At 39.5% G+C, this 72,089-nt stretch overlaps 4 protein-coding genes across 4 annotated transcripts in view; 2 read left to right on the top strand and 2 right to left on the bottom strand.

The window, feature by feature from the left end:
• Positions 1 to 3,254: 3,254 nt before the first annotated feature.
• On the top strand, positions 3,255 to 41,002 carry rock2a (rho-associated, coiled-coil containing protein kinase 2a; the record flags this gene model as incomplete). The annotated part of the gene is made up of 32 exons (XM_083908238.1): positions 3,255 to 3,353; positions 24,292 to 24,373; positions 24,479 to 24,579; positions 24,748 to 24,885; positions 25,034 to 25,294; positions 26,753 to 26,897; positions 26,982 to 27,120; positions 27,320 to 27,411; positions 28,167 to 28,326; positions 28,453 to 28,507; positions 29,380 to 29,468; positions 29,556 to 29,604; positions 29,990 to 30,125; positions 31,115 to 31,206; positions 31,634 to 31,880; positions 32,876 to 32,982; positions 33,687 to 33,846; positions 34,418 to 34,578; positions 34,804 to 34,988; positions 35,089 to 35,158; positions 35,440 to 35,543; positions 35,995 to 36,181; positions 36,719 to 36,812; positions 36,908 to 37,002; positions 37,101 to 37,298; positions 37,430 to 37,598; positions 38,885 to 38,955; positions 39,039 to 39,127; positions 39,246 to 39,324; positions 39,415 to 39,682; positions 39,820 to 40,033; positions 40,924 to 41,002. 32 exons carry the CDS (start codon positions 3,255 to 3,257, stop codon positions 41,000 to 41,002), a joined length of 4,215 nt encoding a protein of 1,404 aa, XP_083764364.1.
• A 5,095-nt stretch (positions 41,003 to 46,097) lies between these two features.
• Positions 46,098 to 54,837, bottom strand: slc66a3 (solute carrier family 66 member 3; the record flags this gene model as incomplete). The annotated part of the gene is made up of 7 exons (XM_083908142.1): positions 46,098 to 46,198; positions 47,097 to 47,138; positions 48,057 to 48,177; positions 48,844 to 48,901; positions 49,001 to 49,070; positions 49,625 to 49,707; positions 54,692 to 54,837. 7 exons carry the CDS (start codon positions 54,835 to 54,837, stop codon positions 46,098 to 46,100), a joined length of 621 nt encoding a protein of 206 aa, XP_083764268.1.
• A 1,459-nt stretch (positions 54,838 to 56,296) lies between these two features.
• cimip5 (ciliary microtubule inner protein 5) lies at positions 56,297 to 57,594 on the bottom strand (the record flags this gene model as incomplete). The annotated part of the gene is made up of 3 exons (XM_083907927.1): positions 56,297 to 56,494; positions 57,199 to 57,238; positions 57,371 to 57,594. The coding sequence occupies 3 exons, from the start codon at positions 57,592 to 57,594 to the stop codon at positions 56,297 to 56,299; spliced, it is 462 nt and encodes a 153-aa protein (XP_083764053.1).
• A 4,104-nt stretch (positions 57,595 to 61,698) lies between these two features.
• Positions 61,699 to 72,089, top strand: part of LOC310942462 (CAP-Gly domain-containing linker protein 4) — a gene marked incomplete at both ends in the record, with an annotated part of 25,284 nt that continues 14,893 nt past the window's right edge. The window contains 6 exons of the mRNA XM_083907849.1: positions 61,699 to 61,825; positions 63,022 to 63,161; positions 64,385 to 64,478; positions 64,598 to 64,759; positions 67,649 to 67,767; positions 71,946 to 72,089. The exon at positions 71,946 to 72,089 is cut by the window's right edge and continues 105 nt beyond it. Of these exons, the coding sequence (XP_083763975.1) occupies positions 61,699 to 61,825; positions 63,022 to 63,161; positions 64,385 to 64,478; positions 64,598 to 64,759; positions 67,649 to 67,767; positions 71,946 to 72,089 (786 nt within the window). The remainder of the gene's footprint in view (positions 61,826 to 63,021; positions 63,162 to 64,384; positions 64,479 to 64,597; positions 64,760 to 67,648; positions 67,768 to 71,945) is intronic.

Below are 72,089 nucleotides of genomic sequence, written 5' to 3' on the forward strand. Positions count from 1 at the left end.
TCCACTGGACAGATAAATCCTCTGAGGCTGGATGTGTGTGTAGGACTCTGTGCTGCACTGTGGAGCCAAGAATAAAACTTTTCGCAGACTTTGTGGTCTTCCGGTTTTCGGAAGACTCTTGCGTGTTTTACGGACACAGCGGAGCTCTGAGACAATAATTCCAGGAATTTAGCACATTGTAACGTCCCAGTGAGTGCGGAAGTCAACATCGCATGTTTTATCTCCTGTACTCAGACTGAGGAGGACCACAAAAACATGAGTGAGTCATCTTTTTTCACACTTTTGTGATAGGACCTCCAGAATCCCAAATATAAGGATTTAAATTATTAAAAAGTTGATTTTGCATAATATGTCCTTTTCAACGTGGGTCCCTTTTGCCCCTTGGGGCCCTTAATTTTCCTTAGCACGGCCCTGCCCGTCACATCTTGACTCACTGGGACACTAGAACAGAGTGGAGTCACGGTTACTGTAACTGATGATGTTCCCACTATGACAAGTCAAAATAAAATTATTCAAATCACCTTTCAAACAAATAGAACATCTGCTGCGGCACAGAGTTTTCCTTGTGCTGGTGTATATGTCTGGCTGTTGCTCCACATGCAAACAAACTGTTCCAAACAAAGAGCATGTGAAATGCATCACTTCCTGTAAATGACACAGAGATTTTGCTTTGAAGGACCATGCACACAGCAGGCTGTGTTTTTCAGATGTGTACCAAACGGGTACAAGTAAAAGGACATTATGAACATTTAGATGCTGCAAAGGTAAAGGAGCTGCATCTGCGATACAACTGCAGCCTCTGTTGTGTGAAACAGGAGACAGTTTGACCACACAGACTACCACAGAGACACATATTTCACAGCCATACACCCACACAATTTATCACATTCATCACCACCTTTTTTGCAACAGAAATCATTCATTCAAATTAATGCCTGACTAATTCTGGTGATATTCAACTATTTGTTTTAGGGTGCATATGATCCTGAAAATCATTACTACTGGTGATAGGGCATGTATTAGTCTCAATGTTATTATTAATTCTACCACTGTTCCAAATGCCACCATTTTGTTTAAAATTTAGTTACATAGTCATTTCAATGGTGTTTTGGGGTCCTGGGGGTCCCTCATCAAACAAGACTGAATCATCATGCCACTCCAAAATGAAGTGTTTTTTAAATGTATTCCTTAGATATGATTTCAAGCACAATTATTCAACTTTTAACACTTGGACATTTGATCTAAATCCAAAATTTGTTTAAGTTTGGGGGCCGTGGTGGGGGTCCTTGGGGGACTTCACCAAGCCAGACTGAATCCTCAGGCCACCTCTAAATTAAGAGGAATAGCCCATACATTTGATATTCTAGCATCAATAGTTAAGACATTAGTTATTTAAAGGTGCCATATGTAACAATGTGGCCAAAAACAGTAACTACACTGAAATTCCAAATACCTAGGTCTTTTAGGTTTCGTTTTTTTCTGCCATTGTAGCTCAGACGTAACTGGCAACCCGTGGTTGCTCAGCAGCTGAGACTGACTGCAATGATTGGCATATGGCGGTAGGTGGCGCCAAATGCTAAAATGATGATTTCAAAACATAAACATGATTTGCAGTCTGCAAAATGTTTTAATGAGAATATTTTGTCTGTACTGTTGTTGTTGGTGAGTTCAGTATGTTATAAAAATATTATTCCTGAGTCTCTGTGACATATTATTTGCCATTTGCTTTAAATTTATGACATAATGTGCCTTTAACTGACAAGCTATCTGTTGTGAGTATTTGGATATCTGGATATTTTCTGGAATTCATTCAGACATTCTTTGTCTTCAGGGCAACTTCAGGAAAAGGACTGAAAAGCATCTTAAAGGTGCCATATGTAAGAATGTGGCCAAAACTGTTACATCATTCAAATTCAAAATACCGAGGTCTTTTAGGTTTTTGTTTTCTGGCGTAACTGGCAACCCGTGGTTGCTCGGCAGCTAAGACTCCATAAACATAAACATGATTTGCAGTCTGCAAAGGACTGTTTTTAATGCGAACATTTTGTCTGTACTGTTGTTGTTGGTGAGTTCAGTTTGTTATATGAACATTATTCCTGAGTCTCTGTGACATATTAGGAGGATTTTATGGCCAGTTGCTTTAGATTTATTACATAATGCACCTTTAAGATACCAAGACTAGGGGCCCAAGTTAACTTCCTGCTTTTTCTCCTTCATCCTGTGTGATTATAAGAAAGTTTTGGGACAAACAGCCAGTTAAATAATTGTATTACTAAATTCAGTGCAGTCATATTAAATGATTATATCAGCAAACTTTTATTTTGTATATTTATATTACACGTGATAGGCACAGGTAGAGATTACAGAGAGGTCCAGGAGGACAGCACCGGTGGCTTATGGGTAACTGAGTTCTCTGAGTGTCGATGTCAGGGGGAGGGAAATGACTTGAGACTCCAGTGTTTGTGTGGATGTGAAGTCTCTGAGTGCACAGACAGGAATTCGGCTGCTGCAGGACTTTTTCTCCGCGAGTCAGACTCGTGTCTTTTTTTGTGGCGCCTGTCGGGAACAGCGAGGATAAAACCAGGGGGGACAGATGCGAAAATGCGAGAAGAAACCCAGGAAGAGAGCGTGTGCTTATTAAACATTCAGCGCGGGAGAACAGACATTATCGCCGTTTCGAGACGTGTGGCAGCACCGAGGAGAGACTAAACCACTGACGGACTTCAAACATCTCTGAACGGACTCAAACCAAGCGGGTTTTTCCCCTCGAAAAGACGAGCTTTCTCTCAACGTCCGAAACCCAGAGGGAAGGGGAGGAGAGGGGGGCTAAGAAAACGCCCTGACGCCGCTGCTGCTGCTGAAGTCTGTTGCTGTTGAAGCCTGTTGCTGCTTCTCCAAATTCAAACTTTGTCGCTGAGTTGTGGAAAAAAATGCACCCTTCATTTACCGGGAGGTGAAAATTCATGTGTACCGTTGAGTGTGTGTGTGTTAGCTCAGAGTCGCTGGCTAACAGAAGGCCCGCTCACTTTGTAAGTTTTTTTCCTGTAAGTCTCTTCGCTTTGGGAATATTTTCATTGTGCACACTATTCCTGTTGGAGGCGAGTTGGGTGGGCTGAGAGCCCAGGGCTGCTCCGCTAGGCCCACAGGCCATTAGCGACGAACAAAGAGGGTTCACATGTAAAACTCAAAACAGTTCGCAGTCCTGCTCCCGATATTAATCGACTGTTCGGAAAACCGTCACTGTCGTCGCAGTCATGTCGCTGGGCGCAGAGAGGAGGATGGAAACCCGGCTGAAGAAGCTGGAGGACGTGATCAGAGACCCCAGGTCCTCCGTCAACTTGGAAAGTTTGCTGGTAAGTCCAGTGAGGACCGCCTCATAGATTATTAATGATGCCATGTTGTGAGTGTGTTCACTGAAACGCTATACACTCATACACACACATCCCCGTAACGTTATACTATTTATATCTTTTTGATTCTTGTGGTCGAGTTGTTACCTGCTGCGAGCTGTTGTTAGCTTTGTTTTTGTCTTTGTTTTTTTTCAAAGGCACAGTGAGATGGTGCATGATGCTTCTATTTTTTTCAAGCATACTATTGTGTCACCAGTTCTCATAGTGTTTTGTAATGGGATGGTTAACTGTAATAAGGTATTTTTAAGGAGTTAAAGTGAGATCCTCATGGTGGACAGACTGCAGACAGGCCTGATGCACACGGTGCAGTGTGGGGCTCTGTGAAGCATGTCCACAGATTAGGATTAACTGGCCTCACTCAGTGTGTTTATAGAGACTAATATTTCTAATAATACACTGATCAGCCACATCAATGACACAGGTGACTGGTTTTGATGTTGTGGGTGCTTGGTCAGTGTGTTTTTGACTGTAATGGCAAAGGGTATAAAGTCCAAAATAGATAGTTGACATTGCAGGTTTTTTAAAGAATGGCAAAAATATTTGAACTACTGAGACAACTTTCAGTTGGGCCCATCAGACCTGGACTCTTAAAGGTCACATAGAGTGGTCCTTTTGCACATATATGTTAATTATGGAGGTCTACTTACATACATTAACTTGTTTTTATGGTCAAAAACCTCCTAGTTGCTGGAAACGAGCCGATTCCAGAGCCGAAATCTGTCCTTTTTGAAGCACTTGTCAGCTGCGATATTTCAGACATAAATCTCGCCAGAGAAGACAGACTGTGTTGTGATTGGCCAGTACCCCGGAAGTGACATAATCAGCACACCTGCTCTCAGAAGCGCAGCTCCCCCCTCTGGAACGGTGGATGCACTGCTCCTCATTATCAAAACATTGTTTTAGAAATGTTTAAAAATAGCTTAGTCACGACTCCCCGCCTCAGTCCCTTTTATGACTTTGACCCGGAGTCAAACCCAGAGTCAGAAGACACTGTCGCTCGTGAAACACCTTCACAACGGACGTTATTCTTCTTCTGCGGTTCAATATACGCAACCGGATGTTTCCCGGACTAGTGCCCGGATCAGGACATTCTGCTGTTCAGGAGAACCGTTGTTTACGTAACTGGACCGGGTTTTTTCAGAGATCTCGCTGAACCCGAGATTACAATAAAACACAGCGTTCTCAGCAATGGCTGAACTGTTTGTTTAGAACCTTCAGGGCTTCTTAAACAAGGTAATGACGCAGATACACACTAAAATACAGCATTAATTGGAACTTTTGGTCTCGGTCCGTTTTAATTCTCAGACAGATAGGATGATGTTGCTCAGCCCTCTATCTAACATTTGTTCTTATATTTGGAGATTTATTTGTGAACATACCAACGTTAACAAACATCCAGTCATGTAATGTCACAGTGCTGGCTTTAGTCTGTCAGCACCATGCAATGCTATGTGTTTCTCAGTATATCGGTGTTTAGATCTTGTGTCGCCGGTGACATTCCTGCGCTGCACACAGGACATTATTCGTTTTATGTCAGGACAGAAGTCATGGAGGCAGCAGCATCACTGAGCTAGTGAAGTGAGACGGCTGCAAACATGTTCGGAGTATGACTGAATACTGGACAAAAAAGGTCCTTCAACAGTTTGACTGGATAAATTGTGCGTCTCGTTTCCGCCCATCTTTGTGTTGCCATGACATACGTTTCCTCAGAGTCTGATAATATTGCTTGAAACTAGATTTACACAACAACGATCTGAACACAAACCGCAAAAGTGGCGTTGCGTTCCCACTTTTTATTTCGCGTTTAGATGAGCGTCTTTGGGTGGAAATCTGCATGCACACGGTGACGCAAAAATGTGTGAAATTTGATGTAGTATGCATGCCAGGTGGCTAGGTGGCACTGTGAAGCTTTGCCATACTACAACACCTGGAGCGTGTGAATGCGTTGAAACTTCTGTCTACTTCTCTCTCGTAGCGCGAAGTGTAGCCCACAGCCGAAAACCAAAACATTAACTCGGCTTAATTGCTGAAATTACTCCTGAATAGGTATCAGAGCAGCTAAGGCAACTTGAATGTCCGACTGATGGATATGATCCGACATGTTTGTTGTTGTTTGGCAGGATGGATCTGACGTCAACACGTACGGGAGGAAAGGCAGCGCAGAGCACACTTTTGCGTTTTCAACCCTTTAGACGGGAACGCGGCGGTGGAGCGTTGTTAAGATTTCCACTCTGGAGGGTGGGTTCATTTTATTGCGTTTTATAAGCCCCAAAAACGCAGGCGCCGTAAAGCCAGCCTGAGAGAGAGAGAGCCCGATTTCAGATGAAGGACGCAGCATACAAATGTTTAATCTTTTCTGTTCACAAAGACCAAACAGATGTAGTATAACATCAACGACAACAAAAATAACCAAACGTTGCTCACTGGAGCTTTAAACTCCTCTAAATAAGAAGAAATCACAAGCTTATGCACCATTTTTTGGATAAAGTAAAGGGCTTAAACCGTTAAAAGTGGATGTATGTTTACATATGACAATAGGGCAATATGGATAAAATATATCATCTTAAAGTTACCAAATTTATCATAATGATACTGAAAGCGGTTAATGTCTTATAATTCAAGACTGAGTTTTGCTCCATAGTAAAAGTTAGACAAATTTAATTATGAATTTATTTAAACCTCATCATTAGTATAAAAACACACTGTACAAATTTGAGGTTAAAGCAATTATCTATATATTGTTATATTACAATTGAAGAGATATATGTTGCGATGTTTATGATTAATGAATAATTGCTCAGCCTTTTGTTTGTCATAGCTTGTGTTAATGTTTGGATCTGTGGAAACTCTGACCGCATGGGAAAAGAGACACTTTTGCCAAGAAATTGTCCGAATCATCCCAACTCTCATTGGTTACTCACAAGTTTTGTAGATGTCCCGACTGATGCTCACGGCGTGTGAATCATGCTGGTTCTTGTGTATTGCAATGCGTGACGTGAAAGGTCTCTCTGATGATCAGAGTGTAGACAGACCAGTGCTTTGAAATGAATACTGAGCTTTATACAAAGCCTATATAGAATAGTGTATTTTGGTATGTAAAATTATTTCCTGCACTGATACAATCTAATGACAACCTGAACTGCATCTACAAAAGAAGTTGAAGGAATGAAGTGCTTGACAGATGTTTCTGGGAGGTGTTATGATGACATAAAGGTAAACAAGGCAGTGGAAAGATTCTTCCATTTAATCAGTCACCAATGACACTGGGATGAATTAAGGAAGAAGATATTTGATACTGGATTTTAATAAATCCTACTGACACATTTGATTTGATGACTTTTGGATAACTGACCTGGATGAATGAGAATCTACACAGACAATTAGTCTGAGCATTTTACTTCTGCGTGTGTCTTCGTGCACATCTGAACATAGGACTATCTTTCACTTTTGTAATTAGGAGCCAGCACTGTGTAGTTTTACCACTTAATCGATGCAGTTCTGTGTGTTCTGGAGTTAGAATATTTGGGCCCCTTAACTGGATCTGACAGAGGGGTAACACACTGTCAGGTCTGTCTTAAAAAGCATCACCTCACCCCTTGTAATGGGCCTCATCCAGCTTGGGCCTCCCTGCCCAGTCCATCTCCTCCCCTTGTTCTCCCTCCATGCAGCTTGAGGCTCCACTTGTAGGCTCTCTCTTCCTTTAAAACATTTAGCAGAATATTTGCTCCAAGACCAGCGGTGTTTACTTCCTGCATGCAAGCCGGAGAGAGGGAGAGGTGTTGAGTGTTGGAGACAAAAGTTGAGTGGGAAGCATGCGTAGGAGAGAGCAGGCTGCAGTTTTCCATTTTTAGCAACCTCAGTGCTGTCACTGGGATCAAGAAGTTTTGCTTCTCTGGGTGTGATTCACGCGCACACACAGACACTAAGAGCTCAGAAATGTTCTTTTTTGCAGGTGGAATAAAAACATGCATACTTGAAGTGCCTCAATAATTGCACACAGGCTCATATTTGGTAAACAGTGAATCACATATATCCCCTGCTGCCATTGTGGCATAGCTACAGCCAAACAAAACCATAGAAGCTGTTTCATTGACTCTTGTATAGACTCTTAAATAACAGCCTCATAAGAGGAACCCAGCAGTTCATTTCAGGAGCAGTGTGCTGTCTACCCAGTAGATGAGGGAAACTGACAGGGAGGAATCTGCAGCATCATATCAAGTAAACCAAGTGACCTTCCTTTTTTTTTTTTTTTTTAAAGAAGCAGAGCTTTTATCAGTGAGTAGATACAGCATTGTACTTGAAATGTTATTTGAATTATGGAGCAGACGTTTCCCTGTAAATAATACAACCCTCTCTCCCTTTCCAGAAAACAGCACAGCCATTAAACAAATGGAATTTTAATGCCAGCTTACTCTGTGGCCAAAAAAGCTGTAAGTCACTATACTGCCTCTATTAGCCTTTGATTGGATCTGACCTGAAGTCTCATCAAACTTACCCTTTTGCAAACTGCAGTGATCCGAATTTGGCAACATAGCACTGCTAACTGAAGTTACTTGGCAGCCTCGAGTGATTGTTGAGGGTGAGCAAAAGAAAGGGCATCTTTTTGGAGGCAAAAACAAATATGGACACTTGATCGAAAGTCAAATAAGTTGCCTTTCTGCCGTCTTAAAGGAAATGACCTCACTGAGTAAATAGTTGGCAGCTATATATGGGCTCAAAGTCCCAGTGAATGACTGCACTTTCCCCTTTCACTTTTCAGCCTTATCTCTCTTTCTCTGGCTCTGGTTCTCTCTCAGGCTGCAGCCCGGCCCCTCCTCCTCAGCTTGTTAAACACACTGCAGGTATTTTAACTGACGCTTCAGTCCAAAGCCTTTTGATTCAGATGTAGAATATTGGTACAGCCAGAAAACTTCATGCACAGCACCCAAGTGTGAAGGATATGAGATATGGGGAGCTTGGAGTTGGACTTGCATCTTACACATCCTCTGTTGAGGGCAATTCCTGGATGTCTCTTCTGTGCTCGTTCAGTGTGATGCATTAAGTGACAAAGCTGTTTCGTAAACTAATACTCTTTGTTTTACTGTTTTACAAATTATTTTATTCCCCAACCAGCTTTTTGTTCATGTATTTCTCCTTGCTTTGTCCACTTAGCTCTCACCAAGGCAGAGGTGAAATGATGTGATACTTGGTGTTGTTCTGGTACTGGTTAAGATCTCGAAAATAAATGATTTTTTAATTCTTGAAACCGATATAATTCATGCCTTTCACATAAATGCCCCACGAAGCACTGACTCTAAAAGTGTGAGCTGTTTATTTCTACTTTACTGGAGCAGAATATTTGAATAGATGGAGCATTATGTTTTGAAATGGCTGATTCGGGCTAAGTGGCGAATGCATTAGCACTAATGTGTCGTTAACAGCTAGGTAGTTTAAAGTTTTAAAAACAGCTTTATTGGACTGATATCGATATTGGTAGATGGAACACTTTATTAAGACGATTTCAGGGAGGAGATTCCAGGGATTTGGCATCTAACATAAACTTGCGTGATTTGACGTGACTTCAGAATGTAAATGCGACATGGAATCTGACTGTTGGCATCATCAATTATTTTTTTGTCCGGTTGTGATATGTCTTGTAGGACACATAAAACAAGCAATCGTTCTGTTGCCACAGATCCACAAGTTTGTCCTCTTTCTCACATTCATCCTCGTCGCACTGTGGGCAGCCACTTTTCGTTCTAAATAACCAGAACGCAACATGCACGTTGACTGGGAAGCGGATGTTGAGTGCAGATGATCTGTTCTAACAAGCCTCAAAGTGGGAGGCCCTCACAATTGTCCTAAGGGCCAGATTGGGACTGAAAAATGGCCAAGTATCATCTAGTGTGAGGCAGGCTTTAGAAATGTTTTACTAAGCACAGGCTGCAAAGAGAGATGTTTGCAAGACTGCCGTGATCATGTCAGCTATGATGACTTTGAAATTGAAATATAACATTTTTAAATAAGCCAAATATAATTTTGTTAAGTGAATGTATTTGGCTGGTATCAGTATATACTTAAGGCTGTAATATTGGCATCAATATCAGATATGATATCAATTAGAACTGGGTGATTAATCCATTTTAAATTGAAATTGGATTTATTTGTTTGGACGATGTTCAAAAAATGAAAATCAATTTTTCCTTTTTTACTGCGCTCTCTCAGCTCCTGTCCCTCCGCTCCATTCCCCTCTCCGTCCCCCCACTAGTTCTCTGACATTATCAACATGGCAGCATGCACGCTAAACAGCGAGAGTGCCGTCACAGGAAGACGATCCAGAAAAACGAGGGTTAATTTTGGACAATTACCAGGGCTATGGCTAAAACAGTGGCCCCAAACACCCGGCCCGGGGGCCAGATGTGGCCCTTCCATCAATTTCATGTGTGTTACAAGTCAAGAGTCACAAGTTTGTGTGTGTAAAACGTCATTCGTTTGCACATAGTACCCCATATGAATAATTATTTTTGGCTTTAAAATAAAAATAAATAAATCGAATCTGATATAAAAAAAAAATAAAATAAATAATTATCAGGGACCCAGCCCTAATGTCAATATGTTTTATTCCTAATCTGACACACAGCCCAGTGCAGATTAGTGTGGCGACAGTTCTGCTCTGAACAGTAAGGTATTATTTCATGAAGAGTTATCAATTAGCTTTGTTCAACAATCAGGGAGGTAATGCCACAAATATTTTCAATCATCATAAAAGACAACATCCAAAAAAAGTGCATCATACCCTATACTCATGAACCTTAAAAATTAAATTGAAAGTATTGCTTCTTTTTCATGATAAATCTGTTAAATCAATGGCTGTGTCGTGTTTAACTGCTTATTACAACTTGGCTTGAAATAAGTTTGAGTCAGGTCTTTATGAGCATTTTTTTAAATTTGTGTTTTAATTGTGCAATTGGAGAATTCCATAAAATGGAATCATGATGGATGAAAAAACATGTCATGATTGTGTGTAAAAGAGTGTGAGGTGATTTATTATTTATTTTAACTCCCATTTAGTATGAATCACTCTCATTCTTACCCAACATCTCCAGTCTTAATTTTTCGACACCATCTTTGTTTCTTTCCATTCCTTCCATCATGCACCACCTCACACCCATACAGGAATTTCTTCCTTTAACATGCAGTTATTTCAGTGATTGTGGGGAGAACCCCGGTGTGTCTTGTTCTGTATCTCCACCCGATAGTCAACCTGAGTGTCCGCTTTGTCTCTGGAGTGCAGTTGAGTTGCTCTCAGGCAAGCAACAGCACTCCCGGGTTCAGTGTGCTGGCTGGACAGAAACACTGCCTTATAAGGCACTGGGGACGGTGGCCACGGCCAATTTTTTTTTCCTGCAAAACAAGCCAGTCTCTCTGCTCCACACCTCCTCTAGTGCGACTGTGTTTTTAAGAAATTTTATTTGGTTATTTGGTCTAATCCAGTAAGGAAGCCCTGGTGACTTCTGGGTGTGTGACCCCTCAAATGTTTCACATGCCTTCTGTTACATGTGGTGTGATCTTCAGTGGTCAGAATCAGGAAACCTGAGGGAAACTTTGGGTTTTTCCTGTTTATGTAAGCTATATATGGTCCTCTAGAGGTTAATGATAATATTTGTGCCAGGGCTTTAATTAGAGATACATATTTTTTTTCACTTACTATGGTTATCCCTGTTAAACTCATTCTAAAAGCTGTGTTGTTAAAGGAAAGGTCAAAGAGAAATGTTCTAAACATGTGCAGCTGTTTACACTCAAACTGGGAATGATTAACCTGTTTCGATCTCATCTTTCTACCAGCCCTTCTAAAACTCATAATACACATTTGAATGTAGGTCACTAACTAACGATTGTCTTCATAATCAATTTATCTGTAGATTATTATATTGGTTATTGAGTACTTGTTTGGCCCATAAAACATCAGAATATGTTGAAAAATGTTTATCAGGGTTAACCAAACCTGGAAATGATGATGATGATGATTCTTGAATGAAGTTTTAATTATTTATTTGCTATATGGAGCAAATAAACCAGAACATATTCACATTTAACAAGCTTGAAAGCTTGTTTTAATTATTAAAAAACACAACAAAAAAGCACTTGATAGAATCATCGTTGCAGCCCTATTTGAATGTAATAGTTTTTGATATTTATGGTAATAATATTATTATTATTATTATGTGCTAATTCCACTAAGTCGGCATCAGGAACATTATCTCATTCCCCATCTTCAAATCCCATCTGAAAACCCACATTTTTAAACAGGCCTACTCCCTCTAACTCTCTACCCGTTGTTGTTATTATTATTTTGTTGTTGTAAGGTGACCTTGAGTGTCATGAAAGGTGCCTCCAAATAAAATGCATTATTATTATTATTAAGTCATGAAATAAAAAAAACAGTAATCCAACATTTATTACACATCTCCTCATGCTGCAGGTGTAGTAGTGTAATGGGTTTTATTTATCTTACTGCAGAAGTTTGCTTCGTAGGTTATGCTGTACTTTGGTTTATGTTTGTTGACGACAACTTTGTCCTAAAGCTTTTCATATAGTATTTGCTATAGGATTCTTTGCTGTGATGAGTGTACAGGTGATGGCAGAAGCTGGTTGTCGTGCAGTCTTTAACAGCGAATTGTCTTGAAATACATTAGGAATTTGCTGTTGAACTACAACCTCTTTTTGAAACCAAACCACCTCCATGCGAATTTTCACTATTTTCCCCATCAGACATGGTAACCCATGCAGTGGATAGTAAAGGACTATTTATGGTGCTTTTTCATATTTATGGTCCTTTTCACTGAATCATTAGAATCAGTTAATTAAAGGATAAATTCACTGAATTGACTCCTCTTTTATACATCAAGAGTTTAGACATTTCCTCGCTGAACTTTGGAGATGAACACGTTTTCAGGATTTTTATTGTTTGATTCTTGTGTCGGACTTCCCGCTCATGACTCTTCCAATAACAACACTCTCTGTTACTAAAAAAAAGTACCAGGTACTATCACTAATGGAAAAGCAAAACAAAAACAAGTGGAGTTGATCCGTGCCACAACTGTATAGTGAAAAAACTAATGATCATACATTATAGCCGTTAGCATTGCTTGCTGGACTCACTCTCAGTGTTCTGCACGACATGACACAGTGAACGCATCGACTCTCACAGACACAGTGTTTTATTTCATTTTATTTTGTTTTTGGCAAGTCCATCACAAACGTGATAATGTCATTTAGATTGCCCATGTCTATAAACAGGGAAACTGAGCAGTAACCATGGTAACGGTTGCATGTCAGGGAGAGATAAACAGAAACTAATGTTACTATGTTGATTAAAGCTGAAGTCTGTACAATGACTGGAAAAACAATAGTACTTGTATCGGTAACTTTGGGCCACACGGTTGGTGAAGTGGTTAGCACTCTTGCCTTTGCAGCAAGAAGACCCGGGTTCGAGCCCCAGTTGGAACAAGGGCCTTTCTGCATGTTCTCTCTGTGTCTGCGTGGGTTTTCTCCAGGTTCTCTGGCTTCCTCCAAAAACATGCAATAAAGGGATTAAGTAAATTGGTCACTCTAAATTGACAGAAGGTGGGGAATCAAGAGTGAATGGTTGTTTGTCTCTATATGTAGCCCTGTGATGGACTGTCGAACTGTACAGGGTGTACCCTGACTATTGCCCTGTCAGCTGAGATTGGCACAGTACCCCATGAAACCCTCATGTGAATTATAAAGCGGTAGAAAATGGATGGAATCGGCAACTTTGTTTATAATGGATCAATCGCTGTTTTTTCTATTATTATAACAACTCCTCAGACTTTTCATCCTCTCGACCAACATTTTCTTACATTACATGGATCAACAAACTAATTGATTGAGAAAATAATCAATATCTTCAGTTATGAAAATAATCTTTTTATTGTAGCACCAAGTTGAGTTTCTTCCACAGGTTTTTACACTACTTAAGTTTTAGCATCATAGGTGTACTAAGACAGCCAATAGGACCGTTATTGGTCAAAGCCTCCTTTCATGCCACGCCTACTATACCTTTAATTGCATCGAGTCAGGTTCAGACACAAAACAGAATGTCTGCCAGGTTCATATCAGGCTCAGCTCTCTTGGGCTTGGGTTAGGTACAGACACAAAAATGTAGCCTGCACTCTAGACCACATGACGGGCTTATAAATTACAAAGCAAGGAAGATAATTGAAAAGTCAAGTGTTCAACTCCAAACTCCTATTTTTGTTCTTGTCTGGATATAATAGTTGGTTTCTCAGCATCACTGCTTTCAATGTTTTTTAATGGTTTTTATCCGATACCTCTGCTAAACCAATTCTTTTAAAATGGTGTGGGTGTCTAAACAGTGCCTGAACCTGTGCTTTTGTTAAAGCTGTAGAGCGTAGCATGTAAAAAAATAACCAAAATTTACATATAAACCATTGCCACACGAGCCCCACAGATTCACAACCAAGGACCTTTCTGTGTGGAGTTTGCATGTTCTCCGTGTTTACATAGAATTTCTCTGGTTTCTGTTTCCTCCCATACTCCAAAAAATGCAGAGGCTGTTAGGACACTCTAGATTTAGACTCTAGACCTGTCCAGGGTGTACCCCACATTTTGACCTGTGTCAGCTGGGTTAGGCTTCATTGCCCTGTGACCCTTATGTGGAGGATTAAGTGGTAGACAAATGAATGAATGAATATTGCACTTGTTATGTGCTGAAATACATAACTCCAGACAAAACATTTTATTTCAGAATTTGTTATGGCTGTCTTCTTTCGCATGCAGCTACAGTCCATAAGTCTGGGATCGAGCCCCGGTTGGAATAAGGGCCTTTCTGCATGTAGTTTGCATGTTCTCCCCGTTTGTGCATGGATTTTCTCTGGGTTCTCCAGCATTGTCCCACAGATCATGGATAGATGGATGTTACATCACAATACATACATAACAAACATAGGTTTGTTACATCGCAATATTTGTCAAGTTTCTGAGAACAAAAATGCGTAATTTGTATTGTTCGTGTTGGGCCAATTCATTGGTCTACCTCTAGTTGGAGCATAGTGGAGTTGCAAAGCAATTGAGTTGATGTGGATGAAAACTGTCATGGAAATGGCTCTGAAATGTATCTTATGATTTGGTTCATAAACTGGTGCCACATTGGCACTGAGTTTTAAAGGAGACATATTATGCAAAATCAACTTTTTTTTTAAATATAATTTTAATACTTGTATATATATATATTTGGGACTCTGGAGGCCCTATGAGTCGACAAAGTGTGAGAAAAGATGACCCACTCATGTTTTTTCACTCATGTTTTGTTTTTGTCTAAGTACAGGAGATAAAACATGCAATGTTGACTTCCACACTCATTGTGACTTCACAATGAGACATTCCTTGAATTGTTGTCTCCCAGAGCTCCACTTTGTCCTTAATAAACGCAAGAGTGCAGGTGATGGATATAGTATCTCGAAGAGCGAAAGTCTGTGAAGTGTTCTATTCTTGGCTGCACAGTGCAGCACAGAGTTCTACACAAACTTCCAGCCTGGAAACGTTTCCTACGTGTCCACTGGATAAATTTTATACATAATGGCAATGATCGCTTTTCCAAATGCTAACTGCTGTTAGCTGCTGGAGCCCCAGTGATGCTGACATACGTAGTTTCCTGTGTCTCATTTGCATTTAAAGAAACAGGCACTCAAAATTGACCTTTCTGAACAGGGCTGTTTTGGCAGGGTGTTTGGACTGCTATGGTGCTTCATCCTTTTTTTGACCAAAGCATGTCACAGACATGTTCATTAGGGCATTAGGGAAAGAGGTTAACTTGTAGAAATAGGGTATAATATGTCTCCTTTAAGAGCAAAAGTTGATGTTGTGGTTGATTTGCGGCTGCATCACCTTCGTTCACTAAGATGAAGATGACTAATTCATCTTGATTCAAGTTATTTTGCTTGAAACTGTTTAGCAAATTCCCACAGCTTACTGGAGCACATTCATGACAAATTGAGTAGAAATCCAAGACAGACGCACGCACACACACACACACAAAATAAATATACACATACTTCTCAGCACCTTGATTACTCATTACATAATACCTTGGACAAATAGCATAGTTCATGACCAGGTCCTAGATCTACCTCACAGAGATGTGAAAAGGAATGCCAAAAATGAGGAAGAAGTTCAAGTGCAGAGATTTATGGATGTGGCGCTTGTCCAAAAAGGATAAAGAAATATTCCATAAACTCGTTTGTTATTACTCGAGTTTTGATGTAGTCATATGAAGGATGTATATGCTCTCGTGTGAAATGATATGGATACACCCTTAGATTTGTCTTAATCTGGTGGATCCCTGTGTCTAGACGCAGACAAAAAAAAGACAAAATGTAGTTGTGGTATATACGCAATATTGCATCAAAGAACTGTACAGTTTGGTTTAAGATACCATTTTAAGACTTTAAGATACCATGTGAACATGTGTGTGCCTGTCTTCATTCTGTTCATGTGTCTTGAAGGGTTTGATAACTGTATCTCTGTGTATTTTTAGTGTAAAAATGTGTGTATGAGTGAGCGGAGCAGCAAGGAGAACAGGAGTCTCCCACACATAATGCATAACCCAACCATCTGGCATCAGCAAATTATCATTCCATCACAACCTGCTGGTGGAACACAACCTCCCACATGTAGGCACACACTTTCTCATACAGATACAGTGCTGTGTACTCAAGGCACACATTTGTGTTGATCTTCACAAGCAAATGAATTTATGTGATCTTAGCAACACACAAGCTGCAACCAGCAGCAACGACGGGACAATATATCACATTACCAAACAGCAGTAGATCGTGTGCGAGTTCATACTGCTTTCATTTCCTCCATCAAACCCAAACAGGACCATTGTTATGTGTGTGGTAAACGCAAGACGAGCATTGGCTAGAAGTTGGCAGTTATAATTCAACTTTTTTTGTGTTTTTTTTCTGATGTGCAGTATGTACATGTTACATGTGGAAAAAAATCAAAGCCAAGCTTATTGCATATTTTTTGTTGCTTTAAATAAACGAGGATACAATGATTGTTTGTGATTACTATTTTGGTAATCAGTCATTTATGTCAGTAAGATCCTCTCAGATATTATTATGTTCCATCTGATCTTTCTTTCTCTTAAACACATGGTTAACTGAATATCTTTAGATTTTGTTGTTGGTCAGACAAAAGCATTTTAAAAGTCGCCATGTGCTTTGGGAACTACTGATTATCATTTAGTGCTATTTTCTTATGTTTTATAAACATGACAATCAAATGTTTATTTAAGAAAACAATCAGTAGGTTAATCCAGCAGTGTCTCTGAACCCTTTTAGCCCATGACCCCCTCTAAGATAAGGCACATATCTGCTGCACATGGGAGTCATATTCACTGGTTGTGGCACTGTGTTGTGGAATTTTGGCTTTTTCTTCTAGGGTTGTTTATTTGTGGATGTTTGTTTTTTTGTTTTTTTTAATAGTATATAGAATATATATGTTTCAAAAATAAATCTTAACATCTTGACATAAACATGCATTTGTTTTACTGAAATACCATTTGATTTTATTACTCCTCAGATTTATCCTGGGACCTTGTTGAAACTAAAATCATCTTTTGCAACTTATAATTCATATTGTTCTACAAGTATTTGGTTGTGCATTGTGTAAGTTAAAAAAAAAAAAAAAAGAATATTAGACAGCAGTGTTTAATGTCAACTTAAGCCTGTGTTGATTACGTCCGTAATTATGTTCCTCCTTGTTTATCAGAATGTTTTCCTCAGTGGAATCATAAGCATTTACAGAACTGAGTCTGTTTTTCCTGGCACATTCCTCACCATACTATATAATACAATGTAGATGCCAAAAATGTGTATTGGGGACAGGAATCTGTCAAACATAAGAGAAAGATATACTCTTGGCATTCCCCTTGGAGACATTAGCTGTGCTATTTGTGAACCTCTACAGGATTCCTGCTGCCACAACTTTCTCTGAGAGTTTACGGGCTCAGCCTGGCACGGCCCCCTTGTTCTGCCTGGCCCACAATTCATCCCCACAACTATTTTTAAAACAGCTGGAATTCAATCAAAACATTTACTTTCTCCTCAATCCTTTTAAAGCCCAGAGCAGCGCTGCTTGTTTTCTGTTCCCCATGCTTAGTGATGAGATGGTATTGGGCTAGGCAGAGTGTTATTTTGAGGAAAGACTGCAGATGGAGCATGCAGAGTTTACTGTGTTGAACATCATGACATTCCTCACTGGTGGATCCACGTGGCTTTTTATAGGGTGATAAAGAGTGGAAGCAGGCAAGGGGAGAACGACGGCTCCGTAATGTCAACAAGCAGGTTGGGTAAATAAAAACGGAAAAGAATAGAACGTGCGTATAAAACTCCTGCCTGCTGCTTCTCTGTAGCTTCAGCTGGGTTCAACTCTTTGTATTTTGCAGCAGTTGCTAGGCAACCGGCCATAACCCATTGGCTGGATTACAGTATAGCAGAGATACAATGCTGGAGTGGTATCTAATAGATACATAACAACTTATTATAAGCCTAAGTGGAGAGATACTCTCTTATCAGCACAGGAAGACATTAGTGTATGCTTGCTGCTGGAGCTGTATAGGAAAGTGTCCTATATATAAAAGTTGGCTCCAGAGACTGACATCGGTGCTTATTTAGATCAATTGCTTCAAAAATAACTTTGTCTGTAGCCAACCTTACTTTGGACAAGGCAGGGAGAATCGATGTTTGTTTGGAATAGGTCCAGACATGTCGGATGCATTTTTAAATCGTCACTCATCCCCAGACACTTGTCAGTTATGTAATATTTATGAATAGCTGCTTTGAGTGAGTAGCTGAGAAATGTCCTCTAGAGTCTTGTTTTTTTTTTCTTTTTTTTTTAAAATACCATACTGCTAATGGAAGCAAATTGGAAGAACTGCATGCAGCCATTTGTCTCTTGTAACTCCAAAGCACTAACAATTATGTCCTGCTGGATTTCTGCTAACCTGATGTTATAAATGTGCCAATGTAGTTCAAAAGACAACCTGCATTGATAATAATATAACAGGGGATTTCCATGTGCAATTATTTTGTGGTATATTGTCCTCACAGACATTTACAACTGTTTTTGTCTTCATCCATTGAAGCAAATAGTGAAGTTTGAGATGTATCTTAACAGAGAATGCCATTCACCGTTACTCAGGCAACATGTATATCTTTTCTCCACATTTAATACATCCCGTTTTTTGAGAGATATAGACATTACATAGAGGATAACAAGTGGATTCCAAAGTTGGATATTCTTGGGCTCTGTACCATTTACATCCTTTGAGTGAAGCAGTTTGTTATAGATTAGAGATTAGATCATAATTGTGATGCACACTGACTTTTCCTCACAAGGCACTTGTGAAATGATCAGTGATACCCTAGTACCCTTGGTTTGCTGAGGCCTGAACAGAAATGATTGATTGAAATGATAATGCCATAATGCCAGTAACTCGATAGAACTTTAATTTTACATGATAAAATACCTTAAAATCATGTTTTTTTTTTTTTAATTAAAACAGAACAAGCTATATCACAATATTTGTCTACCTGAAGAATACCAGGAACATTTTGTGAAGTGCTGGATTTAGAGGAGTTGCATTGTTTTCAAGACTTTCTCCACAACTTACTGTCAATCTTGTGACCTTTTCCTAACCTCAAGGTCATCTGTTGAATCCCTGCCTCTCTTGTGTGCATTCCAAAGTACCCTCGGGCTATACACTTAACACCAAATTGTTAGTGGCAGCTTTGCTGACAGCATTGTGAATTACATCTGATAGGTCTGTTGTATACAGACACACTGTATGAATGTCAGGCAATACTAGAATACAATACAATACAAATCACTTACCAATGTTGTAATAAACGTACATTGGCAGGAAAGTGTCATCAAAGTACATTGCCAGGAAAAATATGTTTTGAGTACCGTATAATCTTATATTGAATCAGGATATATCCATATTTTATCCGATGCCCACTTGCGGAATGTGCTAACCTGGACTTTTTAAAATTCAGATTACAGCAATTATTATTAGCGTGAAAATATAACCTGAAGTTGTATGACATATTGTATTTGGTGCTACTACAGCAGCAGTGCCTTTAACATTGACCTCAGTGAAAATGGCTAAAGTCATGGCCATGCATTCTATGCATATATGCATAAATTATGCCAAGACATGACCGATGACACTGCTGGTTTCAGCCATGTACCTGTCCCTGCTCTTTGAAGATGCATCGTCCATGTACTTGCACATAACTTTTGTTTAATCGATAGCCACTTCTGTAGCTGCTGTGCATATTTTTAGTTGCAGACAAATGTAGTGGCAGGAGCAGAGAATGCTGCCTCAAAGGAAATGACTTGCACTCAGGGACTGGCTTCATGACACACCAACATTATCTGCCAGCCGCGGGGTGGGGTGGATCATTTCCTGTACTGTCTGCTCAGAGGGAGATCCTTGTGTGTGTGTGTGTGTGTGTGTGTGTGTGTGTACACACACGACAACCTCTCTCCACCTCCTGGCGTGTGTGTGTGTGTTTTTTCCCTTAAATAGTAGTTTTGTGTGAGGTCAGTCCTTTAATGGGGAAGTGAAGTTGAGATGATGGAACAGAGTGTGCAGTTGGTTACATACTGACTGCAGCCGAGCAGAGAGCGATGTAGAGACCAGGAGGAGAAGCAGATAAGCCTGCAGGCCGGGGAGACTTTTAAAGAATTGTGCCACCCTGTCTCTTATTGTATTAATGGGAGTATGTGAAGAGAAAGATGAGTTTGAAAGGGACCAGTTTACAGCTCTGGGTCAGAGCTGTAGTCTTGTTTTCTGTTGTTATACTATTTGACCTAGTTCAGTGTTTAGAAAGTTCCTTATTGGTGGTTTAGTAATGCACAACTACTAAATGTTGTTAGACTTCCTCGCCTTTACACATTGTAACAATTACATTAATGGTTTGTCTGTCATTTTCCTCAATTAAAGTTTTCCCGACACTGTCATAGGTCCCATCATAAAAGAGTGTTCAGTTAATAGAACAGGCTTGCAGACTAGTTCCTAACCCATGAAGCTGCACAAGTGAGATATTGAACTTGGGCTCCTTGTCCTACCTGTAGTTTTCATTATTTATTTTTTTCTGTCATTTTCTTGATTCATTGAGCAGTTACTTCATCCATGGAACATCAGAAAAAGTTAGAAAATGTAGAAAAGGAGTACAGATGCACCAAAATGAAAATTGTTGGCCGAAACATAAACTCTGAAAGAAATGATTATGCCAACTCTGAACCATTGTTTTTTAAATTCTAATTTTGTTGTTATGGCTGGGACTGTGTATACTGTGTGTAATGTCAAGGCAATGCAATAATTGTATAGATTAATATTCATGTTTCAAAGAATAAATCAATTGAAGATCTATGAAAATATTTAGGAGAATCTCATCAAACATATCAGACAACGAGGGCGCACACCTCCCATCTGGAGCAGACGGACTAGACTTTTTTTCTGTGCTCTGCTCTCCTGCGCTGCACACTTCTCCACCTCCAACGCAGCCCAGATCATTTCTCTACGCGTTGCTTTATCCCTACATCCAAGTAATGGTCTTTATAAACGTAGTAGATCTTAGTAAAACACGTCGACGGACTCTTAAGAGTGCACTTTTCATTGCAGCCAAGTTTCGCTTTTGAGCAAAGAGACTTTCCAGCATTTCACTCATTGGCTGCTAGCCATTTTCAGAGCAGAACTGCCACGCGTTTTACAGCATTTTGACTGATTTCCCAAGACCCACAAAACAGTGTGTTCTATGACTATGTAAACACCGAAACTACCAAAAGAAAGAGTAGACTCTCTTCTTTCGTCAAACGTCATTGGCAGTTAACTGTTGTATTTGAATTGACATCTATAGACATCATTGGCTGAGTTAATAGGTGTTGTTCCACTGTGTACTCGCATCTTGTAGGATCCGTTTTATTGGTGTTCCAAACTGATCTTTGACAGACTCTAGGCGGGAATAGACAGGCACCTGCTGGCCACAGTTTTTGCATGCATCATTACAAAATCCAAAATGTTTCAATCGTGTTGTTTCGGTGTTAAGTCTTTTGGCCGAAAATGCCTTTTTTCCGATGGCCGAATTTTCAGTGCATCGCTAATATTTAGGGTTTACTGGTCGTATTAGATTTTAACTTTTTCTTTTTCCAATATCTAATTAGTATATTTTGACTGATACTCTAGGGCCAACACTTAGTATTTGATTGACTTAATCCTGCATAGAGATATACTCCCCACTGCAGATATTATTAACATCATCCATATACGTATTGCAAGGGATGAACCAATACGGTACAATACAAATACATATTAATTGCTTCATTATTCATTACACAAATGTAAATAAAAATCAGCAACACTGTTTTATCCGAGTCGTGATTTGGGCTGAGTATTCCTTCTTGATAGTTGGAGAATTTCATAGAATTTCATACAGTTACAGACCTTTTCAACGCTCTAAAATGACTGCATCAGACTGATATCGGTATGGGCAGATACTCAAGTGTTTGGCATTGGTATCGGTATCAGTATCGGACACAAAAAAGTGGTATCGGGCCAACCCTTATTATTGCAGCATTGCTGTCAGCTGACAAGCCAATAGTAAAGCTTGAATATGTGGTCTATTATAACTCAGTCTTTATGGCTCTGCATGTCTCATGCATTTATCAAGACACAAAATGAACATATTTCTTAGACATATTCTGTAATTAGTTAGATAAGATATTAGACATTCTTGTGTGTTGACTTCTTGCATCATCTGTCATGTTATGTCCTTTAAACTGTTCATAAGCCATAAGCCATTTTTCATCTGTAGATAGTGCTGTGCCAGTAGTGTGTTAGATGCAGCCTCTAACTACTGACTACATGCCATATGGAGGTGGCTTAATCTTTTTACACCCACTGCCTCATGAAGGTCACAGAAACTGTGTGTTCCATCATTTGTCAACGAATATCGTTGAGGAGGCAGCTGTTGATAGAAAAATGATTCCTCCCTGCCTCTCGCTCTTTCTATCCTTCTCTCTGGAGGAGCAAAATCTGTCACTTTAAACCATTTTCTACATGTGTTGTTTTGGTAATCGGTCAGTCAGGTTGAATGAACTGAATGAAAAGTTTGCACGAGGGAAGGTGTTGGTTTAAATACGGATTTGCTGTGTGCAGTGATGCGGAACTACTTCTCCATGGAGTGGTGAGAAAACATACTGAAAATAAACTTCTGAGAAATGCAGTCATAGGTATTCACTCCCTCATGCTGGATGTCCACTGTATTCTTCATTGTTTTATACAGTGGCCCTGAGAGTTCAATACTCTGTATACTCTGCTGCACAATAAAAAATGCAAATGCATAACACACAAGCTTATTAATAAATTAACACTCGCAACACAACACAACCAAGTGCAGAATCACACTGCAAGAAGCACACATCTCAGAGTGAAGGTGTTTCCTGGAAATGCAAAGAAGGGATGGACCCATCTCGAACAATATTGATGTTGTTTTCAGGCGGATGCTATGTTGATTTTTTTAATAAATGTGTTGTGAATGTATTTTCATGACAAATGTCTCAGACCAGAGTAGGCCTGTTAGTCCCTCTCCACAACCATTTTGGAATTTCATCCCTCATTACAATATTAGAATGTTATCAATTTTGTAACATTTTCATACATCCTTTATGAAAATGTTTCCGGTTATTGTTACATGTCATGATGTAGTTGTTTACATTCTGTCCCCTGAAGGGCAGGCTAACATTTGGTTGCAACCAATCATTCGATATTACCAAGTGTCTACATCACACGTATACTTAAATATAAAAACCTCATACCAACCGCAGTTGTGACTTGTCCTCTCATGACTCTGCCTCACAAAACTAATTTAATGTATGGGAGCATGTGCATCTGTGTCTGATCCACAGATGTCAGACAGATAATCGTGTACACTCAGACCTAATTTGATCACAGAGGACAGAATCGTGTCTGTTTATATTTCCAGAGAGTTCAGGGAAGTGGTCATAGAAGATGCGTTTTAATACTAGGTGAGAACAGATGAAATTAGAGCTGTCCACTTATGATGAGCAGGTGTTGGTACCAGGTCTAAACAGGGCCTCTGTGGACCTTGGAAACATTTCTGATGTGATGAGTGCAACACACTTGTTTTTGTGTTGTGTGTATTTGCATAACCATTCCTGTGTAGGTGGACAGCATGTGATATTCACACTCGGGTTGGGTAAAAGAACTAATTATAACTACAAAGGATCACTCATTTATCCTCAACTAACTAATTATAGATAATAATAATATTTTTTTCTGACAGCTACTGACATTTGGTCTAAAATATATTAATTTTTAAAACTTTTGTCCTCAGGAAAATTGCAGCTAAATCATGAAAACAAAGCCGCTCTAACCTAGATAATGGATTGTTGCTTTTTTGATTTGCTAATTTCATAGTTTCAATTCTGGATTTTGATTTAAAAACTATTAATTGTTTAGCTTCTGACCAGTACATGTTCTTTCTTAGTAATAATGTGTTATATCTTTCTCCTAGCTTGTGGTACAATGCTGTGTACTTGAAGTGAATACAGCGTTTTTGCTTTTGTGCACCACTGCATAGTTTTTTTTTGTTGCACCTGATGTCTTTTCTGAGAGGGAAGATTCGTAGACGACACACCCCTCGATGCTGCTCTCACTCTCAATGCTCCTTATGGTATTTGCTGACTTTGAAGAAACTGAGAGGTGAAATGCCTTTGACATGATGGCATGACTCATGCTGATGTTTTCATTTTCTTCATGTAGGACTCCATGAATGCCCTGGTCTTAGACTTGGACTACCCTGCACTACGCAAGAACAAAAACATTGAAAACTTCATAAACAGATGTAAGTAGTCTTCTGTGTGTCAGTGAGTGGGGATATTGTTGTGGTATTGCATTGAGATGACGCTGTTAACAGATTGTTTATTCTCTTGATGCTGTTGATCCCCAGATGAGAAAGTCATAGGACAAATTCGAGACCTCCAGATGAAGTCTGAAGACTTTGACAGAGTGAAAGTCATTGGTCGAGGGGCATTTGGTGAAGTCCAGCTGGTGAGTATTAAGCCTCTTTCACACTAAAAGTAGTGAGTTTTCTACTAAAAAATGCTTTGCGTTATTTTAACTAATAATTCCTAACTTTGTCAAAATGCCTCTGTCCTTGGAGAGCCCATATTCTCTATTCTATTTCTCTCTGACTGATATCTTCCCTTCATCATACAGGTCAGACATAAAGCCTCACAGAAGGTTTACGCCATGAAGCTGCTGAGCAAGTTTGAAATGATCAAGCGCTCAGACTCTGCCTTTTTCTGGGAAGAGAGGGACATCATGGCCTTCTCTAACAGTCCGTGGGTTGTGCAGGTGAGACACTGTTGTACTTTACAATCTTTTGTTAACTTTTGCTTTATTTACATTACTTTACAGTTTACAGAAATGAATCGATTACTATGAAATAGATGGGTCATTTTCTGGTTACTGTGACAGAAAAGTGTCCTGTTTCCTTGTTCAGTTGTGCTGTGCCTTCCAAGATGAGCACTACCTCTACATGGTGATGGAATACATGCCAGGAGGTGACTTGGTCAATCTGACCAGTACCTATGATGTACCGGAGAAATGGGCCAAGTTCTACACAGCAGAGGTTGTGATGGCCTTGGATGCTATTCACTCCATGGGCTTCATCCACCGCGACGTCAAGCCAGATAACATGCTCCTGGACAGACTTGGACACCTCAAGCTGGCCGATTTTGGCACATGCATGAAGATGGACTCAGTGAGTTTTTTTTTTTTTTTACAATTTTGTACTTTTGTCATATGATTTTTTGCCTTTCAGACCTTCTTAGCATTATCCATTATCAAGACATACACCCAATTTTTACCTTTTCCTATATTAAGTACTGTATACCATGTGACAAGGATATTCATATATCATTATATCATAATTTCTTGAGAAATTCATGAAATTGTCACCCCAGCCATCTTCATTGACTTCATTGAGTTAGTTTGACGACGGTCAGTCCCCATATACACACTTTTTTTTTTATCTTATGGGGAGAAAGTTTAAAGTTCATTTTAAAAGTAAATCTTGTTTTTATCAGTGAACTGATTTGTTGTGTTCATTGTATATTTATGGTGATTTTATTTATTGGTTATTAACCAAGATTTCAGCGAAGAGGAGCAGCAATTTTAGAATTGTGACTGCTGTTTCACATGTCTCAATAGCCTGCTTTTAATTTACTGGCTTGTTATTGTTTTGTTATGTATTACTGAGAAAACATGTAAATGAGAACAGCTTCAGTTTACAGACTTAATCAATGTTGTAATTACACAAACTTGCGACATGTACTATGTTTTGACCAGGACATGGCTTCTTAGTCTGATTTAAGGTATATAGGGTTGCACAATTTTCAAAAGTGAAACCTTTCCATTAGGGATGGGGCCAATCCGATCCGCTATTGGGGTCCGAGACCGATATAATTATCGGATAGGAAATTTCCGATCCAAGAGATGTCTGATCCGATATGTCTGTGCTTTAAATGTTGTCTGCGGAAATGTCTCCACAAGTGATTCCATTACTGCTCTGCTAGTTGGCTGCAAAAAGTGAAATGGATTTCCTGAGCGGAGGCGTGTCTCAATGAGACGCGGAGTAATGATGCACGCCTCGGTTCAGGAAATCCATTCCACAGTTTGCAGCCAGCTAGCAGGCGAGCATTATTGACCAGTCACCGTTTTAAGACGCCTGCTCGCTGAGGAGAACAGTACTGACAGCGGGATAAAAACAATGAAAATCACACTCCTCCAAGCCAGGGTTTAGCTGGTATGCCTTTTGGCCATTGTCATGTGAATCTGGCCAGCAAAAAAAAAATGTCACCGGACAAAATGTACAATGTACGTACATACGTCATACTTGGAGTTTATCAAAGCCTTACATAAAATCAACAATATGATAATAATATTAAAGCAAAAAGAGAATCATTATCGGAATAGTATCAGTATCAGCAGATATCTAAATTCAGGGATCGGATCAGAAGTGAAAAAAACTGGATCGTGTATCCATACTTTCCATGAAAATGAACAGAAATTAATGGGAATCAACTATGATTTGAGAAATTGAATATACTTGGTAGATAATATATTTTAGCATCGTCTTGGCTAAAACAATCAGATTTGATACAGTTGTGTATCAGTGCTATTCCTCAATCACAGGCGCTTATAATCTTTTCCTCTGCAGACCGGCATGGTGCATTGTGACACAGCAGTTGGGACTCCAGACTACATCTCTCCTGAGGTGCTCAAGTCCCAGGGAGGAGACGGATATTATGGGAGAGAATGTGACTGGTGGTCTGTAGGGGTCTTCATCTTTGAGATGCTTGTCGGTGAGAAAATCGTCTCATTAAGTTGTCCTGAGTGCATAAAACAAGAGCTGCCACTTTTTTTCACTAACTGGCTGTTGCTATTAGGTGACACGCCTTTCTACGCCGACTCTCTGGTGGGAACGTACAGTAAAATAATGGACCACAAGAACTCACTAAACTTCCCAGATGATGTAGATATCTCCAAAGATGCTAAGAATATCATCTGTGCTTTCCTGACTGACAGGTATGAAAAGATCCAGTTCTCATAAAATAAAGCCATGAAACAGGATGAGCTGGATCTATTTGTGCTCATTTTTCTCACTGGTCTTATTTGTTAAGCTTTAGAGAATATTCAGGAAAAAGGCTATGTTGCTGACATCACTGATATTGCTGTAGGGTAGCCTTTATCACTGCTCTACAAATCATTCACTCTTTGTTTTAAGGGAGGTACGATTAGGCAGGAACGGCGTGGAGGAAATCAAACGACATCCTTTCTTTAAGAATGACTTGTGGACTTTCGACACCATCAGAGACGGTTAGTATGAATACAGAGTTCAAGAGCGTCGTCTGGTCCCATCAGATTCTTAACAGGAGCCTCTTCTGAACAGCAGCTGCATTATAATAATAATAACAACAATAAGGCTGGCTTTACACGACAACGCTTCCGGGTGAAACCGACAAAATATTTTATTAGATGTGCCTTTCGTTTAGACGGCTTTTGGGGCTTAAAAACGCAAAAAAATGAACCCACCCTCCAGAGTGGAAATCTTAAAAACGCTCCACTGTCTCGTTCCTGTCTAAAGGGTTTAAAGCGCAAAAGTGTGCTCTGAGCTGCTCACGCTGGCTATCCTCCCGTACGTGTTGACGTCAGATCCATGTGCAGTACAGACAAACAACAACAAACATGTTGGATCATATCCATCAGTCGGACATTCAAGTTGCCTTAGCTGCTCTGATACCTATCCAGGAGTCATTTCAGCAATAAAGCTGACTTAATGTGCATGTGCGCGCTCCTGGTCTTCTTGTATGGCAGTGCTTAACAGTGCCCCCTAGCCACCTGGCATGCATACTACATCAAATTTCACACACTTGCGTCACCGTGTGCATGCAGAGTTCCACCCAAAGACGCTCGTCTAAACGCGAAATAACGCCACTTTTGCAGTATGTTTTCAGATCATTGTTGTGTAAATCTAGCCTAAGAAGAAGATAAAAACTGAAATTTCTGTTATTTACCCACCATTCTAATCTATATCCAGAATTTCACCTTCACCCCTCTCTGTCCTCCCTCAGCGGTTGCCCCTGTGGTCCCAGAGCTGAGCAGTGACATAGACACCAGCAACTTTGATGAGATTGAAGAAGACAAAGGTGATGTGGAAACATTCCCCACACCTAAGGCCTTTGTTGGAAATCAGTTACCATTTGTTGGCTTCACTTACTTCAAAGAAGACCAGTAAGTCGTCAAATTTGTAACCGTCTGCAGACATTTTGGTACCTCGACATATACATGCATTAAAAGATAGAATATAGATTTTTTTTCTCAGATGTGGTCTTGACTGTTGTTCATTTTCGTCTCCAGATTATTAAATGCCTCCAACAATTCTTCAGTGTCCCATGAGAATTCAAAAGGAGAGGTGGGTGCTTTCTCTTCCTGTTCAGCAAATACAGCAACTTGAGCTCCTCATGAAAATAATCCAGGCTTTGGTTTACAATGTTCATCATATTGAGAGGCATTAAGGATCATGATAGAACAGACTCGGAAGAGGATTTCTTTTCCTGATCCTGTGATTTATTAGCACTTTGGTGGAATTTCTATGTTCTGAGCTCTAAAGAAAGACTTGAGTGGTGTTCAGTGTAAGTGGCTGAGTTAATCAGAGAAAGTCTTAGTGACATTGGTGAGATAGTGTCATTGCAAAACTGGCTTTTTGTTTGGATCTTTGAGAATTAATATATTTTTGAAAAATGACCTCCGTATATTAAAGACTTATTATATTTATATTTATTTTGAGGGTAACTTGTTTTCTAATCTCCAGAAAGAGCTTATTCTCCAAGTTAGTTAGTTGCTTTTATATATATTTTAGCAAGATTGTGGCCCGAGTTATTACTCCAATGTCATGATTATTGATGAATTGTGTGCATTCTTTTACTAGAAAGTCACACAAAATTTAAATTTTCAGTTAGAACACGTGCAAACAATACAAATTATAAGACAAAAGATAAAAAAAATGGATGGAGAACAAAGCACAATAATTATTAATAATTACAATAATAATTCATTTAAAGTTATTAGGAGTCTGAAGATCTTTCCAGGACCAATATATTTTAGATTTTTTGTTCGTCAGTTACAGTATGTAAACTGCTTCACTGCTTGGTTCACATTACAGACTCAGGAAAGATGGATGAGGATGTTTTTTTTTACTCAAACATTTGATCAAAAAAGTCAGTATATCAGTCTTCAGTCAGTCGTGTGTGAATTATTATTATTTATTTTTTTTTGTCTTTCCAGTCAGCAGCACTGCAGAAGAAACTTCACCAAGTAGAGGTGCAGCTCAATAATGAGAAACAGGCCAAAGATGATATGGAGCACAAATACAGGTACAGTCACTGTTACTCTAGTGATGGTGACACGGTGCAGTGGCTTTAATTCTTAAAGTCTTATAAATGTCCTGTTTCCTTTTCCAGAGCTGCCACTAGTCGTATGGACAAAATCTCTAAAGAGCTGGAGGATGAGGTAGGCTAATTATTTTTAAATCACTGTAAAGAATATCTATATTCTGCAAATAATATCTACTTTGACGACACACCTCTGGCATTAGCTGAATTCTGCCTTCCTCATCCATAGTTATGGCTTTTCCCAAGGCCTGCGTTTATTAGTCAGAATAATGACTTCTTATGATCCACATTTGAACGTGTTTCGCTTGACTACCACCGTGTCATATTCAGTAAAGATCAGCCAGAGTGCTTGCAGTATTCTAATAGCTACATTAAAATGTCTGTCTGGATTGGGATTAGTGTTAAATCCCAGTTGAGCATTTCTCATAAAGTTATGGAATCACGGCACCGTGAAACCAGCCCTACGAGACGTGTTGTACAAAGTGTGTAATGATCAATTTTAGGTGAGTGGAAGGAAGAACCTGGAGTCGAGTCTGAGGCAGCTGGAGAGAGAGAAGGCGCTGCTGCAGCACAAGAGCCTGGAGAGCCACCGGAAGGCAGAGAACGAGGCTGACAGGAAGCGCTGCCTGGAGAATGAAGGTGACGGGGAGAATATTTGATCATGTATTAATCAAATTGTTTTGTTTGGTTTAACACAGTATCACTGTTATATTTACTATACTATATATATTTTTCATCCTGCCTGACACAGAATTGATGATTAAATCTCTTTTAGCTCCTTACGCTTTTATAAATAGAGTAGTGGAATCATAATATAACGTTTGTTTCTATATTTTCCCCCCTTTCATATAATACAAGTGACTTTGTACATGGATATGCAGTTTTGGGGTTTGACCACTGGGTGGTGCATCAGCATTGATAGTGTATGTAGGTTTACTTCAGGTAATAATGAGCAGCAGGTTTGGGGAGATTGTGAGATTTGGGGAGCAAACAGTTTTATGATCCCCTCAATAGCAGCAAAATGTTTGTGCTGTGGAAGATTATTGTGATTGTTTTGATGATTATTGGACTGAACTATTGAACCTGTCCTATTGAGCCCTGTGCATGCATTTACTGCGCACACAAATATCAATAAAGCACTAATAATCGGCTTTGGTACCCAAAGCAAATTCTCCTTGTCCACAACTCAACGAAATAAATCAAATGTGTAGTGCACTCTTCATTTATGTCTCACACAGGAGTCTTTTTTGAAATAAGCTCTATTACAATCACAATTTCATCCACTGAGCTCAGTAACATTACCTATTTCAGCTGTATGGCCTCCGTCCAAAGCACTTATACAATTTGCTGTATATTGTATGTTCATGGAATAGGTTACAAATTACTTTAAAACCCGAGCATATAATGTCTTGGAAAATGGTTTAGGGAAAACTTCAAGTTCACATTATCACATCTATACTGTTACTTACTGTTGGAATGCACATTGGAATTCTTCTGTCTTTTGTTTCTCTTATAAACCATACATAAGAAATGTTACGCAGGCCAAATCTTTATCTGGATTCTTTATTTATATCAGTCAGAGTTTATAGTGACAGATACATTGGTCTGTGTTCTTCTGTGTTGTGCAGTAAACGGCCTGCGAGACCAGCTGGACGACATGAAGAGAAGAAACCAGAATTCACACATTTCAAATGAGAAGAACATTCACCTACAGAAACAGGTCAGTGGAGTTAACGGTGAAGGGATTACGATTCAAGTCATCAGGGGTGATAATGAGAGTTTTTCCTTTGGTAATATAATGTGGTGAAGCAAATATTATTAAAGCTTGAGTCCATCATTTCTTTCTAAAACACCTCTTATTTTTTGATCCTCTACAAGTTTCAATAGCCATTAATAATTAAATTATTTGTAAAAAAAAAAAAATCCAGTGTATGTAGTTCTCATATTCCTCAAATAAACACAACCAGTCATTTCGTGCAGAATGAACACATTCGTTTCTGAAGTAAGTGTTGCTCACCAACCTGCCAACAAATAACATAAAAAAGGTGTTTCACAATTTTTCAAACTCAAGCTTTAACAAAGAGATTTAATAAACTGATGAGAAACCCAAAGTCAACTCCAAATTACTCTACACTTTCCTCCATTAGCTGGAAGAGGCCAACACGCTGCTTCGGGCTGAGTCTGAGGGAGCGACGAGGCTCCGTAAAGCCCAGACCGAAAACAGCAAGCAGCTGCAGCAGCTAGAGGCCAACGTACGCGAAGTGCAGGACAAATGTTGCCTGCTGGAGCGTAGCAAGCTCAGTCTGGAGAAGGAATGCATCAGCCTGCAGGCGGCTCTGGAGACGGAGAGGCGAGAGCATAGCCAGGGCTCAGAGACCATCAGTGACCTTATGGGTGGGTGAAATACAAACATGTTATGCAATACAGGAAAAAAAAATCTTCTCTGGCATGGAAAGTCTTTGCATACATGAACATTCTTTTGGTCAAAAACAAAGAACATGGGTCTTCTAACAACTCTAGAAAACATAAACCAAACACGGCAAATGTGTGTGTGATCGGAAAAAACACTTTTGTAGTGAGTATGAAGAATAGTTGATAACATTTTCTCAGTCACTATAGGATTGTTTATTTATTTTGTTTTTTACGGGTTGAAAATTCTGGTGTCTTATAAACAGAGAGGGGGCGCCAGAGAGAGAGGAGGCTTTCCTGGCTTCAAGTAATAATTTGCTATGCAGAGTGGTTTTCATTAAAGCCCATTCAGAAAACCACACATTCACTATCTGTATTTGTATGTGTGTGAGGCTGAGGAATGTATTTCTAAGAGCTTTAATTTAAAGAGGTTTTTGTGGAGTCTACATCTGAAGGTTTGTCACACTGGTTGAACATATCTTAGTGTAGAGAATGAATGTGATCACCTGCTCCTTTGCAGCTGATCCATGTGTGACAGTTGTCGGTAGTGGACTGAGGTTTCATTTCAGTTCCCAGGATGCATTTGTGTGTTTGTTCAAGGGAGTTTGTTTACTTCAGGGCCAATAATTTCACCACAAGTGGATTAAAGCAGCACTTGGACTATTTAATCTGCCCGATTAAAGCATTTATCTGAGGGTGTGAATTGAGGGGAAGATCACATTTGAAGCAAACGCAGCTCAGTTAACACCGGATTCCTGCTCATTTCTGTTAAACTGCTGCAATGAACCAGATTATTGCATTAAAAATATAATTACTATTAACCATGTAAATAGTCAGATCATAATCAAAATATATGAAATTTGTTTTCAGTAACACAAAGCATCCAGCAACTGAAGTGATTAGTTTTGTTGACGGTAGATGCTTGAGTTGGACTTATTCCTGTTTTTGACACATGCTTCTCTGATGAATATGTCCTATAGGACGGATCTCTGGTCTGGAGGAGGAGGCACGTCAGCAGAGACAGGCTCTGTCCAAAGCTGACACTGAGAAGAGACAGCTTCAGGAGAAACTCACTGATCTGGAGAAGGTAATTCAGATATTCTGACTTTAAATGAAAACCTGATTTTTAAACATTACTTAATATTAAGGCGGCCTTGAACACCCTTTTTTGTGCTTCAGAGTTCTGAAGTACATAAATCTTTTTTTAGGGTTGGCAGTGTGAGGCTATTTGAACAGCTCCAGTAATATTATCTTCATCATACATTACTTAAGTTTGTCAGCTTACATACTGTGTTTTTCATACAGGAGCCTGTACTTGCATCTTTTCTTTTCAAACTATTTTGTCTATGTTAAAACCCAGTTTCAGACTGCGTATTTGGCACACTGCCTTGGTCTGGTCATCACTCCATTCATTCTCTCATAGCTGTACTCAGCATTTTGTTTCCCTTTCAATGCAATTTTTTTAAGACCCTAATGTACCGAGTACCTTGTAGAGTGATGGCTGCCATCATATTTTCAGAAATGTATCCTAAGAAAAACTCTTTCTCTAGTGGTGATTTCTTGCATTTAAAAATTCAAGCTTTTTTCATGGAAACCATTGTTCAGTGCCACGTGGTCTCCTGATGGGCTGTAAAACTACTGCATGTGGGCTGTGAGAGGTCATTAAAAATAGATTAGAATTTAAACTATGGCATTAAAATCATAATTATGTGATTTACAATATGAGCAATATTGTTGCTCCTGGTGTCCGTCACCTTACCTCTGCACCACACTTGTTTCTTCTCTGTGTAGGAGAAGAGCAACAAAGAGATTGATTTGACCTACAAGCTGAAGGTGCTGCAACAGGAGCTGGAGCAGGAGGAGACTTCTCATAAGACCACCAGGGCACTGCTGGCAGACAAGAGCAAGATCAAGGTGACCATTGAGGGCGCCAAGTCAGAGTCCATGAAGGGTGAGAGCACTGACCTAGTGTTTCCTCCGTGTTGTTCTCTTGTTTACCTCAACACAACACTTTCTTTCCAACCCGGTCTGGACATCGTATCTAGTGAAAGGAAATATTGAAACTGTGTCTGCATTTAGCTGTAACTTAAAATTCCTGTGCATGAAGTTGTATTTGTATATGTAAATAAATATTTACTGCATTACAGTAAAGAGGTGGAGTAATTGGTAGTAATTCTGAATGTTATAGCAGCTATGACGGAACAGAAAATGCTGTTATCAGCACTGCATTTGAATCCAAATTACAGTATTTTTTCCTCCGACTTCCTGGAAACTACAGTCAGAGTGACAAAAAACAATTGTGTTCAATTTCCTATTTATTGTAAAAAAAACTTTTTAAACACACATAACATTTGTTTTCTGAGCTACAAAAAACTGGTTGACCTTTTTTTTTTAAATGTGCTTTTCATTTAAAAATAAATATATGTGCGTTCCAGCTGTCGCTATGTATAAACCTAAATAAAAAGGATCCAATGGCCTTTTCACATTCTAAAAATCTTATCTCATCCTTCGTGTCCACGCAGAGATGGAACAGAAGCTGGCGGAGGAGCGATCGGCCAAAATGCGTCTGGAGAACAGAATACTGGAGCAGGAGAAACACAGCAGCATGATGGACTGTGACTATAAACAGGCCTTGCAGAAACTTGATGAGCTGCGTAGACATAAGGACCGACTGACTGAGGAGGCAAGTGTTTATCATGTGTGCAGGACGTCAAAGAAGTGTGTTTAGTTATTAAATGTCCCCCACAACAGTTAGCCCTGCAGCGTATGTAGCACTGAGTCCATTCTCAGGGCAGAGTGGAAGAACTGTTATTCATCGACAGTTTAAAAACAGAAAGTGACAATATAAACATTACAAACGCAGCCACCTCTTTTACTCCTTTTCTCTTCGTTTTGTTCACACTATCAGGTGAAGAACTTGACGCTGAAGATCGAGCAGGAGACCCAGAAGCGCACGCTGACTCAAAACGACCTGAAGGCTCAGATACAGCAGCTCAATGCTCTGAGAACCTCAGAGAAACAGCTCAAACAGGAAACTAATCACCTGCTGGACATTAAACGCAGCTTGGAGAAACAGAACCAAGAGCTGCGCAAGTCGGTTTCCTCTTCACTTGCCCTTTTTTTTCTACTCGAGCCTTCACAGTGTGCCAGTGCGAGGGCGATGACTAATGCAACTTTTCTTTTCTGTCCACAGAGAACGGCAGGACACTGACGGGCAGATGAAGGAGTTACAGGACCAGTTAGAAGCCGAACAGTATTTCTCTGTGAGTCTTAATTAACACAATGGTTTTGCTATACGTTTTCCTTGTAAATTCGGATTTAGTCATTGTAAAATGGACATTTATACATTACAAATCTGTGTTTTTTTGGTTATTCTAACACTTAACAAAACATGAATGATATGTTTCCCATAATTATGAAGACAAAGCAAGTGGCTTTTTATCAAACTTCTTAAATGTACAGTAGAAAACTCAACACAATGTACAGTATATGTTCCTGAATTATTGGGGTGAGCTGTCTCTGAACTGTTTCTGGTGTCTCCCAGACATTGTACAAGACCCAGGTTCGTGAACTGAAGGAGGAGTGTGAGGAGAGGAATAAACTCCTTAAAGATGTTCAGCAGTGTCTGCAGGAGCTACAGGAGGAGAGGTGCTTAATATGCTGTTTGAACATGAGTTTTTCCTTTTCTGTTTCTGTTTAAACACAAGTGACAAAACACAGTAGCTTTTTTTTAAGGTACGGATGGTTTGTTCATGTGTATTATTTGCCACCGCTGTACTTGTTAATGAGCCATATATGCTTCCACTCGTTTAAGGCATCAGTGAAACAGACCAGTGATTCTCAAACTGATCATTTCTAGGTGACACCATATGATTTTGGAGAATAACAAAAACATAAATAAAATTACATATTTTAGACTGAGAATTGTTCAAACATAAAACATGTCCTCGACAAACACAACATGTATGAAATAAAGACGCCATAAAATGTCAATCAGTCACTGCATCCCTTAGAATAAGAAAATAGCTGTTGGTCAATTTACACCTTATAAATGAGATGCTCTGGCCCGTGTTGGTGATAAACTGTTGACTTGTTTCAGGGACTCGCTGGCGGCTCAACTGGAGATCACTCTGACAAAGGCTGACTCGGAGCAGCTGGCACGCTCCATCGCTGAGGAGCAGTACTCAGACCTGGAAAAGGAGAAGATAATGAAGGAGCTGGAACTGAAGGAGATGATGGCCCGGCATCGCCAAGAGCTGACAGAGAAGGACATCACCATCGGCTCGGTGAGTTGCATTAAAGTAATAGTTTGTGTACAGAGATGGCTGCTGGCTGCCACTTAAAAAAGGCTCACCTTATAAAATCCACACTTACCTAAACCTATTATATCCCAATTATATGTTTATTCACTGCTTTATCTTTAAAGCAGTTCACTCTCACACTACAGCATTTTAGCTCATCTACTCTCTTGTACATTTGTCACAAAATAACACATTCAAACTCCCTTTTGGAGGCAGCAGTGTGGATCCTCAACTCTGCTATGTGGAGTGAGCAGTTTAAAAGTGGACATACAGTAAAGATAGAAAACATATTCCTCTATTAACTGAACATAATCTAAGACTAGATGTCATGGACTTGATCTGGCATAGATTTAAGTTGGTGTCTAAAATCTGTTTAGTGCTGGCAGCCATGTTTTCAGTGAGCGTCTGTGTCTTAAGCTGGTTTCTGACAGGTCCAAATCCAGTGCCCACTCAGTTATGTTTGATTGAACAGATGGCAGACAGTTTAGACAGAGCTCAAACTTAATTCCTTGCTTTGTGTAGCTGGAGGAGGCCAATCGCACCCTGACCAGCGATGTTGCCAACCTGGCCAATGAGAAGGAGGAGCTGAACAACAAACTGACGGAGGCAATTGAAGGTATTAAAACTGTCTGAATGGCTAGAAGGTTAGACGAACACAAATTGTATTTGTCGAGGTTCATGTTGCTTAATTCCCTGTCTTTCCTCATTCAGAGTCAGAGAAGACAAAGGATTGGGAGCAGCAGATCAGCCAGATGAGGCTAGGATTTGAGAAGCAGCTGCAGTCTGAGAGAACGCTGAAAACACAGGCAAGATTTTAAACAACAAATCATAGATGAGATTCAAATTTCAAATGAAAGCTCTCAAAACATGTTGAAATATGACTTGCCCCTGTGCCAATCTACAGGCCGTCAATAAACTGGCAGAGATCATGAACAGGAAGGAGGTGCGTGGTGGTGGTGGAGGCAGTCGCCGTGGTAACGACACAGACATGCGGCGAAAGGAGAAGGAGAACAGGAAGCTGCAGTTGGAGTTGAGGTCGGAGAAGGAAAAGCTCAACAGCACCATCATCAAATACAACAGAGAGATCAACGAAATGCAAGCAGTAGGTGGCACAGTTGCGCAAGTTCTAGTGTTTTCATTCCACAAGGAAGACATTTTTCTCGTGGAATGAATGCAAGTCTTTCCTGCACATGCAATTCAGTATTTCACACATCATTTCCCTATTCTTTGTAGCAATTGGCGGATGAGAGCCTGATGCGTATTGAGCTGCAGATGGCCCTGGACAGTAAAGACAGTGATATTGAGCAGCTGAGAAATCGTCTGCAGTCGCTCAGTGTTCAGTCAATGGACTCTGCCAGTGTGAGCAGTGGACCAGATTTTGATGCTGATGATGCGTACACAGGTAAGTGCTTGACCACTTGCCTTAAAATATTGATTCTTCTACTCAGCTTCATGCTGTATTGATGTCTTGTCCTTCAGGTTAAAATAAATCTTTGAAAAAGTGTAAAAGTGGGTAGAGCCACTACGAAGCGGATTCCTAAAATGTCCTAAGAAGTATACTGCACATGTTTTTTTCAGTCAAAGTCATCTAAGGCTACTCTGACTTTCAGGGAGAAGCCCACATAAAGACTAGGGTTTTGAGATATTGACAAAAAAATAATATCGCCATATTTTCTGGGACTTGTAAGATAAAGATATTTAAAATGATATCCAACAAAATCTTTGTAAAAGGTCTGAAGTCTTTTAAAAGCTGAGTTGGTTAATTATATTCATGATAACATGTGAAACCTTCTGAAGTTTTGCGACATGAATCATGTGTAGGACAAGCTGTTAAACCAGAGTGTTTGTATTCTCTGAATTCCAATCTGAAGATTTTTTTTTTTTTTTTTTGTGCTGGTACCATGGCTGGGTTAGGGTTTGTTGTGGTCAGCGGTTTGCATAATCCTTTCTGTTATATCCCAGCAGGTGATGAAACATTTGTGACATTTGATAATGAATTATCAAACATATGACATTTATGGCCCCTTTCCGTTATGGTCCCGGCTCGGCTCGCTTCCCCTTGGCACGACGCGGTTTAGGTTGGAGACTTGCGACATTTCCCTGGTAATTGTTGGAGATTAATCCATGTTTTTAGGATTGTTAAGTAGTTTTAACTGTTCGGCTTGATTTTTGTGTCGAACGTCTCTTCCCGTGACTGCACTTTGACCAATCGGTTGCCGGCAGTCTTGTGACGTCACCTATAGTACCTACTCTGTACTCTTGGAACCTCGCCAGAGCAGATATAAAAAAAGTACCTGGTACCAGGTACTATGCTAGTGGAAATGCAACCTAACCGTGGCGAAGCGAGGCGTGAGGCGAGTAGAGCCAATGGAAAGATGCCATTAGAAACCAAACCACCTCCATGTGAGCAAGGTTTCTGTCCTGACAGAGATTGTGAGGCTGCTGGTGTCTGTATATTATCTTTTACACTCTCCTTCCTGTGGACGGTGTAAGACTACCTCCCGATCATGTGACCATGACCCTTGCTCACTGCATTCGCTCTGAGTGACATCAGCTCACACATGCAACTGGGGAACGTCAGCAGCTGTTGCTTTTCATTCATTTGTATTTAATTTACAGTGATACTGGTGGATTATTAATATGTTTATACTCACGTCCCATACTCCCTCTCCTTCTCCCACTAAAAAGAATCAAGACTTGAGGGATGGCTCTCTCTCCCTGTGAGAAACAACACCAAGAAGTTTGGATGGGCGAAAAAGGTATGAATAAATGAAGAGAGGCTTTGTTAGGCTGCAGCAGTGCTCGTCTTGATTTTCTCATGGTATCTGTTGTGTCTCTGCAGTATGTTGTAGTGAGCAGCAAGAAGATTCTCTTCTACAACAGTGAGCAAGACCGAGAGCAGTCTATTCCCTACATGGTGCTTGATATAGAGTGAGTATAACAACACTGAAGTTCAGTATAATTTCCTGTAAAGCTGTTCCTGTGTGTGTTAACCCCCGATGATATGGTTTGAAAAGAGAATGTAACAAGTTTCATCTCCGTCACAAAGCAAACTCTTCCATGTGAGGCCTGTCACTCAAACCGATGTGTACCGTGCTGATGCCAAAGAAATCCCCAGGATATTCCAGGTCAGTCTCATCTGGATAATATGTGAAATTTGATTGGTCATCACAAACCGAGAGCACAGATTCAGACTAAAATCCTCCCACATTTGTCAGATTCTTTATGCCAATGAAGGTGAGAGCAAAAAGGAGACAGAGTTTCCTGTTGAGCCACTGCCCATCGGAGAGAAATCCAGCTACATCTGCCACAAGGGCCACGAGTTCATCCCCACACTCTACCACTTCCCTACCAACTGTGAGGCGTGCACCAAGCCGCTGTGGAACATGTTCAAGCCGCCGCCTGCTCTGGAGTGTCGACGCTGTCACATCAAGTGCCACAAAGACCACATGGACAGGAAGGAGGAGATCATTGCTCCCTGCAAAGGTTAGATAGTCGATAATATTTTCTTGGCATCATGTGGTAATGCTCCATCACGTCTTAATCTTTTACACAGTAAATATAGAAAAAAAAGGGATTAATTAGATGTTTTGGTAACTGACTATATCCTCTTTTACCACCAGTAAACTATGACATATCTACGGCCAAGAACCTGCTGCTGCTGGCCGTGTCCCAGGAGGAGCAGCAGAAGTGGGTGAGCCGGCTGGTCAAAAAGATTCCCAAGAAGCCTCCGCCAGCAGAGCAGTTTGCACGCTCATCGCCACGCGCCTCCATGAAGGTCCAGGCCAGCCAGTCCATGAGGAGGCCCAGTCGACAGCTCCCCACCAGCAAGAGCAGGTAGAACTGAAGATGCAAGACAAGTCGGAACTTATTTTTGAATTTTCATCTTTGTATTTGTGTCATATGACAACTGATCTGAGATTTGGTTTAAATTAGGTTAACGCACATTAACGCGTGACACGTTTCCATGACGACTGACCGGAAAAAGACACGCATGACGTCAAGTTTTGTTCGCCACAACACTGGAGTCCATGCACCGTTTACCAGTTAGCTCCGTTAGCTGCATTAGCTCCTTTTAGCACCATTAGCGCAACCTACAGTGGAACTGGAGCGGTCTGTTTATTAAACGAAAAGAGCAGCGCTACAAATAACCAGCGTACCTGTGTAGTGCGTATGTGTGCCTCTGTTTTTAAAGTTTAGCGTTACTTTACAGACTCATTTTAACAATCGGGAGTCACGTAAACATCACATCACAGCACTAGTTAAAATACACACTATTTAGATAAAACTCAGATCACATAGATAGACCACTTATACTGTAGATGAATGCAGTATTTGTTCTCTTAAACGGTTGATGTAATATTGCAATATGACATTTATGATTCAGATGAATGCACGCTTACTGTGTTGCATTTATTTCTGTGTTGATACTTCACGTATTGTTGTAGATTTCTTTACGATAAAGCACCAGCAGGGAAATTGTACTATTATAGCCTCATTGCTGAAACCCGAATCGAAAGTCTATTTTCAGAGCATCATATTTTCAGAGTTCATGTATGTTTGTGTGGGTTTGAGGGCGACCTCAGTTTTCTTCATGTGTCGTGGGGGTCAGCGTTGTGTTGTGTGATATCTCTCTGGACAGCTGCGAGTCAACACATGGAAAGAATGGACTCTTGTTTATCTGCAGTAAATGTTACCTGGCCATCAGAACTGATTTCCCCTTTCAGATTGGAGGAATTTGGTCTCCAGGACTGGCACTGGGCATTGGATGATATCGATGATGACTGTTCCTCTATTCATTTCTGATGACTACATATGGTAACACTGTGTGTGCTGTGCTGGTGCTGTGCAGTGATTTCAGCAGCATAGACATCGAGTGTTTCAAAAGCCTCAGCTGCTTATTCTCTCGTTTGCCGCTCATTAAGACCGCAGCAGCTTGAAAGGCAAAAACCTTGATTCGGCGAGAATTTCAGAAATGTCTCCACCTATGTGACCTTGCGTTCTTTGACCTCAGCCCTCGCAGGTCAAATGGCTTCAAAGTGAGTCGAGGAGACTCCAACAGTGGACACGGGTTTAAATGACGACTTCTTCGATCCTTTGCTTCCTTCAGCCAGATGTAAACCTGTAAACAACATAACTCCTAAATGTGTGTATTTTTGTTTAAATAATATCTTTTTGCACTAAACGTGGCGACACAGTTGGTGATGGTGGTGGTGGTGATGGGCTGTGTGAACGCCCTCATTTACGAAATGAACGTACACCAGAAAACTGTGCATAGAATCTTGGCGTTGGCATTTATTAATATAGTGTCTACGATCAATTCTTAAGTTTAATCTGTATTCATGAACTTAAAGGCGGTTAAAAACGGTTACTACACTCAAATTCAAAATGCAGAGGTCTTTTAGGTTTCATTCATATGTTCTGACATAAGCACAATATCCACCTCTAAATAAAATGTATATATCCCTAACATATATTAGTCATTTCAAAGTAATAAACTTTCTGTTTTGCTGTACAAATTCAGCAAAACACCTAAAGGTGTACACTTAGATCATGTAATACAACGCTGAAGTTGTTCTCCACTTCGTGAACTCAAGTAACCAGGCATATCAGCAGCATGTTTATTCATAGGGGTGTGATATTTATTTATTTTAATGTGTCGGACGCATTTTTCATTTATCATAATGTGAACCTTTGAACCTGATGATTCTGCACTGGATTCTGTGATAAATGAGGGCCTCACTGTATTTGCATGTGCCACTTTGGTGTTTCGCTGGATAACTGGGATCTGTGGCTGCACTACAGGGTGTTTGAAAGGGAAGCTGATCTGTGGCTCATTGTCTTCTGGGTCACAATAAGATTCATACTTTTTACATTCTATGTTTTTTGTGGATGTGCAAATCATTTTATCTTCTCTACAACAAAACAGATTGATTCTATAACTTTCTCTACGGTCTGGACTGTGGGAAGAAAATACAGTACTGGACAAATTAGTAGTAAAAGTACTTTTTTAATTCAGTCAAGCCAGATAAAAACAACATATACACGGTCACATGATGCAATAGAAATAGCGCTGCAATTAAAGATTGTTTCATAATCAATGAATTTCTCAATCAATCCATTTGTTGTTTTTTCATGAACATGTTTGTTTTGCACAAACCAAAAATTATATGGTTTTACTGATTTGACTGATCGCATTTAAGAAGATTCATATAGTAATCGATGTGCGCTTTATTTAAAAGAATCATATTTGCTGTCTTTTCAAGATTTATTTCTATATTGCCTGGAGGTGATTTCATGTTTAAGATTCAGGATTCGCTTAGGATTTGCTCAGACTAACCCTGCCTCTGTTTGTCTCTCCTCTTCCAGTTAACCTCACTTGGGAGTGTGGTGCATCTTCAAGGTGTTGGGATGCGTTTCCTCCTCAATCAAAGACTGTACACAAAGCTCTGTTTGCAGATCCGCACACTGAACTCCACATCACTCCTCCACAACCTGTCCTGCTTCAGCCTGTGAGAGCTACACACATTCATTTTTTTTCCCTGTCGTTGAACTTTATGGGTTCAGTGTTTTCCGGCAAAGCTAAACTGCTTGTAAGCGTGTGTCAGCTTGGAAGTTTTCTCACGGGCCCTAGATAAGAGCATGCCGGTGTGTCTCTGTGGGGCTGGAAATGGCACATTTAGCTCCAGCAGAACACAAGAGAGCCCTTATAAGCTTGACTCGAGATGGAAGGAAGGGGAATACACTTACCTCAATGGTTCTCGCAAGGAAACGCTGCCTGATTTATGTATGGACCCAGCAGAAAAAAACTCACCGCTCCAGCTTTGGGAATTCTTGTGGCCAAATTCTTCTTTTTTTTAAAGAACATTTTGTGTTGAATGATGTTGAACAATATTAAGGGTTAAAGGGGAACACTACACAGAGAAGATGATAGGCTTTGTAACATGTTGGCTGAATACAGTTGAGCGTGATTGAAAGCTTATCAACATGGATCGCTCTGTTTTCAGCTGCGTGTCCACACAGGGTCACAGAAATGTGAATGAGGTACTTAAGAGAAGGAGCTGTGGCTTCCCCCCCATTCAGTTTTCTACAAAAACACTCCCTTTGAGTGCCTATTATTCAGATTTCTGACTGTGGCACGCTCTGAATCACTGGTTTAGTTGTTGAAGGACTTAACCAGTTGTATGTGAAAAACACAATCCTGCTCTGAATGTCAATCGATGGAAGACCAGCCAGACGTGAGATCCTCATCATCCCATTATCACAAGTACATTGTCAGCTGTGAGGGTTAATGTTTACTGAAATCACGGGGTCGCACTGTACGTGCTTTTCTGACCTGAGCTTGGCTCCTGTTTTTGTTTGTTTGGTTTATTTTTTTTGAATGTACATCTGGGCTTCACCAGAGACGTCACAGAGACGGACGTTGTCCTCCTTTCCAAATATACTTGACTGAAGTGCTCTTCCATGACCAACTGCTCTGAGTGAACGTGCATGTGTTTGCCTTTTCAGGCCTCACACTTGAGTGCTGTCACCCCCAGACCTCTCCACCTGTTCACTAACGTGCTTTTAAGGTCATTCCTGATGATGATGAAAATGAAGGGGAAGTAAAATGAATGAGAACAATGAAGGTATGCAATCATATCCCAGCAGTCAAAATACTGAGCAGCACTATTCCATTGAAAGTTTTTTTATAAGTGTTTGTCCTGATATTTTTGTATTAAAAGTAACCAAACTCTGAGTTTGGGCACATTGTTGTGTGTATGTGGCTTATATAGCAAATGGAGAGTAAACTATGTGTGTGTGTGTGTGTGTGTGTGAGTGTGAGTGTACCGAGTGGTCTCCTTTAACCATGAAGCATGTTTTATACCTATAAATATACACAGTATATATTTTACATGCCATACAGTGCACATTATATTATTTATACAGCCTTGTCCACTTTGTATTTAAGGGCTTTACATCCAGATTGCATGTTTGCTACCAAACAGCTCTATAATAATAACCACTTCAATAAAGACATGGATGTGCTTTTTTTTTGGGTTCTGGATTATTTCTCCATCTTAAAATATCGATGATTTTTATGTAAGACCATAGAATGTATGGAAATGGACGTAGCCTTGTAAGTTGGACGGAAGTAGCAGTTAACCACAAGGGGGCGACTGCTGGGTGCTAAAATAATTCTGTTTAAGTTGACATCTATGGGGAAATTAGCTTTTAATTGATTTATAACAGGAGTAAACATTTTCCTGTGGTATTAACGGTCTTAATTATGAATGCATAATCTATTCAAGAAGTCTGGACTTTTTGCCAATATCTGATATTAATGATAACTGATACTTGTATATGATTTCTGCTGCGCCCAAACACGAGTCGGTGTGTTTTCTATGGTTAAATTAACATTTTTCATACTCGTGTCACACAGATGCAGATGTACATTTTCTAAATAAATAAACATTAAAAAAACAATAGTTGGTGAGGGCACAACAGAGCCGACCCATCTAAATATCTTTAGATACATTCATATATCTAAAGTGTGTTTATCGCAAGTTATTTGGTTTTATTTGGTCGTTTTCAAGTTCAGTATCTTTCAATATGAAAGTTAATTAAAACGGCCGTTTTTGTGACACTTGTTTGGTGTAAATAACACATCTGTAATAAATTAAATATTATATTATAATATAATGTTACAATTGTACCAATAATAGTCGAGCACAGGCGACTCCTAGGTGGTGGGAAAGGGCCACAAATCAAATTCGGCTTGGGGTCCCATAAAGGCTCGTGTCGGCCCTGGGGCTCAAGCATAGAAGTCAAGGAGTTTGCAGCCTATTGAGTCTACTGCTATTGCCATATAGAGATAATCTGGAGCAGGGAGGTGGGCGTGGAGAGGCTGTCATCATGCTGGGTGAGACATGTTCACACGGTTCAACGCATAATATGGGGTTATATGTACATTATATATTATATATATATATATATATATATATATATACACTGAAACGACGAGGTCGGTGTCCATTCACCAATACGTGAACAGATTAATTTAGCATTAGCATGCTATTATTTTGCGGCTAACTTGGCGAACCTGTTTCCAAAGGTAAGCTAGCGAGGCTACGATTAGCATTAGCATAGCTAGCTGTTTTGTGACTGTTAGCCGCGCTGGAATGTTTTTACAAGGCGTATTTGATTCGTGTTGTGTTTGTTAGCCTTTATAGTGGCACGACTGTCAACTTTAAGGACTAACAAGTATTTTATTGTGACAGTGAGTAAACATGAACAATATTCTTCAGCTCCCACTATAACTCGGGCACTGCACCAGTACATTTTAAAGTCAGTATTGGCCCCAATTGTGTGTTTCAGGTCTTCTCCAGTAGAACATTCATTTTGTAAATTCTGCTCCCATTTAGAGGAAAATGGACATCACATTTTAAACTTTTTAAAACCAACAATTGTAAATCCAAAGGATTGTTTTGCAGCCGAAGGTTATGTCCAAATTGTATGTAAGATCCATGTATTATGTTGCACACAGGGAAAATCACAATGTAAAGTGTTGAAATGTTTGGTTTATTAATAGTTCAGATATGAATTTCACATTTTAAAAAAAGTACGATATTCAAAATACAGTATTTTATCAACCTGAGTGGGAAGACCTTGGATATTCTTGGCTTGTGCTGACCTAACTACATTTTTTTATACTTACAGTATTAAAAAAAAACCATTGATCTCTGCTCTGACAGGAGTTGTAGCAGCTACAGCGTCACTGGAATGTATTAAAAGCATGTGGATTTAATACTGAAAAAAAACATGCATTATATGACAGAACCTTAGTTGTTTGTCCGTTTTTCTTTGTGGCCAAAGTAAACCTGAAACCTCATCGGCCCCAGGAAGCTGCTCCGCCACCAGCTTACTCTTCTTTCTTTGAACTTCTGCTGTGTTTTTGGTAGTAAAGCACAGTCAGAGTCACCCACAGGTTCAAAAAGGTCATGGCGATGAAGCGCACCAGAACTGTGACACAGAGAATAAGAATAATTAGAATATCCAGATGTACATACACCCTGCAGTTGTAGTAACCATGGAAACATATTTTTTTATTTTTGGACAAAATTTCATAAGATAGGGAGTTTTGTAAAGGCCTTAAACATTATACTGTTCAAATTTAACATGAAAAATCTAGTATTTGTGTACCAAATAAAATGTTTTGTTTTTCTTCATTTAAAATTGTTAATACAACATTTTAACATGCAGTAAATTGTTATTCTGAAAAAATGGCGATATCGCTTAGTCACAGGACATTTTCTGGCCCTTTTATTGTTTAAATTACCAAAACAAACATTTTGAGGCTTAAGTGTTAAAGCTAAACTCCAGAGGATGAATTTGACCTGGATGACCTTCACATACATCGAGGTATAGTTTCTGAAATGTTGATTTACAAACAGATCATTGCAGAGACCTACACTTTAATCAAGCATGTTGGTTTGTCTGCCTCTGTTTATATTTATGCAACACTTTTCAAGCTTAGCACAAAGAACATGGAGTAAAACAATCTGAAACTCAAAATAGAGAACGTTGTAAGTCCCGTTATGTTAACAGGTTAATCACATATGTTTATTTCGCTCATAAGTCACATTGAGATCGAAAGTGAGAGATGAATATGCAAGTCGAGCCTCATTCGGAGTCTTCCTAAAACCTATTCATTTCATCATATCCAATTATGTGGCTTCTTTTTTTATTTCCAGGTATTCACTTCAATTTTAACAATATACACGAGGGAGTGAACAAGAACCACACATTTAAAATAATGATAATTCATATAAAATGATGGTTATAGTTCCCAATGTAATGTTTGAGAGACTGTTTCAAAATTTTCCGGGCCCTCAGTCATGTGTGATGCAGCGCGTCTTACCCTGCATGTCTCCAGTTGTCACTGTGGTGGTGTAGATCCGCGCTGAAACACAGAGGCAGCACAGTTAATGACTTCCTCATTATCCAGCAGAGTGCCTGATATTAAATTAATGAGGTGTTGAATTGCTAATTTGTTTTTTTACTTATGAGCCAAGTAAATAGTATGATACATATTCATGAGCTGAAACATGACAGCACAACGTGCCGCAGAGGGAAGGGAAAAAAATGGAATGGTTAAATCATTTCTATAAATCAGTCTGTTACATTTTTCTTTATCATCATATAGGTCATGTTTAAGTTTAAAAACTCAGACTCAAATCTGAAGATGCGATCATGAATATTAATATAACTGGTCTATGCAGACTGGATCTGGCCACAAGTTTGACACCTGAAGTCTTCAAGTCTGTGTTCTTTAGGGACTAGAATCAATAACATGCACTGTAATAAATCTAAAAACTATACATATGTTGGAGCAGTTTATCCATGTACCTGTGCTTTACCACATCTACAGCAGGTCTGAGCATTTCGCAGATACAGAGCCTGATGCTTCCTTCAGGAACAAACCAGAGCTACATTTAGGAACGTAAATGCTAAGAGTGAATATTAAACATTAGATATCCAAATAGTGTCTCTTAATGCTTCTGCGTTGGCTAAAAGCTTTATCATGTTGGTTTACAGCTCGTTTCTGCTGCTCCGTAACAATCTGTTAATGTGGGCTTTAAGGATGTTTACACTCAAATTACAATTTTTCCTGTTCCGTTAGAATTAATCCTGAGCGTTCCAAAAGTGCAAGATAAGTGTCACAGCCACAGGAAAATAAATGACTGTGCAGCAGCATGAAGCAGGAAAAATGCTTTTCTCAAAATAGCTTTAATCTTTGGTGATCAAATCCCCTCCAGAGGCTGAAAAATGGAGGGATTGTCAACAAACTGCTGAGGGTTTTCAGCTACAGTGAACTCACCCATACACGTGTAGGTGGCCATTCCCCAGGTGAGGGCGCTGATCTGCCCGGCGTCTTTGGATCGCCACAGACACTGCAGTTGGGCAAATTTACTGGCTGCACTGATGAATGTGCAGAGGCTCTGTGAAGACAGTGGAAGGAGGTCAAGTTTGTTGAAGGTTCAGTGTGTTGTGATTCCGTTGAGGTTGAAGGTCATAAACAGCTAAACACCCTCAGGATTTCCTCCTCCTCCCCGTCTGAGAGTGGAGAAGAAACTATGCTTATCTTCTTATCTTCTATATACAAATATTCTCCTGCTTTAAAACCATGCAGAGGTTAAATGAAGAGTATAACATGGGGGACATGCAACTGTGGAGTGATTATCATGGACAGGAAAGGTCTGCTTCAAAGTTTCTGCCTTTTGTGTTAATATGATTTCAGGTTTTCGAAGTTTGGGCAAAGTTATTGTCGGTGTTTCAGGACAGAACATTTGATTATTATTATAGATGATGGATCCTCCTCAGTCCTACACACTTGCCCTTTCGTCAGTTCATAAACTGTTATCGTTCTCGAAGCTGAAATGGGAACAGTGTCGTGGGATCACTGCCCGCACTAATGTTAGAGAAAACTTTCACACGCCTCCATCTCATTAACTTCTGTCTGTCGACCCGAGAAACAGCAGGTGCAGATGATGATGTGTGGGTAACTTTCTCTTCTGACGTCCACCTCATTACTCCTGACTGACGACCTGTCTTTCCTCTGCTAACTCTCTGACATACTAACTGATGTTACACTGATTTATTCTTACCATGGCCAAATCTATGATCCACTTCTCCACAGTGAGGAGCCGCCAACCTGCGACAAACCTGAGCACGTTATGTCAAGGCAATAAGACGTGATGTACGCGGTTCTCGGTGAGGGCCAACGGTACACTGAGCACGTATCAGGAGGTAGTGGAAGGATACACCAAGATGTAGACGAGGCTCTGCTTCAGGCTGCCGTTGTAGTGAAGAATGAGGAGCAGCAGAAAGACGTCTGAGGACACAGAGCAGGTTACAACATGCACCGGAGGGAAAACGTTCAACAAGCTGCATTTGATTTACTCAACTAAAATATGCTTCTGAAGACATCATAAATGTCTGTGTGGGTTACAAGTCTCTAAGGCTGATGCCGTCCTAGGTGTGAATGTTATTGTGGCTCCCACTGGTTATAAATATCGATCAATACAATTCAAAGTGTCAAGTGTTTTAGTTTCTACATGTGACTGTGGTGATATTATGGCATTGACCATATTGATTTACTGTCACCTACTGTATGTATTTATCATAAACTGTGAGCGTGTTGTCAGTTTGATGCTCTGCTTTTCTCTAACAAGATAAACTGTCATGTTTGGTTTAAATGGCGAGAGTTTGCAGAGAGAAGTATGACAAAACATCAACATCACAACAATGTAAGATACTATTGTTTATATTGTCAATTATATTCTCATGCTGTCTCAAGACATGTTTTCCAATTCATTGGCTTCAACTTAACCTGTTTCTTCGAGGTTCTGAAAGCGTTGGTGAAGCATGCGGCGATGATGAACTCACCTTGAGCGATGAGGATTGGATATTCCAGGTATGTTGGTGGCGGGTAGTCATAGTACATCTGGTATGTTACAAAAACAATGAACCTGCAAAAAAAAAAAAGCAGGTATATTATGTGATGTTTAGCACAAGGGATGAGACGATATTTAATTATCATATCACACATTGCAATTCAATAAGTCGATATGGATGAATTAATATGATCATAATTGTTCTTTGTCTCACTATTGTGTCTTTCCTTCCTTTCCTCTCTCTCGCTCTCTCTGTGTATCCTCATCTTGCAGGTTGCAGGATCCAGATCTACTACTATTATTATTATTATCATACATGTCATCACCATGGTCCTCTGATGGACTGGTGAACTGTCCAGGGTTGTACCCCACCTATCGCTCCCTATGTCAGCTGAGATAGGCACAGCACCCCCTGCGACCCTCCGGTGGAGGATAAAGCGGTTGCAGGACCCAGATCCAGTTTCGAGGCTACAACTACTTTCTGCCACCAGCGAACGGGATGATTTGATTTGATAATTCATCAGGATCACACACACCTTTTGTCAACATTTGATGATGGACTGGCCTGACGCCTGTTGCTGGAGACACGGTGATTATCTCATGATTTATATTGATGTCATTGACAATTTTTCATTGTATAATGTTCATTAACAAATGTGTATCCTATCTATGTCTAACTAATCGATTATTAATCGATGACTAAATGAATCAGCAACTACTTTGATTTGAGTGTTATTTCAATAATTAATGTCACTATGTTTTCAAATTTTCCAGCTCCTTTAATGTGAATGTGAATTTTCTGGTTTCCTGCTCCATATAACAAATAAATCATTAAAACTGATTAGTTTTTGTTTGTGGACCAAACAAGATATTTGAGAACACCTTTATTTCGAGGTTTGGGAAACAAATGTTTCTGGACCAGAATACTAATCTATTAACCGAGAAAATAATCAACAGATTAATCGATTATGAGAATGATCCTATCTGCAATGCAAAAAAACACTTTTGTTTTTAACTAAATTTAGTGATTTATGTGTGTTTTCAGAACCATATTATCGTCCCATGCCTGTCAATGTTTTTATGAAGACGGAACACTGGAGGCACGTTCAAAAACCAAATCACTAATATGAGAAAAGTTGAAGAGTGCTTGGAACACACAAGGTTTGGTGAGGTGAGGAGGATCTTCATTTGTCATTTATACTATTCTTAGTGCTCTTTATAACCAAACACTGGCAGTCAATCTTCAGGGGAGTCAGATGTGGTCAAGTGGACTTTGAAGACATTTCACTCCTCATCTAAAAGGCTTGTTCAGTTCTGACTGACTGGTGCAGAACTCCAGGTATTTAGCCTCTAAAGAGTCAAGGTGTGAATAACATCTTGCCATTCACATTCAAGCTCAATCTTCTACTCCTGAAGATACAAGGACAGAGATGAGCGTGAACCTTCACAGACCAGTAGCAGTATATTAATCTCACTCCTTTAGATAAATATGATAAACATGATCAAACTCAAGAGGGTTTTCCTTCAGTAACCACTCTGATTTTCTTTTCTATTTGCGTTGCAATATAAAGCCGAACATCTTCTGAGACTTGAAGATCCTGTTCCCCGAGCTGAAGTGCAGCTGTGTTTGCCCACAGGCTGTCGATGTGAATGGATTTCTGAGAGCAGGCAAGGCGGTGGCTGGGAAATTGATACATGATGAGTTTGCAGAAATTATATACAATCAAAAAAAAACTGAAATTCACAAGGCATTTTCACACGTTAGGGCAATTAAGCTGCCGGCAGAGATGACTGGCTGTCCTCAGACCCTGGAGGGCAGTGTCAGAAAAGTATGTCCCTGTGTGACTTTAAGTGATAGAACAAAGATCTCTCTCACTGATAGGGATCATTAAGTAAACCATAAATCATATTAAGGTTTTTAGCTGAACAAGGACATACCACAATAACAGAGCCACAGTCGATGAGCCGACAAGCAGCAGGAGTGAGGCAGGGACAAGCTCAGTGACAACATGAGACATTGAGTTGAATTGATTTTAGCCTCTTAACAAAAGTCTCATCGAATAAAATCTACAACAGCTCAAATGTATGCTGTCCTAAGATTGTGTTTAAGTCTTTAACTGACTTTTAAAGGGGACATATTATACCATATTTCTCCAAGTTAAACTAGTTCCCTGGTGTCCTAATGAACATGTCTGTGACATGCTTTGGTCAAAATACCATAAGGATGAAGCACCACAGCAGTTCAATCACTCTGCCAAAACAGCCCTGTTCAGAACGCTTGGTTTAGTAGTATCTCTTTAGGTCCACCTTAAAAAAAGTAAAACGAAACTTAAGGGACAGTGATCATTTGCAGGCTCTAGCAGGCACATTGCCGTCATATATAACATGTATCCACTGGACAGATAAATCCTCTGAGGCTGGAAGTTTGTGTAGAACTCTGTGCTGCACTGTGGAGCCAAGAATAGACTTCGGACTTCCGGTTTTCGGTTACCGTTGCCCTCGCCAGCACTCTCTCATGTTTTACAGACAAAGCGGAGCTCCGTGAGACAACAATTCCAGGAATTTAGCACATTGTGACGTCCGGAAGTCAACATCGCATGTTTTATCTCCTGTACTTAGACAGAGGAGGACCACAAAAACATGAGTGAATCATCTTTGTTCACACTTTCCCGACTGATAGGACCTTCAGAGTCCCAAATATAAGGATTTAAATGATTTAAAAAGTTGATTTTGCATAATATATCCCCTTTAAGATGTCCTTTTCTGTTAGGAAACATCAGTTCACCATTCACTCTTCCACACCAAATCCCAGAGAGAAAATCAGTGATTTCACATTACGGCACACAAGAGTGGAGTTTATAAAGCGATACAAAACTTTAGTTTCCAGCCAGGAAAGGCTGTCTGAAGTGACAAACAAATGTTAAAATAGCATGTTCTTATTTAGTGAGCCTGTGGTCAAAATCTGTTTTTCCTTGAATCCCCCTGCTGGTCGCCATTGATTCATGGCTGAATGAGCGCCTGCTCCTCTCCTGCTACTTCTCAGCGCCCGACAACTACATGCAAGATGCTAAAAAACAACAACTCAACCATCACTTTAATTTAATGGCTCTGAGAGGCGTAAATCTCAGCAATTGGTGGAATAATTTCACACTTCAGATGTATTGATCCAATACAAACCAGGCTTTCACGCTGTATGAAGCAATAAAATAAGATTTAGTGCACCTTTAAGATGTGTTCACGTGCTGTAAATGGACATTCTTCAAACTGATGACAAAGTTTTACACCAGAGATCCATTCGGGGATGACAAGGGTGAATGTATGTATGATTTAACCATGGTCTGTGCTTTTCTGGACTAAAGCCAAACTTTGTCATTTAGCCTTATAAAACAGATGTTTTAGTGCCGGCTTTAAAGCTTGGCTGTTTCACTCAAGCATGAACAATGACAGCATGCAATCGCTCACCAGCACAGAGGAGATGTTTAGGGCGGTGCTGCTGCTGCCAGGCACCGAGGGCTGAGAGAGAGGACACTGAGAAATGAAATAGCGGTACAGACACGGAGCTGCTGAGTCACAAATCAACAAATCATCTGGGTAAACAACGCGAGTTAATGACGATCCGCGCACATTGGATTCTCAGCGCCGTGGGCACAGCACAGCAGCTTCACACAGGTGTTAGGACAAACACATCTGACTCATGACAGTTTGATCCTCACAAACAAAGTCTTCAGCTGTGCAAATAACACACTATTGTGCTAGTGTTACACCTTTTTTTTCTCCATCAGCTTTTGAGGCAAGTGCCACTAAGTCAGCAAACAATCTCATTGTGTCCTATCTGAACTAGAATGAACAGGAAGAATGTGTAATGTTGCACATATTATCCTCATGCAAACATAGGGAGAAATGGATCAAATGAGGACTGATATTATTTTATTATTATTATTATTAATGACAGGTGGCTCAGATTTCAGCCGTCTTTTGGATTCAGTTAACAGTTAATATCAAGTATTATCAGCAGGTGAAAAGTCATTTAGAGGTAGAAAAAAAGGTAAAAAATACTGCTGCAGTTACTTTTTGCACATGAAAAATGGCAATGTACTGGCACTTTACAGTCATTTCAAAATGTTGCAACATTTCAGTCACAAGGACTGTCTTGTTTATTTTGAATATGTTCTAGTTTCTTGGCTCCATGGAACAAAGAAATCATAAAAGCATCATCATTTCCAGGTTTGGTAATTAAAATATGCTGTCCTTAAGATAAATTGAGAAAATCATTTCTAGATTAATCGCTATGATCACCTTCATACGAGTGAAATACTTCATTGTGTTGATTGTGTAACTCCTTTACAGACATGTTAACACAAAGGTCTCAAACTCGCAGGCCACCACCCTCAATTTAATGTGGTCCCCCACTTCATAATGATGGGAAGTGGACGTCCTCTGCCTGTACCTAGATTATAGACAGAATATATTCTGTTAGCTATTATTTTGTAACAATGCATTAAATTTAATCGTCAAATCAAAGACATTTACTTTGAAATTCTCATGAATATCGTTGATTTTACACATTTCACAGATAGTTTAACTTTTGTATTAACATGACCAGACTGGACACTCTTTGGGCCCCAGATTATTTGAGTTGAGCATGTGCGGCTGTACAATCTGTGTGAAATGCAACCCTTATGAATCACTTTGAGGTGGAATCAACTAAGTAGGTCATCACATTTAGAATGTAGAAGAAGAAGAAGAAATAGGATAAGAATGTTAAAAAAGTGTTATTCACACTTGTTTTGCCATTCACACCATAGGACTTATGGACAGGACATGATGGCTATTACATGGTAACAAATGAATGATCAATCAAAACAAAAATAATATATTCCAATGTTATAATGTGTTGTTCTGCAGATCTGAGTGAGTGTGTTCTGCTGGATTTGTGCTCCACAAAGTAAACAGTCGATGAGGAACAGGAAGAAATCAGCAGAAGAAGTCATTTACTGCACGAGTATTGTAATCTTACACACACACACACACACACAGAGTGACAGAGTGAGTGTCGTACCCGGTGAGCTCCAGCAGCAGACTGTTGAGACTGACTCCACTCGATGTCTTGGCTCGCATCAGCACGAACATCTGGGGGAATTTGAGAACCATGCACAGGAAGAGCGTGCTCACATTGGCCGCGTGCAAAAACGTGTCCTGCTGCATCTTCTGTTCCGCACGCGATCACTGACAGAATGACTGACACACTGACTCAACTATGACGGTAACTCTCACTTTGAAGAGTCAAAAAACTTCACGACAACTAGCATCCGGATGCTGCTTCTGCTGCACCGTCACCGGTGTCAAGGTAACGTGGTTTACACACTAACTTCCGTTTTACACCTTCACAGTAAAAGCAGGCAAAACTTCATGATGGACGCGTGGTAGTCAAAGGCGCCCACATTGGACAACCTAATCATCTTTAAACTTTTGATGTGAACTGGAGGCTACATAGTTTCTCAAACATACTTGGAAGAGCCAACATACAACTTCACCATTGCTACATGTTTACATTGTGTAACACTTAATTGGGCCCCTACATCCAGGGATAGACAGTATTTCTGACACATGTATTTAAAATACAAATTCAAAGTTGTTATTGCTGTGCCATTTTTTTTCCTTTTGGCTTCTCCCTCTCAGGGCTCCACACAGTGATAGCGCAGATAGACTTTTATTTTGAAGGCAACCGATTGATATCCTTTATCGTTTCCTGTCAGCTGGCGTCCTTTCTCACTTCCGCATACATCAACTGAAATCTGATTGGCTTGTGTTTGAAATCACTTTGTTTGAAGTAAACGCTTGAAGAAAAAGCCCATACTCTCAATTATTTCAGATTTAACCATGAAAATTAAACATGACACACAGACTTGAACATGAAAAAAACAACAACTTTATTCGAATGATAGGATGATTTATATATAACAACAACTTTTCGGATTCATCAACATTACTATTCAATTTGGACACGGGGCAGTGATTTATGTCAACATACATGATGGCATAGTTTTGTTTTTCTGAGGCAGCTATAACATCACCAAACCTGAGGCACATGCTGTCAGTCCCATGACACTACATTGCTTCAGGTTCATTCAAAAAAAACCATGATAATATCATCACTAAACACACATTTTGTGACATACCCTACATTTTGTTTTCCCATGGATCTACATCCACTTGAATGAAATTAAGCTTAGTATCACTGTACATTCCCCTTCAAATATAACACAGTTTCTGTATTTTTAAGTTTTCTATTAAATGAGTAGATGCAGGACAGCATATATGGCTGCAGGTGTCTGTCAGGGCTGAACGATTTGGGGAAAATATCTCGTTACGATTGATATTCGATTTGCAATATCTTTGTCAAGCATCAGTACAATGTGGTTTAAGACAGGACAGGACGGGACATTACCTTGATATACCATCTCAAATCTATTCTATATTCTTATGCAGAGATGACAAAATATGAATTACCATTACAGTAAAATATAAACCTTGCACAACCTATATCCTAATGTGCAGCTTTTGCAACTTCTACTCACTGTAGATGTGCAAACAGCCCTAATATCTAAACGTTAAACTAAATAAAATATGCAAATGTTTGGATGTCTCCAGGCCTTTTTTTCTCTTAACACGGCATCAGCTCTGCATCCTGTTTGCTCTTGCAATGGCCTCCAGACCAGAGTAACAGCCTGTCCAGTCTGACCAGTTCACTCCCCAGTGGAGTGGACAGTCTGCTGCCAAACATCTGGTTGGTGGTGTTGGGGACGCGGTCAGAGAACAGCGGCACATAGCTGGGCAGAGGCTCCTCTGTCTTCAGGTGGCCCTATGACACGGAGCGAGGGGGGGGGGGGATCAGAGTCAGTGTTTGTTGGGGACATTTATCAGAGTTGCAGGCGATAAAAGCTGAATAAATGAGGCGTTTTAAAGGCGTTTACTGGACCATTGCTGGGAATAATAATTAAGATAAATACTGCAGCATCACACTTACTGCAGGTATTTAAACATTATTACACTGGTTCTTTTTTTTTCTTTTTTTTCTTTGTCTCATCATTAAAAATATTGACAGGCATTGGTAAATATTTTTTTATGGTTTCTTATTGTTACAGAGCTGTCCCAAGACAGAAGTGAACAGAACAAGTGTAAATAACAAATGAGACACCATTTAATTATTTATCCCACCCCTAAGCATAAGCAAACTAAACTATAGGGCAGTGTTCTCACTTAAAATAGATTTATTTTTCTATTTGTTTTACTCACTGACCACTTTATCCTCCACATTAGATGGAATTTAACAGAAAATGATCCCCGAAAACAAACAAATAAATAACATCATTCATTTTTTAAATATTTTTTTTTTTCTTATGACTGGATTCTTGAATTGCAGGTGAAAATTATGCATTTTGTTCATTGTTATTTATTTATTTGTGGATATTTATAATGGTTTTGCAGCAATAACTACTGCAATATAATAACAAATACAGTTTTTCTCTCAACAAAAAAAACAACTAAAATATATAATTTTCTTACCATCTCATCATAATTCTTGAGAAAGTTCCAGTTCTTCTCCCTGTGGAACATAATACATTATTTTTAATCACCAACCACATGTCTCAAAATCAGTGTTTTTTTTTAATCTCATTCAATGGCAGATGAGTTTGGCTCCAGAATCTTTAAGCATCTATCAGGAAACTTTCCTCACCATTCCTGGATGCCTCTCCTCTCACTCCAGACAAGCTCCTTCCACAGCTGGTCCTGTTTAACGTCATCACTCTTGCCTGTTTTCTGCTCCACAGACACCGTGTCTCCTCCTCTGTTCCTCCTCTTGTCCGGAGGTGACTGGACAGTTATCAGCCTTGTTCCGTTGGATCGCTCCGGTAAACGGTAACCTGCAGAGGAAGCACGCCTGACGTTGTTCAAATCCATTCTGTTGGTGGAAAGCAGAGGCTGAAGTGAACACAAACGCTCCTGAAGTCTGTGCTTTTAAAGGCGACCAAACCGGCGGTTTGTGCGTCAGTGAGCGGGGATTAACAATCACTGCGTTTTGTTTACGTTTCCATGGAAACGGTGTTCAGGCAATTACGGTTTACAATGTCTTTGCCCCAGTACTTTCACAATACACCGTGTAAACAGAGCAGTCACAGGGAGAAAGTCTATCTGTCTGCGTGGGGCCTAAGCTGAATTTGATTTAGGAGCCCAACCACTACTGCCTCAGAGGAGCTGGTGTTTCACTATTACTGATAAAAATATTACAAAATAAATTGCATTAATTATAGTTGTGCTATTTACACCAAACAAGTGTCTTTTTGTAACCATAGGGGGCAGTAAAATAACAAAAGTATTCATTTGCACTTATCCAAAGTGTAGCCCTTAGGCCCGTAGGAAGTGTATATGTGCTGGATGATGTGCGTACCTTATGTAAAGTATGTGTTTTATGGAGTTGCAGACGTTGGCATGCTAAGCGGAGATTTAGCTTTCGACGTTGTAGTGGTCTTAGCATGCTAAGTGGAGATGAATTAAAAAATCTTCAACTGTCGAGCTATTTGGGCTAATGAAAACTGTCGGGCTAGGCTATGACACGCGTCAATACATTAACAAACATTGTTTGTTACCAGTTTGTTGCCACGTCATTTTATGTGGGCCGGGAGTGATTAATTGTTCTCAAAAATCTGTGTTAAAATAGGTCTATGCTGCTTTAATGCGTTGACCTTGAACTACATTTCCCACAATGCATGGCGATTGCGTTACCCGCAAAGTGACGGCACCGCCACAAGATCACAGTGTATCATGGTGTATGCATCATGCGACGAGTGAAATTGAATACGTAATAAATACAGAAAGTTATTTAGCAATATGTTACGGAGTAGTTACCTTTATTTTACTTTAACTATTATATTTGGTTACATTTAGTTAAATGTATTCTGTATAACAGTTACATCTGACCCTTTGAGGGTAACCATTATGCTGATGTGGCCCTCAGTGAAAATGAGTTTGACACCCCCTGGTCTACATTATTGCAGGGTATTTCACAATATGTATGAATGTTTTATAAATGTTTAAGTTAGTAAACTATCGCTTTTAAAAATAACTTTCTATAACTTGGAACCTATCCTGCAATCCAGGATCCAGTGTGTACAACAGATGCTTCACTGGCCATTTTCAATTCAGGATTTGCAGAAGTTAATTTCTATTTAATCTATTTATTACATCATTAACACATTACACTTGATATGTAATGTGAATATAGGTGATAGTAAATTCTAACAAGGGAGAAAATGTATTAAAAAAAATCTCAATCTCTTTTTTTTTTTTTTCAGATATTTCAAGGGCATTTTTCCAGCATATTTCCCACCCTGCTTGACACACACACATCCTGCCCTGTGGAACCATAGAGAGAAGGGTGACAGATGCTATGGGAAGAATAAATGGTTGTGACTGCTGGGATCAGACCTAAACACGCAGCAGTGACTCTGGTGTCAGCCAGCAAAGAGCAAAGTTCTCACCGTGAGCGCTGCTGCAGGGTCTGCAGCTTTAATAAACACTGACATGCATCTGTGTAGCTGCCCTTTCTGAATGACATCCAATGCATTCACAAGGAAGCATAGATACGGACATAAACACTTGGACCGTAGTAGTAAATGATGCGTGCCTCCGTTTACTGTGCTTGCAAAGCTGATATTGTATGTGTGGATTATTTGGGTGTGTATAAGTATCAGCAAAATGTCTCTTGGATGAATCCAATGCAAAAATAAATTTGGCTGTGACCTCCAATATTATTTTATCTGACAAACAGACTTTTTTATATACAACCATCACTACTGCGAGTTGACCACAGGCACCAAAACACATTTTAATCCACATAACTGCAATATACAGTACATCAGTGTGCTATACATGTGTAATTCCTCACACTGTTTACTTTACCTATAATGTTATATATTTATTTGTATAATTTATTTCATTTTCTATGTTTTTTTTAATGCTTTCTGTTGTACGTGATGATTTATTACTTTTATATTTTTTTTATATATACATCTTTGCCGCGGTAAAGTTTTATTGTTTTTATTTTGAAAATCGAAAGTGTTACATTTTATTCTGAAATCCGAATGCTGAAACCGGATGAACATGAGCCATATGTGCAGCAATCATGTACTATTGACGAATTTTAAACCAGCCGCTGGCTTGGCTTCCTCCTCATTTCCTCATGAGCGAATTGCACCGAGCAGTAATAATAAGGTAATGAACATATTAGTATTTTTTTTTACAACACTATTAGCTACACAACGTTATATGTATTCCCCTGTCCAGTCTTTAATTGTACTTTAAGGAGCCAGAAGGCTCGGGCCAGTATTTGTGCTCGACAATAATGTCGTGGGAGATGATGCGAGGAGGTGCATCATTTCTTTTGACAACTTTTTGCACCAGGCATGAGTATAAATAACCAAACGTTTAGTATAAGGCGTCAGGTAAATGCATATGTTGTGTGCAACAGCCGGCTTTTAAGCATACGCTAGCCTTCTTCGGCTAAAGCTAAAGCTAGGTTGATGTAGCAAACAGTGAACTGTGGCAGTGGGTTACATAGTAATTAGCGTCGTATATAAACACCATATTCAACAATAAGCCACTGTTTGCCACTATTTTGTGTGTGTGCCTATTTTTCCATTATGTATGTATGTATATGTATTTATGGAGATATTTCTGATATAGCCTGTAAGAGTTTATTTTCAGTGGAGTGCTTGGCTGCACACAGGTGTTTTCAATTATTCAGCGTGCGCAGACTTCCCCTCAGGTGGAAGGTGACTGTAATTAGTAATTAGGCCAATGGACTTTATTTTTTTACAGTAGCCATTTTGAAACAGAAGGTAAATACTGCTGATGTTTATGACATTTTAACTTGAAACTCAAGTTTGTGACTAGAAGCACCTGCATTCAGTTGAAAAAATAACTCTTCCAGCTGACATTTGAAGAGAAACAGAAGTTATTCATTACATTAAGAAAATTGCTATGTGTCAGTAGATAATTAATGTGAATAGAAACACCTGTGTTTAATTGTCTGAATCGGGGTTACTCAATCCACTGTGCTGCATGTTTTTTGATGTTTCCCTGCTCCAACACATCTGATTCAATTCAAATTCAAGCTCAGCCATTATTGTTCTGGAGATTTTGATTATGAAGTGAGATGATGGAACCTCTGGTACAGTGTTTCTCAATCCTGGTCCTCAGGGACCACTGCCCTGCAGGTTTTTGATGTTGCCCTGCTCCGACACCCTCATTCAAATGAATGGGTCAAACGAGCTTTTGCAGAGCTTGATGACAAGCAAGGTGTACACAAGGTCTGGTTATGAGAATATGTGAGTTATTAAACCTCAAGTTGGCACCTCCAGTACAAAGTGAAACTAAACAGGCAATACACAGTATGACATGCACTCCTTCTGAAATCCTTTTCAGTGTTTTTTAAGCTGAGCTCCAAGTTATTTTAGGATTTATCCATCAAATTAAACTTTTGTGTGTACAACATGACATTTAATACATATTTCACACTCCCAGTAGTCCAAATGGCTCGTGTGCATGTTTTAAACAGTGGGTGCAAACATTGCTTGGAGACATCAGTTTAAAATATGCTTGTCAGCATTGTCTTTGTATTACCGGTAGCTCTCAGAATAGGATGATGTCATTGGTCAGATAAATAAGAGGCTTATGGTAGGCCATTGTCCAGAGTCACTCTGCTAAGTATTAATCTCTAGAACGCCACTCACTGACCTCAGGCAAGCAGAGGACATTTATCATCTCACTCTTGACAGCAACACCAATTTAACCAATTGAACGAAAGGCAGGATTTATGTTCTGTTTACAAGCAGCTATTTTATTATATTCAACTACTGTAATGTTGATTTTTAACGACAAGGAGCTCACTGTTGGAGGATAGTGTCACTGAGTTAAAGTGAGTCTTTAGTATTAGACCTACTTGTGTTCTCAGAATAGGACATCTAATAATATTAGATTGTTTCAGCTCCAGGCCCTGAGGGGGAGATGACAAAGGAGGATGTTTCACAGCCTGTCGAGGGGGACACAGTCCTGGGCTACAACAGTAGGCTATCTTCCCATCAGCGACCAGTGATCCATCAGGTGGCTTCTGCACCCATGCCCTCTGACTATGGTGAGGATTTGTCCATATTGAATATCTGAACATGAAATAAAAGAATAGAATGGGATAACATTTTGTATCCCATGTTTTGGCTGGACCTGGACCAAGATTCCCCAAAGTAATTTTTGAATTAATGACCAACACTAGGTGTGACTAATAATCATGTTTGACAAATTTATGAACCACAGAGAATAATAAATTGAATGTTGTGAAACTGCACTCAGCAACAGGTGGGAGGCAATGCATAATTGTTTTCAGCCTCAGGCTGGCGCTCGGATGATACTGTTGGGCAATTTTTTACCAGACTGATGTGACGTGTGATATTTTCTCTTGATGTGACTCGGATAACATTTTTTCAGGGCTGTGAGGACACAGATATCTGATTGACAATTTTTCAAATCAGATTTGTGTCACATCAATATGTGGTCATCTCCATGAATCCATGTGGCCTTTTGCCTATTTTGACTGTTCACGACCCAGTCTCCAGAGCTAAATTTCACCCACATATTCACTGCAATACCTTTTTGTAACTTTACATTATGTGGTACTTTACTTTTATTTTACTACTCCCTCTTTAATACTGAATGGTCTCACAAATATGCTTTCTGATGATGCATGCAAAAATGCAAAAAGCAAATTTGAACAATGTGGCTGGTAATCTGAACATGTCACTGTCGAATCCTATTTAATTAGCCTCCACAAGGACTGCAAGAATATTGCCCTATAGTAGCAATTCAAATCGATAGAGCAGTCTGTTTTAAGTTTTAATTGACCTCCGCCAGGAGCTATGTTTTAGTGTTTGTTTGTTTCTGTCTGTCTGTTAGCAAGATAACTCGAAAAGTCGTGGACTTATTTAGCTGAAATTTTTAGGAAATGTCTGCAATTGGACCAGGAACAAGTGATTACATTTTGGGCGTGATCCATAGACGCTATCACTGGTTACAACACTCGCTGTCTGACCATAACATTATCACTGGTTGCAACTCCCGCTGTCTGACCCAGGTGTGCCGGCAGGGTGTATTTTGAAGGCACTGAGCTGCCTTGGCGGACGTCTGCGGTTTCCGAGTGCTTCTCTAGTTCATGTTAATTTACGTTTTCTTAACAAATATGGAAGTAAAGGAGGAGCATGCAGGGAAGAGAACAGAAGGTGATTTGCACTGCAGTCAACATACATAACGGTTTGTTGTTTTCTCTGCTACTCTCTTCAGAGTTCTCCTTCTTTGACCCCAGTGAGCTTCAGTGCAAGGAGGTTCTTCTGGATCCCAGCACCACAATACCAGAGCTGTTTGCCGTCCTCAGGCAGTGGGTGCCACAGGTTCAGAAGAACATTGACCTAATCGGCACAGAGGTAAACGATATTTGAAAACCCATTTTACTGCTTCTGTTACACAATTCACAAAAGTCAGGACATTTTTACAATAAAAAAACCCCAAAACATTTAATTAATTATTTCAAACATTCTATAATTGAAAATACCACAATAGTTAAGGGCGAAATAAAATTCTGTTTTCTGGTTGTTTTTGGATACCCTGAAACCAACCCCAAACCACCTCTGGCCAGACTTGTGAAAGTAGCTGCAATGCAGTGATTTTTACAGCCAATTATTTTTCTCTCACTTCCTTTTTGATAAAGCTTATAGTTAGAGCTGGCTCAGGGATACCTGGACCATCTCTTAGTTATGCTGCTACAGACATAGATTGGTGGGGGAATTCCTGTGGTGCACTCACTTTCACGTTCTCACACTGAGGGTATGAATATGACTTTATTATATGTCATTAACCTTGTTCTTTCTCGCCCTAGTTTGTGTCTTTGTCTTGCATGTTGCAGGATCCAGATCCAGTTTCTTTAGTACATAGTGTATAAACACAGTTATAAATGTTTTACTCATCCCATCAGCTGAGGAACAGTGTCCAAATAGCAGCTGTACTCAAGTAGCCAATCAGCATCCACCTCCAATAAACAAGCTCTTTCATTGACTAATAAGGGACTGGTCTGTCATCTCTCTGTGTGTCCAGCAGTTGCTCAGTACATGCCAACACTTCAGCACATGAGCAAAACATTTATAACTGTGTTAATAAACTACATACTAATGACTATTCATGCATTATACATGATTAATTCAATATGTATTAATGCTTAACTAATGCTAATAGTGTGTACTTATTATAAAGGGTTATAATTTCGTATTCTGTTAAAAGGGAGTTTTTTCTCTCCACTGATGCCTAGTGTTTGCTCATTGTGTGAATTGTTGGTTTTCTCTGCTCTCCATGATGTCGTCTATGTACAGTGCCTTGAGATAATGTATGTTATGAATTGGCGCTATACAAATTGAACTGAATTAAATTAATAAATGCTTGCGCTGAGAAATACATTCTTGTTTGAGTGTTGACTTATGTCACATTTCTGGTCCAAGTTTGAAGATGAGATGATTTATGAGAGGTCAGGTTTTCTTGTCATTCATCACACTGGTGTCCTCAAGCATCATTTTATTGCCTGTTATGAAATTTCTCTCTACAGTGACACAAATTGTTTTTTTAGTGGCGAGCTACATATTATGTCTGCTCTACACAGATCCTAAAGAGAGGCTGTGGTGTGAATGATCGTGATGGACTGACGGATATGAGTCTTCTGCACTACTGCTGTAAGGCAGGGGCCCCGGGCATTGGTTAGTATTGACAGCAATTTATAAAACCCTTTTCCAGAGCAGACATACTGTTTGTTGCAGCACAAGCCACACTCCCTCTTTTCTGCAAACACACATATGCCAACCCTCTTGTTTTCCAGGTGATGCAGACATAGCAGCCAGCTTTGCCCGTCATCTCATCGACCTCGGTGCTGACCCTAACCTGCGCTCACGCTGGACTAACATGCGGGCCCTGCACTATGCTGCATACTTCGATGTGCCCCAGCTTATCCGGGTGGTGCTGCAGGCATCCCAGCCTGGAGGTGAGTGTAGAGATGCAGCCACAAAAAATAAAGGGGGAGGGTTCCTGCCCTGAGGTTTAGGCCTTAGTAATTTATCTTTTTCCTGCAGTAAATACACTGAGTTGCCAGGTTATTAGGTGCCTGCAGTAGCAGCATTTAATATCTACTTTCAGCTCAATCCAATATATAACAGTGCAAGGAAGCCTGTGTTTATGTTGCCCATAATAGGAAGTTTTGCCAGTAGATGTTGATGTTGTCATGTCAGTAAAGGGATAGGTACTTACTGGCAACTTAAATGTGCTAATAATATTACTGCACTGTGTACATGACTTTAGAAGATTTACTCATGGAATCAACTCCCAATAAGGTCCAAACTGTGTTGAGCTCGTAAATAATAATTCACATTTGTAGATGTGAAACATCTCATGTAAACATGTACTATAAATAAGCATGATAAGTTCTAGTTTGTAAATGTTCTGAAAATATGAGTACATATAAAGAAACACTAATAATTTATTTGCACATTTACTAAATCTCTTTTCCAACACATGCAAATATTTTTCTACAAATGCATGTTTATATTATATGTTTACAAATGTGAAAGTAACTTGAAAATCATTGAACACCACAAGCTCAATGCCCCATATTTACAGCAGATTGTTGAGTTTCTTTTGATGGTCTCCCATTTCACACCAGAATGTTATCCAGTTTAAACCATATTGATGGTGTGAGAACTAAGATGGAGGGATAAACATTATTCATTGCCTTCGAAGTCTGTCTTTAAGAAGCTGCCTGACTGAAAGCTTGCCTAAATGAATACATATTGCACTGATAGTCGTGTGTGGATGTTTTGTATCATTACACATGGTTGAGCACATTATTGCGCAGCATACAAAGCTGGCTCGGTGTATTTGTTGAAGCACACTGCCCAGATGCATGCATTTGATTTTTTTGGGTTTGCTCAGGTACATTTTGTTAAAGATCATTGTTTAGAATTTTGATGCATAAATTTTTAAATGTTGCTTTCAAGCAAATGTGACATTTAAATTTTGTATGGCAGAATCCTCAGGAAGTGCACAAAACCATGTCCAATACAGTCCATTCCTTATTCACTTCATAAATGTCATGATCTAGCACGTTTGTTTAAAAGTGTTTTAAAGATGGCAAGCTATCCTGATCCAAATCATAATGTGAATTGTGACAAAATTATGTTCACAATGCAGAGACTAATTTACAGCCATATCACCGAATATCATTTTGAATTGGTGAATCATTTCCAAGAGATGCTTGATAAATCAATTTTAAACTTAATTTTATACATGTTATTTAAAACGTATGCACATAAATGTAAACTGAAAGGTTGGCAAAATTGTGCCAATTTGTTTCAGAGCCCAAATGAAATCTCCTGCAAGCTGTCTGTGAGTTGAAGTTGAATCCATGTTATCCAGACATTTGTAACAGTAGCTGTTATCTATGTCCCCTTTTGTGATTCTTTACCACAAGTTGTGTCCTTGCATTGTCTGCGGTTGGATTCATTCACGAAGCTGACATCTTCCTGAAATAGTTTTTTATGTTAATATTCAGCCATCAGTAATCAATTATAAAAATAATGTATAAATGTATTAGTCAGTTACTAATTGTTGCAGCTGTAGTTACCAGTGTTGTTGAAATGAAATGATTCTCATCACTGAATTATGTTCCTTAGTGCAAAAAATGTAGAGGCTGTTGCACCCACCACAGTGTACTATCACACTACGGTCTCTCTAAGCAAACATTGGCTTGACTGGAGGCCATAAAATATTTAAAAGGGACACCATAGTGTTGAAAATGCCATGACCAATTGCTTTACATTAAAGCAACACTCAAGAATAAATCAAAGAAACAAAGGGGTATTAAGACCCCAGGCAAAAGAATAAAAGATGGAGAAGCTACAGAGCCATACAATGGGTCCTCACATCCTGCTCATGCAGCTCAATACTGCCTTAACTATAACTAAACCAAAACTGCACTGCTGTAGAAGTTCGACTAAAAAGAAAAAGACCAATCAGGCTGAACCGAAATAATAAATCACAGAGAAGCAATGCTACGGCTGCTAGGCAGTTGTTTGTCTTTCCAGTAATCCTCGGGCTGCACTTGTTCTGACTGGATTAAATGCTAAACTCCAGGTGCTCTTCCACTTTAAGACAAGAGACCCATTGAGAGGAAAGAGAGACAACATTTGAGGACACCAGAGGGGAAGGAAGTGAGTGAAAATCCCCATAAGCAACGTGCATAGAGGCACATCCATGTTAACACATGTGGGTGCACCCTCGCACATGCACAAACCTTAATATTGTTGCTGTGCAAGAAGGAGTTCAAACATGCAGCATTTTATTAGGACCGATATGAATACAGACAGTGGGCTAAGTGGCTGAATGAAAATTGTAGGAGACTGATGTTTCAGAGCCTCTTTGGCCCTGAAAAACAGCTGCCAGTAAGAACCTTGTGCTTGTTCATTTTACTGAGTTAGAACTGAAAGGAAATGTAATTAAATCAGGAAATTTTAAATTTCAACTCTGTTAACTCCTTAAATCTGACTCTCAAATGAGAGCCCTTTATTATCCCAACTTCTTTCATGTTACTTTACCTAAATCACTCATGTTCTGGTTCATTCATCTGGTGCATTATGTATTGCTTAAACCCCATAGCACCCATCAATAAGTCAAATTCATGCTTTTAGCCATTTCTTGGCAATCTAGTCAGTGTGATGGAGCTAATGTTGCATGCAGTTGGTAATGTAGCAGTACTTGAACAAAGCTGGATTTCATTATTTGTTTGATGGTCAGTCGGGTTTAACTTGCAGTCATTGTTGGAAAAATGAAACGTGGTAACTGTATAATGCCACTTTCTTTTGATTTACTGCTTTTGTAGAGGTAGATGCCACCTGCAGTGACTTTGATTTTGGCACCGCCCTGCATATTGCTGCATCCAACCTGTGCGCATCAGCTGTCAAATGTCTCTTGGAGCTTGGAGCCAACCCTGCTTTCAGAGTAAGTGACATTGTTTTTCTACATGCACGAGCACACAAGCAGGTGCAAGTTTGACAAATTGTTTTTTTCTTCTCCTCCATCATTTCTAAAGATAATACATTAAATGGCATGCTGTCACATATGTGCACATTAAGGGAGATGCTGACAAACTGAACCTTAATGAGATGAGAAAATGTTGCTCCTGAAACGTCCTTGTATACATGTCTCCAGTGCAAAGGGATTATAACCAGAATCACAAGAATGTCATGACATCACATATAAAGACTACACCTTTATATTTCACTGTTTGTACTTAATCAGTAAAATGTAGTCAGGTTTCTATGCTTTATTACTTTAGTGATTTCTGTTCTTTGTTTGTAAAACACAGCACTAAGACCTCAGGCAAATGATTACATTTCGTCTTAATAGCTTTTAATTCATTCTGTTAACTCTCATCATCAATTCGCTTGTGTGTCGAAACCCCAGATTCAGTTATAAATCAGAAATGTGTATCATTGAGTAATCAATTTTAACACCTCAGTATCTCTGACACATGCTCAACAAAAACTACATTTTTTAAACTTCCCCAAAATTTGTTGCACAGTTATTTTATTTGATCATAGGTGTTTTTTATACAATTCGCACCCATTGTATTTGCTCACTTTAACTTTCATTAAAAATGGGAAACTCACTCCCACACTGTTCTTATCATCTCCCAATTTTGTTATTTACTGAATGTATAGATAGTGATTTGGAAGAGTTCCAATTTTAAGATATAAATAGGCCTCGCTTGTATTTAGTTTCAGATATTTGATGATTTTTTTTGGGTGGGGAGTGGCGGGACACATATCCTGGTTGGCCTTTGCTGACTCTGCTGGAATATGCATGTGGTCTCTTTACATTTATAAGCATTACATTAATTACTGCCGTTTGTGAATAAAAATGATACTTCCACTGGAGGTCACCAAAGGACCATGCACCATAATCTAATAATTCCCCTACCCAAAAGATGAGTGCGGCAGCTCTTTATTTGATCATTATGTTAATGCAAAGCTTTGAGAGCATGTAAACAATTTGTTTATGAATAAGCTAAATTTTATTTTTTTACCCTATATTTAGAGATTTCCTAGGTTAGAGTTATGCTTGTTTCCTAGCTTGCCAAAATAATCTTGTTTAGGGAAGATTATTCTCTATATGCTTTATGATTAAAGGCTTTATAAAGGTTATGTTGCTGCCAATTGGCTCCAGAGGTACTGATATGTAGTTGATATATTGCTTTTCCTCTTTTCCTCTTAGTAAACCTCTTCCTTTGACCTGTCAGATTTTAGATTATACAATCAAATTGTACCAAGATTCTCACTGTGGTTATACTCATGCCATTTTTACTCAAAGCAGTATAATACAAACTGCACGACTGATTTATTAATTAATTTGCATTTATAAAAGGTGGTTGTGATGATGATGATGTGTCTAGTACAGTGTACCGCTCAAAGCCAGAGCCAACAAACTCAATTTGAAATCACAGCAAAACCGTATGAGCAGTGGAACATTTTTACAAGGATGGAAAAAATAACTGTTGCTGACCTTTCATGCTTCTCTTACCACATATCTTACTGAGTAATAGCTTTGGCAACATCATATTTTTCAGGATGGAACAGTGTGTTGATTCTTTTTAAAGCAGACCTAACTTTTGAGTTTGACTTTTAATTTAATATCTACTTATTTTAGCCCATTTTTTTTAATGCAACTGCTTTCATTACATTTGGTTTTGTCTAAATATTTACCTAATCATTGTTGTATCTTTAAAAAAATAAGAATAATAATCTAATTTGAATGTACTAATTATATAATTTAAGTCTGCTTTTCTGATGATTTAGGATATTATTAATGAATTAATGGTAATTATTAGTATTATAATAATAGTTGTTTTATAATATATTATTTTATATAATAATCATTATTGTTGTGGTAATTTATCTACCTCAGCTGTTTTGTTGTTCACAAACTGGTGAGATGGCCTCTTCATCTGCTTTTTAATGCTTGAACGATTCTGACCTACATGTTTTATTAGTTACCTAAGCAGTAGCAGGTTGCTGATTTAATAGTTTCAGTTTTAGATATAAAGTGAGCTTCACTGCCACTAATAATTATAAGTGGCAGCCAGTTAACACCCAGTTAACTAGTTACATCCAGTGGATACTAATAACACAGCACACTTGTAATAAATCATTCTTGTGTTAAATCTTTGTCTGAGGTCGTATTCAAATTAATAGTCATTTAGAGACTGCAGTTTGAGGTGCTGTTCAGTCCCATTGTTAAATACTGGATGTTATTTTAATCACAGAGGAGCAACAACTGAGTTGGTTTATAAATTGGGAGGAAATGTTTCAGGAAATCTTGTTGTCTGCATGGTGCACAGCAGCGTGACCTGAACACACAGCTCAGCTCAAATGTGCAGCCCGAGGCAGGTGGCGTGGGTTTTTATTTACCTTGTGCAGTGATAATAAAAGTAAATTAATAGAATATTAAGGTGATTAAAGACTACATAAATCAGTAAGCATTTTTATTTTATATTCCACATTATCTGTTGTCATAAATTCTTACACTGTTAAATGTGACGACAGGCGTTCACACTGTGATGCATTCAGTTAGGAAACATGGTGTGCTAACTTGTGCTAAAACAATGGTTGGGAGGAAGGCAGTGACGCATAGTAATAAAACAACGGTAATCAGATATCACCCATTTACAAAGGATTGGAGACAATGGACCAGTATGTTCTTTTTTGTCACCATTAATAACATAAGTAATGTGTGTCCTTCTGCCCTCAAGGCTGCAGGGATTTAATAAACTGAACCATGAACATTATACACATTAAAAGTCACTGGTATTCACTTAGATAATAATGATTTACAATTTAAAGGCCTTTCTGCCTCACTCACTCACTCACTCACTCACTCACTCACTCACTCACTCGACTGCTTTATCCTCCACATGAGGGTCGCTGGTGCCAATCCCAGCTGACATAGTGTGAAAGGCGTGCTACACTTGCCAGTCCATCACATGAACGTGTGCTAACCGCTTACCACCCGTGTAGCCCCTTTCTGCTTTAATTGTATTTATTATTTTTTCCAGATATTCTATTGTCATTGTTAAAACCATAATGCTTCTAAATTGGTTCTATTATCAGTACCGTCCATGACACAGTGTCCAACAAAATATCAATAATTCTTTGTGCTCCTTCATTTGAATGTACCCTGCAACGTTTTGTGTTTTACTCCCTTCTGTGAACTGCGCTCCGGTTCTTGGCACCAAAGTATTACACCGATGCATATTTCAAGGAGAGAAAACTGCCAAACTGTAAAGTGCTCTGCTTAGGCGAGTCATTGTACTTTCATGAAAATGATTCCCACTGTTTCTAAAGACTACACAGTAGCACACACGCAGTGTTTTAGGCACCTGTTGTCATTATGATGTTACAAATGAAAACACATCATGACAGAAGAATGACTCTGTCTATATTGATATTCCCTCTAAGCCTGTTTTTGCCATGTTGTTCTCTTTGCCATCATGAGGGTTCCTTGCTTGCTTGATTTAAGGCAGATGGGACCTGTATTATTCTGTACCTAAAATGACACACAGATGTTTATCACGTCACAACACAACAACAACTCTGTGGAAAAGTACCTGTCATTCCACCATCTTCCTACTGATCTTTTATATCATCAATCAGGAACTGCTGAGGACAGGAAAGTTGTCTTTTGCCCCAAGTGGCTTGTATCTTCCCTCCATGTTGCAACATGTGAACAATAGACAATGAAAGGTATCTTCTTTTTGATGCTTATCAAAGATCGCTTTCTTTGTTGTTGAAGGGAATCCGTAATGAGACTCTGGCACAGTAGTGTCAAATAAGCTTCCCTTGTCTGCCACACACTCCTGCAGTTATCTTGTCGTAGCTGTCTGACTCAACTCACCCGACTGCAGTTTCTTAGCGCTGCTTGATTAAATTTGTGCCTGCTGATCAGTTGGTTTGAAACCCACTGATGGGGGAGTTTGTTCTGAGATGAGATTAAAAGATGCTGTTAAGCCTAACATCCCACAGAAAAGATAACTATGAATTTGGTGGTAATTTAAAGCAAAAATCCAAAGGGAGTTGACGTTCTCTTTTTATTCATCAGTTTGTCGCCACTCTTTTCCACAGAATGAAAAAGGACTGTGTCCAGTAGATGTGGTGCCTGACCCCCTTGACATGTCTGTGGAGATGGCAGATGCAGCTACTGTGGCCAAAGAGCTCCGAACTTTGCTGAGAGAGGCTTTACCCAGACCCATCTCCCCTCTGCCCCTC

The sequence above is a fragment of the Microchirus variegatus genome (assembly GCF_963457635.1).
Source record: "Microchirus variegatus genome assembly, chromosome: 21".
Taxonomy (NCBI): Eukaryota; Metazoa; Chordata; class Actinopteri; order Pleuronectiformes; family Soleidae; genus Microchirus; species Microchirus variegatus.